General features: G+C 42.4%; 2 protein-coding genes across 4 annotated transcripts; one reads left to right on the top strand and one right to left on the bottom strand.

The window, feature by feature from the left end:
• Positions 1 to 18854: 18854 nt before the first annotated feature.
• ADCY6 (adenylate cyclase 6) lies at positions 18855 to 50524 on the top strand. Of its 3 annotated transcripts, none has more exons than XM_056798350.1 (22): positions 18855 to 18961; positions 22527 to 23361; positions 26616 to 26765; positions 27099 to 27220; positions 27360 to 27471; positions 27700 to 27827; positions 28371 to 28529; positions 28708 to 28849; positions 28992 to 29120; positions 29444 to 29469; positions 29687 to 29834; positions 36906 to 37003; positions 39064 to 39151; positions 39302 to 39418; positions 39664 to 39822; positions 41217 to 41395; positions 41809 to 41844; positions 41932 to 42061; positions 42443 to 42706; positions 45347 to 45551; positions 45998 to 46122; positions 46331 to 50524. In XM_056798350.1, the coding sequence occupies exons 1-22, from the start codon at positions 18891 to 18893 to the stop codon at positions 46454 to 46456; spliced, it is 3549 nt and encodes a 1182-aa protein (XP_056654328.1). In that variant the 5' UTR covers positions 18855 to 18890; the 3' UTR covers positions 46457 to 50524. The 3 variants fall into 3 exon arrangements, with proteins under 3 accessions (XP_056654328.1, XP_056654330.1, XP_056654329.1); XM_056798351.1 differs by lacking the exon at positions 18855 to 18961 and adding an exon at positions 19534 to 19953; XM_056798352.1 differs by lacking the exons at positions 45998 to 46122; positions 46331 to 50524 and having other exon boundaries at positions 18866 to 18961; positions 42443 to 42578; positions 45347 to 45489.
• Positions 50525 to 50813: 289 nt separating this feature from the next.
• SPMIP11 (sperm microtubule inner protein 11) lies at positions 50814 to 55245 on the bottom strand. Its single transcript, XM_056798353.1, has 4 exons — positions 55087 to 55245; positions 51982 to 52146; positions 51293 to 51437; positions 50814 to 51037 (listed from the first exon to the last, which is right to left on the bottom strand). Exons 1-4 carry the CDS (start codon positions 55178 to 55180, stop codon positions 50989 to 50991), a joined length of 453 nt encoding a protein of 150 aa, XP_056654331.1. The 5' UTR covers positions 55181 to 55245; the 3' UTR covers positions 50814 to 50988.
• Between the last annotated feature and the right edge of the window lie 15961 nt (positions 55246 to 71206).

Below are 71206 nucleotides of genomic sequence, written 5' to 3' on the forward strand. Positions count from 1 at the left end.
CTAGGACCTCCAGTCTCTAGGACTGGCTCTCAATCCACCGAGCTACCCAGCTACCCAGCTGCCCCCTCAGTTTTGTTGCCTTTTAGAGAAAATTAATCCCTGATTGGGAAGAGAAGAGAAGAGAAGAGAAGAGAAGAGAAGAGAAGAGAAGAGAAGAGAAGAGAAGAGAAGAGAAGAGAAGAGAAGAGAAGAGAAGAGAAGAGAAGAGAAGAGAAGAGAAGAGAAGAAGAGAAGAGAAGAGAAGAGAAGAGAAGAGAAGAGAAGAGAAGAGAAGAGAAAGTGAAGCCTGGTAGACACTGATCCCATTATATTCTGCCCTCAAGGGGGTAATTGAGCTATACTACACAGTGACTGAGACCCTAACTAACTGGGCAGTAGGAAAGTTCATCCATCTATCCATGGAGTATTTACTAAGTATCTACTCTGTGTTCAGTACTGTTGGTGCTGTGCAGGATATAGAAGATAGGGCCTTTGTTTTCAAGGAGATACCCATCTAGCAGGGAAGATAAGTTAGATACAAACTAAAGGATTTATGATGGGAAGAAGTAGAAGATAAGGTTGCTTAGAGCCAATTGGAAAGCCTTGGGAACCAAACAGGAATTAGAATTTGATCCTACAGATAAAGAAGAATGGAACCTGATGTTCCTGGTAAATATAGAACAGAGCCATAACTAGTGGAAAGTGCACTGGTTTTGGAATCAGAGACTTTCAGCATATGACTGTATTAGCTACTACTTCTTAACTTTCTGGGCTTCAGTTTCAAAATCTATAAAATAAGGAAAATGAATGATCCACTCCAAATTAGATTCTTGTAATTTCTTATTGAATGAGTGGCTCAGCCAATAAATAACAGAAGGAAGAATATAAGCTAGCCAAAGGCTGAAATAGTTTTATTTTTTTTCTTTATATGCATAGCACTAAACACAATGACTGGCACATAGCTGTGTGGGCTAGATTTTGTTTAAATGAGTCACTTATTAGCTGTGTTACCCTGGCCAAGCCACTTAACCCTGTTTGCCTCAGTTTCCTTCTCTTTAAAATGAACTAGAGAAAGCAATGTCAAACCACTCCAGTTTCCAATCTCCAAATGGGGCCATAAAGGGTTGGACACAGCTGAAACAACTCAACAACAACATAGACCAAAGGGTTTATGGAAGGAATATGGAAATGTCTTGGAAATGTTGAGAGGGGTGTGCAGGGCATTCTAAGCTTGGGAAATTGAGAAAGTAAAAAGGCAGAGATGAGAATGCAGGTGGTTTATTGAGAGCAAGAGAGAGAGCCTGGTGCAGAGGGTTTGTGAAGGGAAGAAGTAGAAGCTAAGGTTAGTTGGATCAAACTGTGGAAGGCCTGGAGAACCAAACTGAAGAATTAGAATTTGATCCTACAAATAATGAGAAATGGAACTTGATATTCCATGTAAATATAGAACAGAGTCAAAACTAACAATTTTGGCATCTGAAACAAGCTTCAAAAAATATGCTTCAGATATAATGAACCCTCAAATCAACTTTTTTTGCATGGGAGAATTATAAGATCATTTATAAAACTAAATTGTCTCCAAAGCCTCCCTGGGAGTTCTTTCAATCTCCCACACTGTGGCTATAGGGTCCTAGTAGAGATTGTTATTTTATTTTATTTTTAAAACTTTACCTTCCATCTTAGAATCAATACTAGGTATTAGTTCCAAGGCAGAAGAGCAGTATGGGTTAAGCAATGAAGGTTTAAGTGACATGCCAAGAGTTACGTAGTCTAAGGCCAGAATTGAAACTAAAACTCTAAGGCTGGCTCTTAATCCACTGAGCCACCTCGATGTCCCCCACAAATCAACCTTTAAAGACAAAAGAAATCTGTAGGGAGAAAGATCTAAGGACACTTTCTTATGGTCAGGAGACAGGGACTCTAGTACTCGGAGAGGAGGAGAAGGTAAGGAATAGAGATTTACTGACCTGGGATGCTCCTGTTTTTACTTCTTCTTTTTCTTGATAATGAGACTCTCTTCTCCATTTTTTCTACCTGCAGATGAATTTTAAGTGCTGTTGATTGCTTCTAAATTTCTGTACCCTACTGTTGCTCTAGAGCAAAGCCCCAGTTTCCCCACTCTAGTATAATTACAGCTCTGATGGGAAGTTATTTGAGGCTTTTCAGAAGGGGGAGTGTCATTATGAAAATTGTGCTTTCGGAAGACTAATGTGGTGGTGGTGTGTAGGATTGTTTGGGTGGCATAACAACAGCTCCCATTTATATGCTTTACAAAGTGCCTTCCTATCCTGGGTCTCAGAGCCTCATGTATCTCCATGAGCCTTTTCTGCTTTGCCTTGGCTTCTCTCTAATACCATCTTGACCTCAAAATATTTCCTATCCTGCCACCTAGTACCCAGACCAAGTTGAAGTTTGGGTAGAATTTGGGTACACACAAGGTTCCTTTCCAGATATGAGGGGGAATGGTTGAAGTGCTAGGATCTGCCTCCAGAGGGCACACAAGACTCAGAAATAGCCAGAGGCAGGCAGGCAGAGGGTTGATTTGCCTAAAAAGCATGGCAGCGGGGTGGGTAGCACCAACAGCAAAGAGATGCAGAGTAGGCATCCTCCCTTGATCTAAAAACACTGGTGGCATATTCATCCACTCAGATTTTTTCCTCCAGATCCTAGAATATAGGTTTTGATCAAAGATCTTGTGAAGACCTTAGACTTTTCCTCTTTGTGGCCCTAATTTCCCATCTGCAAACATTCTCCCTCTCTCCATGGTCCCCCTTTCTCTCTCCATCTCAAAGCATAATCAATAAGCAAGAGTCTAATCAGTGGATGAGCTAAGCCTGTGGTTTTAGGGAAGCAGGAGAGGCAGAGCCCCTAAATCCACACTGACACAGTCTCAATCTATCAATATATCTATCAATAAATCTATCAAAAAATATCAAAGTCTCAATCCAGTTTGAAGCTTTGACTTGGGGAAAGTGGCTTCCAATCTTTTGATGAGTCTCAAATACACTGAAGTTTGGAAAGCTTTTTCTTCATGCTGTGGGATAAGGAGTATAATTAATATTATTTCCATTTTACAGATGAGGAAACTCTGGCTTAATGACTTGCCCATGGTCACACATAAGTAGGTGTCATGGATGAAATTCCAATGCAGGTCTAATGGCTTCAAGCCCAGTTCTTTTCCACCATGTTCAATTCAGGTACAAAGGAGGAACCACAGATAGTTCCCTTCTTTCTACCCCTCCCAAAGGCACGGGAAGGGCAAGTGATATATGATATTAGTGAGGGATGCCAAAGAGTGCTAAGGTCATGGAAAGTAGGACATGAATTGGGGGTGGGAATAAGGAAGGGCATAGGCTAGAGAGATTAGGAATAGCATCTAATATATGAGTTCTATTCTGCATGACTTTACCTTTTTAATGATTCGAAGGGTTCATCTTTTGTTTAATCCATGCCTTCTGTCATAGAATATAGACCTTAGAGTCTATACTAATTATTGGCTTCAAAGCAGAAGAATGTTAAATGTTAGACAACTGGGGTTCAGTGACTTGCCCAGATCACACAGCTAGGAAGTGTCCAAATCCAAATTTGAACCCAGGACTTCCCATCTCTAGTCCTGGTTCTCTATCCACTGAATCACCTAAATGCCCCTTAAAGGGTTTTCAACTTCTAGAAAGATCATATATAGATTTCAAGTGATCTTTGAATTTTATGGGGGAAATTTATTGATAAATCTGTATATAATACTTGGTTCCTTTGTAATCCTTTGCATTTTGTTTTATGTGGTTTTTAAAAAAAATATTCCCACAGGATTCACCCGACTGCCAAAGGGCATCATAACACACTAAAAGGTTAAGAATCTGTTTTAAACTGCCCCATCACTGGCAGTGGTACTGATGGAATCATTCCTTCTGTCTTCCTGGGTGTGTGGCAACATTTGGTGGTAGTAGTAGAGTCCAGCACCTGTTGCCACGTGACTCAGAAGTAGCAACCTTTGAGATGTTGTAGTATAATAGGTTGGATGGAATTCAGTAATAGGAAATAGGAACAACCTTGCTTTATGTGTGTATATTGTAGAAGTATATGCTTGATTTATAAATTATACAAATATAAATATACCAAGTTGTAAAGTCTTTATCTTTCTTTATATTCTCAGTGCTTAGCACAGTGCCTGGCACATAATAGGCATTTCATAAATGCTTTTTTTAAGTTTAAACTCTTACCTTCTGTCCTAGAATTGATTCTAAGTATTAATTCCAAAGTAGAAGAGAGGTAAGGGCTAGACAATTAGAATTAAGTGACTTGTCCAGGGTCACACAGTTAGAAGTATCTCAGGTCAGATTTGAATCCTGGACCTCCCATTTCTGGACTGGGTTTTTTATCTACTGCCTAGCTGCCCCCATAAATGTTGGGTAATCACAAAGAGAAGAACAAGCTTTTTCATTGGTTTCATTCAGAGGCATTCAGCAAGCCCTTGGTCTAGTCTCTTGACCACTTTGCTTGGGGTATTCTTTGAGAGTCAATATTTGAAGGAGAAAGGTCTTAGATCCTTTTCCCCCACAGCCAGTTTTGGAGGGGGTGGGGTAGGGAGGAGCTTTTTTGTTTTTGTTTTTTGGAACCCAGCTCAGCATCAGTGCTTAGGGAAGTTAAAAAATAACCTTCAGTGGCAAAGAAATGAAAACTAAAGGGATGTCCCTCAATTGGGGAATTGTGGTGAACAAATTGTGGCATAAGTTGGTGATAGAATACTATTGTGCTATAAGGAATGATGAACTAGTTGATTGCAGAAAGAGCTGGAAAGACCTCCATGAACTGATGCAGAGTAAAAAAAGCAGCAAACATTACAGAGTAACTGAAATGTTGTGGGATGATCAAATGTAATAGACTTCTCTACTAGCAGCAATGCAATGATCCAGGACAATTCTGAGGACTTATGACAAAGAATGCTTTCCACATCCAGAGGAAGTACTTTGGGAATAGAAATGCAGATGAAAGCCGATGATTTATCACTTTACTATTTGGGTATATGACTTGGGGTTTTGGTTTTATCAGATTATTCTCTTACAAAACTGAATAATGTGGAAGTATGTTTAGCATGATAATACATATATAACTCAGGTTGAATTGCTTTTCAACTCCAGGAAGGGGGAGGGAAGAAGAGAGGGAGACAACATGAACCATATCACTTTGGAAAACTTATGTGGAAATTTGTTATTCAAATAAAAGAAAATTTTAAAAAAGAAACCTTCAGGTATGACTAATAGTAACTAAGACCAGGACTCATATAGGAGTTATGCTCCATTTGGACATGAATTTGGTAGGACCAATGCTATGTAGGAACTGAACTAAATTTGACTCTACTTCCCCTAAAGGCCTAGGCATCAGAGGGGAAATTAAGTCACCAAGGAATTGGGGAAAATGTTGGGACCACTTAGGTGGCTCAGGGGATAGCACACCAGACTTGGTGTCAGGAGAATCTGGGTTCAAATGTGACCTCAGATACTTCCTAGCTGTGTGACCCTGGACAGGTCACTTAAACTTGACTGCCTAGGCTTTGCTGCTCTTCTGTCTTAGAAGTGATATTAAGACAAAAGGTCTTTTTTAAATGTTTTAAATGTTATCTTTTTTAAATGTTAGTTCTTTTGAAGTAAACATCCCTTTGTAAAGGAATGTTTAATGTTAAGTGGTTAAATAGGACTAGGAAGTTACTCCCTTTATCTATCAGTGGAGGGAGTACAGCAATAGGAGGTTTGAACAAATAATAATAGAGATACAACCCCTAAAACTCTTCAAGGTACCCTAAAAACCCTGAGATGAGGAGATGACATAGACAGTCTGATTGAGACTGAATGAGCTCCCTACTCTTCTCTTGTGTAATTAATGCTGTCAAGGGTAGAAATTTGAGAAAGGACTTGGATTTCTATAGAGGGTCAGAAGACATATCCTTGCTCCAGGATGCTGAGGTACAAATGGGGGAAGAGCCAACCCTGGCTGCATTTGGAAAGCACAAATGATATCAAGGCAAATTCAACCCCCAAGCAAATGCAAGCTTCCATAACTAAGAGATATAATGACCGAAGGGAAGTCTATGCACTCTGAACTTTTTTCTTCCAACAGAAGGAGGTTGGGTTGAAATCATGACTGACCTAGCTTGGAGACCAGACTATCTCTTGTAGTTCTTTAAAGTTCACACACACACACACACACACACACACACACACACACACACACACACACCCTTTCAGATTGAAACATTTTTAGTGGTGTCATGGCTTCGACCAGCTTTTTCTTCTAGAGGAAATGTAAGTGAGCTCTGGGTTCAAGTTTTGGAGTTTTACATGGGAATGATAAAACACTAAACTGTGTTCATAACCTCCCTGGGAATTATTTCAACTTCCAACACTAATAGGGTCCTGGAAGAGATTATTATTTTATTTTAAACCCTTACCTTCTATCTTAGAGTCAATACTGTGTATTGGTTCCAAGGCAGAAGAGAAATAAGGGCTAGACATAGGGGTTAAGTGACTTGTCCAGGGTCACATGGCTAGGAAGTGTCTGAGGCCAGATTTGAATCCAGGACTGTGAAATCAGAATCTGTTACCCTCAAAAACTACAATCCCCAGAAAAAAACTATGATTCCCAGAACCCCACTCACCTCCTCTCATTACATGCTGACATAGACAGGACATAAATTGGGTGGAGTTCTGTGTCTAGCTCTCTTTTCCTTCCTGTTGGTAGCTCTGGTGGAGTAGGCATTTTGAGCAGGTAGAGAACTTAGTCGCATGGTTAATAAACTTTAAAAAGATAATACTTGAAGTATTGGATATTAATTTAACTCTTACAGGACCTCAGTCACTAGGTCTACCTCTCTGTGCAATGAGTCACCTAGCTGCGCCCCCTAGCATAGATTATTAAATACAAAACTGCTCAGGTAGATTCCTCCACGTAGTGACCAAGAAACAACCTCCTGAAAGATGACAAATATTGCTTAAAAGCCTATTATGTGCCAGGTACCATGCTAGGCAGTGGGGAGACAAATCTAAATAGTAAAAAAGTCCTTACTTAAAATGAGCTTCCATTTCAATGAAGAAACAGAAGTACTATATATAGCATACATATAGAGTTAATAAATATAAATAATTCTCTTTCCCGCACTGTAAAAATTAGTTATGATATATGGCAGTTTAGCATAAAAAATCAAATGGGAATTTTTGGAGAAGTTTTGAGGAAGTTACAGACAACATGTTAAGCCTAGTGGACAAGACAGAAAAAATTTAGAAACTCAGAAGTGCATACGTAACACAAAACTTACAATAAAGTACCATAAATACCCTGAAAAAGAAAAAAGAAAAAAATTAGACTTCTCCAGTACAAGGGAGGGCCAAAATATTTTACTTGGATATTCCAGCTCATGGGGTGTCATGCCCCTAACCTCCTTGATGTGAAGGGGATAATTATATTTAGTTTGAGAATGAAGGACTCGCAGATATGGGAAATTTGGAAAGGCTTCAGACAAAAGATGGGTTGCATTTTTTCTTTAAACCCTAACTAAATATCATTGCCAAAACAGGAGAGCTGTAAAAGCTAGCTAGTTGGGGTTAAGTGACTTGCCCAGGGTCACATAGTTAGGAAATGCCTGAAGTAGAATTTGAACCCAGGTCCTCCCATCTCCAGACCTGGACCCCTATCCAATGTGCTTGCTATCTGTTGCTTTTTTTTTTTTTAAGAGATGGATTCTCTGAGGTGGAGATGAAGACGGAATGTGTTACAGGCATGACATGAAAAAAGAGAAAAAAGATACAGATGGGAGAAGAATAGAGAGAAGAACCAACTGAAATTGGTTAAGCAGGGGAGTCACATGACCAGATCTACATATAAGGAAAATTAGTTTGGTAGCAGGGTGCATGATGGACTAAGTGGTCAAACTTGAGGCAGAGAGACCAGTTAAAAGGCTATGGTGAGCTGATGAGGGCCTGAACTGTGTGAATGAAGGGAAGGGGGTTAGATGCAGGAAAAGTGGTAAAGATAGAAAAAGCAAGCTGATCAATTATGTGATGTGAGAAAGAGCTGAGATTATGGGAAATGGGAACAAAGGAGAGCAATCTCATTGATAAAAGAAAAAAAGAATTAGGGGCAGCTATGTGGCTCAGTGCATGAGAGCCAGAGTTGGGAGGTCCTGGGTTCAAATGTGACTTCAGACATTTCCTAGCTGTGTGACCCAATTGATTCTAAGTTGGAAGTATTTAAAAAAAATTTTTTTTAAAGAAAATTAGTCTTTCAAAATACAACCAGCAGGGGGCAGTTGGGTAGCTGGGTAGCTCAGTGGATTGAGAACCAAGCCTAGAGACGGGAGGTCCTAGGTTCAAATCTGGCCTCAGCCACTTCCTAGCTGTGTGACCCTGGGCAAGTCACTTGACCCCCATTGCCTAGCCCTTACCACTCTTCTGCCTTGGAGCCAATACACAGTATTGACTCCAAGATGGAAGGTGAGGGTTTAAAAAAAAATACAATCAGCAGTGAGATGAGATAGGAAAGTAGGGCCCTCTTCTTCCCAGGCTCACCTAAGAGGACTTCAGGGAGAAGAAAGAAGGAAAACTCTGAATCTGTCACTGGGCATTGAAGTTGATGAGGGAAAATTCACTACCACTTGGACCTTTCCTCCAATCTGGCTGCATTCCCATTTGCCTGCTGTGGATGACTGGAGGAGTCTGAGTGTTCTCTGTCCTAGTGAACTGCCTTTGCCCTGCTTCCCTAACTCTGGGACTTTATCCCTTACCTGTATTTCTTCTTAGGTCCTTAAGGCGGTCACATCTCATCTCCAAATCCCACGCGATATTTCCCCCTCTTCTCCCAAGCTGTACTGAAGTAGAAGACAATAATTCCCAAGGTACCATTGTATCATGCAAAACAGCTGCCCCCAGTGAGATCCTCAGGCCCCCAGCATGTGCCATACCTGTGAGGTATTAGATAAATAGATAGAAATATGTTAAACTATATATATAATGATATATATTATGGTATGTAATAATATAATTTGTAAAGTGCTTTATGAGTCATAAAGTGCTATATAAATGTCAGATGTTGTATGTAGATATATATTTTATGTATGGGAATGTGCCTTTATGTCCCTAGACCCAGGAGAGATAAGCACTTCCCAACAGCCAAGGCCAGGAAAAGGAGAAAGAGCCAACAGATGAACTTCTTGCAGAAAAGGAGACATTCCTAAAATTCCTGCCATTTCTTGCAGGTGAGAAGGGCCTTTTCCTAGAGTAGGAGTTCCAACATCGAGCCCAGTTCCTGTCTGCCAGGGTCTTTGTCCAGATTACTACAGGGACATCCCTTAAAGAAAAACAAGCACAAATAAAGCGCATTCATGGATGCAAGAGTTGGTCTTCCATTGATTTAATGATAGTAAAAGGCCAGCTTAAATTAATTCTATGAAATAAATGCCCATTCCTAGTGAACTCTCTATAAGGTGGGAATTTCTTTCTTGAGTGAATCAAAAAGGGAGCAACTTGGTAAGAGGATAACTGAGGAGCCCCACCTAAGGGTGGCATTCTTTAACATTCATTCAGTCTAGTAGACAGACTCAAAAGGAAACCCAGTTCCTGTCTGAGTGAGCAGAACGATGGAGCTTAAGAAATAGAAATGGTAGAAGACGGAGCTGGAAAAAGGGAAATGGTAAGAAGCCATGTGGAGCTGAGATAATGAGAACACAGGCAAAAGGCTAGTCACAAAGAAACCTGGGAACACTGCTATTGGGGCCCATTAGGCACAGGCTGCATTGCTGAAACTGATCCCAGAACTATACAACCCCAGCTACTAACTTGATAAATCTATTTCCCCCTAAGTTCCTTCTTGAGAATCTGAAGCTTTTTCTACTGGGGACAAGGATTGGGGAAGTCTATTTTCCTTTCTTTGTTTTGAAGATTGACTTTGGACATCCAGCAATTATAATTGGGACTATAGTAGAGAAAAAGCAAATGAAGGGAGAGACTTCCCCAGGGAAGAGACTAAACACTGAGTATTTTGCTAGAAGTGCCGACTCTGGGGGCTCAGAATTGGAAAAAAGAAAAGAGAAAGAGAATTACATCTCTTTTAATATTACTTCTTATAATGGAGTAAGGGAATATGAAGATTGCCCATCCGAGTAACAAGTCAGTAGCAGGATCAGGGGTACCATCTCATTTAATATAATCAGTAGGGGTCAGCTGGGTGGCTAAGTGGAGTGAGAGCCAGGCTCAGAGATGGGAGGTCCTGGATTCAAATCTGACCTCAGACAACTTCCTAGCTGTGTGACCCTGGGCAAGTCGTTTGACCCCATTGCCTAGCCCTTAACACTCTTCTGCCTTGGTTCTAAGATGGAAGGTAAAGGTTTAAAAAAAATACAATCAGCAAATCTAGAGGAAGACTTTTCAGTATTGGGTAGACTCTCTCTAGTAGATGTATTATTTTTTAATTAAAGAAAAATGTTTACTGTCTGTTTTACAATTTATACTAAGTATTGATTGACAGGCAAAAGAGTGGTAAGGGCTAGGCAATTGGGTTTAAGGGACTTGCCCAGGATCACACAGCTAGGAAGTGTCTGAGACGAGAGCTGAACCCAGGACCTTCTATATCCAGGCCTGGCTCTCAATGCATTGAGCCTCCTAGCTGCCCTTCTAGTAGATTTATGGAAGAGTCTAGATCACAAGACATGGGCTGACATTGATGGGCTTCAATCTCCACTGTTAAAGAGAGCACCCACATTAATGAAGTCCTGAATCTATTGAGGTATGGATCTTCTCTGTTGTTTTTTACTTTGTTTAAATATGTGTGTGTGTGTGTGTGTGTATAAAATCTTATTTTCTGTGCTACTTTCAAAGTATGATTCAAGTAAGCTTGTTGCCCCCAGTCACAACCAAAATAAAATCAAACCAAGTTCTCAAAAGAATTGGTAAAACAGTTGTTAATGCTCTCAAAAGGACCCTAATGAAGGATACTATAGATATATTATTGATTTAGGTCAGAAATAAATGTGTGCATATTGGGGGATGGTAGACAGAGTCCCACGTTAGGATACTGTGACCCTGAGTCTCAACTCTACCATGATCTGTGTGACCTTTGATAACTCACTTCAGTTCATTCTTTTTTCACCTCTCAAGAGGTCCAGTCATTTTTCTCAGTCATGTCCAATTCTTTATGATCCCATTTGGGATTTTCTCAGTAAAGATACTGGAGAATGGTTTACCATTTCTCTCTCCAGCTTGTTTTACAGATAAAGAAACTGAGACAAATACCAGGGTCACACAGCTAGTCTGGGGTCAGATTTTAACTCTAATCTTCCCAACTTCAGGTCCAGTACTCTATCCACTGTACCACCTCGATGTCCCTCCAGACAGACTAGATAGGCTCTACAATCTCCTGGTCGATCTCTGTGATTCAAAAACTAAGAATGACTACAGTACTACTGCGCCCATTATTCAAGGAGCTTACAATGCAACTGGCGAAAATGACTAATTGTAATATAGAGGGACAAAGGCAGGACCATAGTTTCGAGATATCCAGGAAGCTCCAAAACACTCTGCAATCCATAGACACATACCTTTAGCCCAAATTTGCAATGACAGGTTAGGCCCCTAGAATGGCAACTGCTCCAACTCTCAGGCTCTAGGATAACCCTGGAGATGGCTGTACTCCTAAAACCATAGCTCACAGCGCCCTCAACTAGGGGGGGGCTTTCCCAGAACAGCCAGGAGCTTCAGATCTTAGCAAAGATCTTACCTTACTCAAAAAACCCAGCAATAACAGTCGTTACAAAGCATTTCTCCCCAAATACATATAGAGTTGGGGAAGGGAGCGAGATTGACTTGAATCTAAAATGTAGTGGTAATGAGGCACCTCGGCAGGGAAGACACACACAAATGGAAGGCTTTGAAGATCTTTCTCTAGAATGTCCTCGGGAAAATCACTGCAAGGAAATCCATTAGAGATGGAGCTGTGGCTCCACTGCTCAGCTAGGCATGGTCTCTCAACTGTACGGGTCAGTTATCTCTCAGTCAGGCTCAAGCAGGTCACTCAGCCATGAATCTGGCTCATCACCAAGCATAGCTGTTGCTGGCCTGGACCAGGCACTCAGCTGCTTCTGTTGGACTGAGCTAAGCCAGGCATGTCACAGGGCATGGAATTTCCACCAGATAGATCAATTCACTGGACTACCTGGCCTTGATTTTCAATGAGCAGCTGAAGGTTTTCCACCTTTGGCCTCTGTCTTAGTATTATAATGCTCTATATTTACAGGGCAACAACCCTTATCATGGGATCATCAGAAGCCTTTTCTCTTTGACTCACTTACAACCTCAGTTTTGAGGTCTGTCACTTCTAGGCAGTAAGTAGGTTATGTCAAGTTTCTCCTAGTAAGACAGTTCTTGATTCTGAGTAGATTTCCACAGTCAAGGTACTGAGAAAACCAAACTGATATTGTCTCCATTTTTGTAGGTGACACTGGCCTGGAATCAGGAAGATCTTAATTCAAATCTGACCTCAGGCACTGACTAGCTGTGTGACCCTGGGCAAGTCACTTAATCCTGTTTGCCTCAGTTTCCTAATCTGTAAAATGAGCTAGAGAAGGAAATGGCAAACTGATCTAGTATTTTTGCCAAGAAAACCTCAACTGGTGTCACAGAGACATGACAGAAAGGACTGAACACAACTGTTTTTTTTTTTTAATTGAGCCTGTTCTGTATCTCTACTCACATTTTATACATTGCCTACATCACATTTCTTTGTCCCTGAGTTAAGTTCAGCAGTTCCACTTTTCTCTCTGGGATACAAATTAAGTTTAGAAGTTTAGTTTTCTTGATAGTCACTGTTCTATTTTTGTGTCAAGGAAATCTGTTATCCTTGAAGGACGCAGGTGGATGCCAGGGAGTCTGGTCTGTTATCTCTGCAACACTGATTGTCCTTCAAGAAAGTCTTGTCTGTTATCGCTGTGATACTAATTAGCCATATAGGTGGACACTACCAATGAGCTTTCTATAGCAACAAGGTGGAAGGAGGGGGTGTTGCACTCAAAATTTCCAACTAAACATATTTTTTCCCCATCTAAGAAACTGCCTTCTAGCTTTTGGATGCTCCTCCTTTTGTCTGTAAAAATGGTCTGACTATCCTCACTTGAGATCTTTTTGTTTGCTGAGGAGCCAAAGACTCCTTTTTATTGGTAATCACTCAATAAATTGAACATGCTCAGAATGTTATGCCTCAGTTTACCTTAATTTCAAGCCTTTCTTAGGGTGGTCAGTCAAGTTATACCTCCTCTTATTGGGGTCTTATTCAAATATATCACTGGGAACAAAAATATTGGTGCTATTTGTGCCTGGATGAAGTTTATTATCTAGATGGCCTCTTCTTAAGCAAGTGAACTATTTAAGTCTCAGGCCCCTTCAATGAGCTGGAATTCTTCTTCTAGACTTGGTGAATTTCTTTTTTTAGATAGACACATAGGTAGATAATTTAATAAGTACTTACTCTGTGCCAGGCATTCTCTCTTTTTTAAAATAATACTTTATTTTCCCCCATTACATGTAAAAACAATTTTAAAATATATTCATTTTTTTAAATTTTGAATTCCAAATTCTTTCCCTTCATCTGACCTTCTGACCCTCAAGACGGTAAGTAATTTGATATAGATTTTACATGTGTAATAAAGTAGAGCATTTTTCTATATTTTAGACCTGGTAGATCTTAATTTACATGTCAATGTCTGATATTTTCCCCTTTTGTTCTTTAGTTTTGCTAAAGTCTCAACAATGTACATTCTCATAGATCTAAGGCCCAGAAATGACACAGTAATTAAACTTCACAGGAAAGAGTAAATAAGTAATATTAGATCTCTCCATATAATCACAGATTTTGAATGATAGAAGGAACTTCAGTCATCATCTAGTCCAACTCATACATGACAACCTTGCTATCCAATACCAGAGAAGTATATGACAGCAGGTTCTACTTGAAGACCTCTAAGGAGAAGGAGCCTCCTCCCTCACAGAGCTACCCACCCCTCCTTTAGATGGCTCTTCTAAGAAACTCCCAGAATTTCTAAGAGGTTTCTACTGACATCAAACCAAAATTCACATCTTCACAATTTCTGGCCATTGTCCCTGGTTCCACCTGCTGGGACCAAACTCATCTCCATATGCCAGTCCTTCAAGTATTTAAAGACAGATGCCCCATCTTCCTCAGAGCTTTCCCCTTTTTAAGCTAAACCTTCCCAAGCCCTTCAACAGATTCTTATACAACAATGGTCCTTTGCCACTGGTGTTGACTTCTCTAGACACTTTAACTCCTCAATGTCTTTCTTAAATTATGATTCTCAGAACCGAATGCCACAATCCACATGAAGTTTAACTAGGGCAGAGTACATTGGAACTATTACCTCCCTATTCCTGGAAACTATGTCCCTGTTAAAGCAGCCCAAGATTGCAGTGGGTTTTTTGGCTGCCACATCTTACTGGTGACTCATATCAAGCTTGTTCCCCAGTTCTTTTTTAGAACAATGGCTTTTGAGCCATGTTCCCCCAATCTTGTATTTGCAATGCTGATTTTTTTGGTACCTCACTGTAAGACTATTTACTTTTATCATGATGGAATTTCATCTTATTAGATTCAGCCCAAAACTCTAGCCTCTAAGATTTTTAAAAAAGTCTTTCTTTTCTGCCTAGTATGCTAGCTATCTCTCCAAGCTTTGTGTCTTCCACAAATATGATAAACATGTCATCTATACCTTATTCAAGTCATTGATGGAAATTTTTCTTTCACTAATATTTTATTTTTCCTCCCAATTACATGTAAAAATAATTTTGGGCATTTATTTTCTAATTAATTTTTGAATTCCAAATCCCTTTTTCCCTTCTCTTCCCCTGTCTCTGAGAGGGGGCTGCCATTTGCTATTGTTTATACATGTGCTATCCTAAAAAACATATTCGATCACAGTGTAAAAGACACATTAAAACAAAATCTATGAATAAGATGAAAAATGGCATGTTTTGATCTGCATTCATATTCTATCAGTTCTTCCTCTGGAGGGGAATAGCATTTTTCCATTGATGAAAATGTTAAAATAACCCAAGGACAAGCAAAAATCCCTGGTGTATCCTACAAGAGAACTTCTTTGAAGACATCATTGAATCATTAATGAATTACTCTTTGAGTTTAACCATCTAACAAGTTCTAGGTAAACTACATCCATAGCATTTCCTTCCTCTATTTGTTTCACAACCCTATCAAGAAAAGAAATGAGATTAATCTGACATGGCCTAGTCTTTCTGAAACCTGGTCAGCCCTTTATAATCACCATTTCTCATTTCAGATTCTGCTTAATAAAATATTCCTAGGAATCAAAAATCAAATTGTCTGGCCAATAGCTTGCAAAATCTGTTCTCTTCTCTTTTGGTGGAAAATTGGGACATTTGTCCTCCTCTAGTCTCATATTACCTCTCCCAACCTTCCAAATATCACTGACAGTAGCTCAGTAATCATATCTAGCAGCTCTTTCGGATCCAAGATTGCAGATCAAATGGATCAGGTGACTCACTTATCTTAGGTATCAACTTCTTGTTAGTGTATTTTGTTCTGATATTTCCAGTGTAAAGATTTTTTTTGACAGAGAAAACAAAATAACAACTGAGAAGCTTTACCTTCTCTTTATTGTCTGTTACCAATGTTTCATCCACCCCAAGCAAAGGCTTCATTACTTCTCTGATACTTTTTTTAAAACTAATATGGTCATACTCCCCCTCATCTTTTTTGTCTGTAGCTTCCTTCCATAGCCTTAGCTTGTTCTTTTATAAGATTGTGCTATGCTCTTATGTTCATTCTTTGTTAAGGTTTTGATGGTTTTGTTTCCATCTCTTGTGGATTTTTAAAAAATATATAAATTGGTTGGTGAATTTCTTAGGCATCCCCATTGGCAGCTTCAGACAATTTCCTTTTTTCCACCTCATTGGAATTATTTCCCTTTGTGCCTTCATAATTTCATTCTTGAGTATCTCCTATCTCTCCTTAGCTAACTTCTACTAACTCCTTTTGCCCCATGGTATTCTACCTGACTTTCCTCTGATCTCTTTGAAATTCAATTTCCCAAAATCTAGGGAGCATGGCATGCTATGCACAGATTTCCTCTCTTTTTTAAAATCACAAGCTCTTGGAGAAAATGGTCACCTCCCTCTGTCCCCAGAAGGATAAAATTATTACTAAAGTACCACTTTCCTAAGATCAGATTTTGATTGGGAAAAGGTACTGTGCATCTGAAGGGACAACATGGGCAGAGAGCTAGTGTGTTGTAGCAGAAATCACCTTGCTTAAAAAAAAATGGCATGAGGAATATAATCTAGGAAGCATATTATTGGAAAGGGGGTAGCCTGCTTATGCAAACAGAATGAGAGCTAACAGATAAGATAACTGAAGTGTTACATTATAGCCTTAGAAGAAAATACCCAGTTTGTAGATTCTCTCAAAGAATTGCCACATTGATAAGGTCTATTTATATAAGTGTATCTTATAGCATTTCATCCATTTAATGGATTCTAATGTATCCAATGGGTTATAATTTAAACCAAGCTACAGGAATCTGGATGGCCCACACTGCAGGAATATTTTTAGATTTATTCTGTAATGTCCCAAGAGAGATGGCCATTACTTTGAGAAGAGGAAGAAAAACATTGTGGTTGGGCTCCCATTCCTTTACTCTCTTATCTGCAAAATGGGTATTGGGCTAAAATTATGCCAATCTATTTTATATCAGATTTTTGCAGGCCAGGGATACTATGCTCTTTTGGCAATACAAAATAAGAATCATTTTTCCTGGTCACGTTGGGTAGGAAGTAGTCCTAGAGTTAGCTCCCACCAAGTAGTTAGCAAACATTGAAACAGAAATGGGAAAGTTCTATAGGTGAGGTTAGATAATAGAATACAAAGTAGCACATGTGCTCTTCAACTTGGAGACAAGATAAAATCTCAGCAGGAGAGAACTGTCTCCCTGGAGAAGTCTGATTTTAGCAGTCTCCTAAGGTTGTAGCAAACTACATGTTGGGGGATTACTTGTCCCAGATTTCCATACCTCCAGAGACTACTAATAGCCATTCCAAAGACAAAATCATCTCTCTCACCTCATCTTTTGAACCCCACTAGAAATCTTTCTGCTAATCAGGAGTTCTATATCCCTATATATAAACAGCTTCACAGAGCTATTCCAGAATGGTGCTACAAAGTACTTTTCATGAATATTATTTTATTTAATTCTTACAATCCTGCGAGGTAGACAGAATGGGTTTTTAAATTTTATTTATTATATTATTGTTTTTATTATTTTAATGTTCTCATTTAATATATTGATTTAATAAATGTATTAAACTTATGTAAGTATTAATTGAATAATATGAATTAATTATCTGAAAATTATTATATTTAAATGGTAATGCAAATAAATTTAATGTGTAACTTTCAAAACTGTCCAGTTTATTATTCCTTTTTCTTAACCCTTACCTTCCACCTTGGAATCAATACTGTGTATTGGTTCCAAGGCAGAAGAGCAGTAAGGGCTAGGCAATGGGGGTCAAGTGACTTGCCCAGGGTTACACTAGGAAGTGTCTGTGGTCAAATTTGAACCTAGGACCTCCCATCTCTAGGCCTGGCTCTCAATCCACTGAGCCACCCAGCTGCCCCTTTATTATTCTTTTTTGACCTTCCTCCTGTTTTCTTCAGATATAAAGGAGAAACTCTATCTACCAGCCTTCTCCATCTCCTTCCCCAAATGAAATCCAAAAACAACCCCCCCCCCAACGAATATGCATTGTCAAGCAAAACAGATTGTGCAGTGACTACATACAAAAGTCTATGCTCATTCTACCCTTTGATTCCATTATCTCTGAGTCAGGAGGTGGGGGTAGCGTGTTTCATCCTCAGTACTCAAGAACTAGAGCCCATCATTAGAGTTGATCAGATTTCTTAGGTCTTTTAAAGTTGTTTTTCCTTATGCCATTGTTGCTATAGTGCAAAGGATTCTCCTGGTTTTGCTCATTTCACTCATGCGACCCTTTCCACAGTTCTCTGAGAGGTTTCATCATTTCTTATAGCACAATAACATTCCATTACTATGGAAATAAGCCATTTGTTCAATCAGTCGCCAAAGGATGGGTCCCCCCCCCCCAGCCTTAGTTTCCAAATTCTTGCTACTACAAAATGAACTGCTAGGGCTTTTTGTGCACGTAGGGGTCCTTTTCCTCTTTCTTGGGGATATAGGCCTAGTAAAGGTTTGCACAGTTTAGTGACTTCTCCAAGTGATTTTCCCACTATTACTAAGAATGATTCAGGTGTTCTTTCCCACTATACCATTGCTGTCCTAAACACTAAATAATCCCATTTTGGAGTATAAGTGCTATTGGATTTCAGAAAAGGGAAGATGTCCTGGGAAGGTTTCAGAGAAGAAATGAACTTTGAAGGAAAAGAGAAAGGAAAACATTTCCATCGCTGGAAAGGAGAGTGGTGAGCAGAAGTAGTTCTGAGGACCCCCAAATCCCAAAACAGCAATTTAACCACGTAGCTTGTCGTGGAGCTTTGTGTGTTTGACGTAGAGGAACTTCCTAGGTCTCTGGGCTCCGAATGGAGGGCAGGCTTCTTCAGATTTCGGAGCTGTGCGACTGTGAGGGGCTGTCTGCAAGGTACAATGTCTGCCTTCTTGCATTCCAGGGCCCTCTGATTCCCGTTGCAATTTGCTCACCTCCTAAATATTCCTACCAGCCTATCTACACCGGGGCTCTGGCACTTAGCAGGGGCTCTAACCCACAAACTGGGGTACCCAGAAAGGGTTAAAGGGGGAAAATGTTATCACGTGACTCCGCTCCCAGGTAACTTGTGCTGACGCAACTGGAGTGGGGAAAATGTGTGAAATTCATAAAAGCCTCAAAGTTTTCCCAGGTGCTCACCCAGAGATGCCCCCTCGAAATGCCAGGTACCCGAGGGAGATGATGGCAAGTGACCCTGGTGGGGGGTGGGTACCCGGGGAGCGAGGGGCTGAGGGGCTGAGGGGCATCCCTGGCAGGGGATTTCCCTCCTTAGCCCCCTTGTGCTTGATCCTCCGGCCCTAGAGGCACCGGGCGTCCCAGCGGGCTGAGGAGGAGGGAGAGGGACCAACAGTACGTGTGTGTGTGTGTGTGTGTGTGTGTGTGTGTGTGTGTGTGTGTATGTGTGCGCGCGTGGAGGGAGGGGTAGGGGTTTGGGGGGAGCTGGCCTCACACACCTGGCGCGTTCTGGAATGAAATCCTAATTAATTATTAAACGGGGCTCCCTAGGGAGCCGAAGCAGAAGCCGTAGCTGGGCGGGAATCAGGGGGGGAAAGCTGCGGGCACAGGTTAACCTCAGCTCCCCGGGGACTCGAGCAGGAAGGAAACCGGACCTCGGGTGGGCGGGGAGGGTCCGGGAGAGGCTGGGTGGCGTGGACGCCCGGGACTCCTCGATTAGAACTGCGCCGGAGGAGGCGGGGGCGGGGCGGACCCAGGCCCAGGACCCCTCCCCCGCATCCCCTCCCCCACCAGGATCAGCCCTGGTCCTGCTCCTGGTCCTGCTCCTGGTCCTGATCGCGGAACAGAAGCTTCTTGTGTTCCCAGGCCTGGCGGAACGGGGAGGGCAGCTCGGGGAGGGGGCTCCCGGGACCCGGCTTGCCCCCAGCCCGCGGGCCCACTCCGGGGGAAGGGTGCTCGGACAAAAGGAGCTGGCGCCTTTAAGGCGGGGAGCCCGGGAACCCGCGGGGAGGGGACTTCTGGATCCGGGGTAGAGGGCGGCTGCGCTGGACAGCCCGGGACGGGGCGAGGACCAGGGGCCCGCGGCCCCGCGGCCGAGGCAGCCTGGGAGGTGCCCAGTTCGGCGCCCCGCGCAGCGCCCGCCGCCCGCCCCCCGCAGGGAGCCCGCGGGGGTGGCTGGGCGGGGGCCGGACCAGCCGGGCAGGTGAGGCCAGGTGGGGGGGAGGAGCGGCAGTGGCTACGGCGGCGGCGGCGGCGGCGGCTGAGGTGGTGCGAACTCAGGGCCGGCCGGCCGGCCGGACGCCTGGGGGCGGAGAGGGCAGAGAGAACCCTAAGGTCTCAGCCCCAGCCCCACCCTCACCCTCTGCAGCAAACCCTGACCTCTACCTGCTAGGGGAGGGGGGGAGGGGTGCAAAAGGAAGGACTGGGAGTGTAGGGAAAGGCGTGCGTGTGTGGGGGGGGGGGGTCAGAAGGACTGGATTCCTCCTTTAGCTGGAGTTCCTGCTTCTCCCAGGCCTATCTGCCTCATTCCTCCTCTCTCATCCCCCTGTCCCTACTCTACAGTTCACTGGGGGGAGGGCAAGGCAGCCGGGAGGCCTGATCCTGGGTGGGGAGAAGCTGAGAATTAGGGGGACGGGTCAGGCTGGTGTGAAAGGCCAAAGACTCCGGATCCTTTCTGAGCCAGAGTAGATGAGAATTGGATGAGGAGAAGTAAGGGAAATTTGGGGTCTCAACCCCTGAGGAAATGGGAAATGGGGCTGAGAGAGGGAGGACGAGAACAATCTGATAAGAATTTTCTGGGGCCATAGGAGAAAAGAAGGAGAACGACCTATGAGAGCCCATATTGGGGGGGACATTTAAAGGACCCCATCTGGGCAGTATAATTTGTTGTGAACTTTTTGGAGGGATTAAAGACCCAGAGGAAAGTTTCACCTCCGTTTTGGGGAGGAGAATTCAGGGTTGGGGCAACTGGAATTAGAGTGGCATTTTAGAGAAGCCATCTTCTAGATAGTGGCTCCTTTGAGGCTGGGGTGGGGGGGGGGAGCCTGCTACTTTTGCCCTCTGAGCACCCAGGGGGAGGAGGGATTTGCCCTCTTTTGTAAATGGAAAAATCAAAGCCCATATAGAGCAATGAGTGAAGGATCGAGGAGTGAATGGGGGATGTGGGTGTGGAAGTAACTAACTTCTTTGCTTGACCTCAGCTAGCTAAGCAGATGGGAATGGGATAGGAAGTAGCTTCCAGTTATGGGAGCTGTAACAGAGAAGACTCTCAAGCTTGCAGTGCTGGGAGTTAAGCCCCTTGAGAGAGAAGGGGGGAGGTCAGAGCAGAATTGGAGTCAGGCCATGAGGAATGTAGGAAGGACAAAGACTGTTGGGTTCAGAGTGATGGGTTGCTGAGACTTGTGGTCTGATGCGCTGGTTAAGTGGACAGTTTGGTACTGAGCTGCCTGCCCTTCTCATCCTTAGTCGTGTCTCAGAATGAGAGTTGTGGGCTATATACAGCTATCCAGGTGGTCATCCAGAAGGGAGAAGGTTGTATGCTACCTGTCCATATTACTCTCCTAAGTAGAGGTACCTGAATGATGCTGTGTCCTGGGCTGAGTTTTGCACCCTTCTTTGATTCAGGGTCCTGTTCGAGGACAAGGCTGAGAGAGAGCTGGGAATAGGGCCAGGAATGGGATCTAGGGAGATTAGAAACAAAACTGGGAGGTCGGGGTAGGGAGGGCAGTCAGGAACAGGATGTCAGGGAAGGAGAAGGGTAGAAAATGGTCCTGGTCTGGGATCTGGCCCTAGGCAGCTATAGGAACACAGGGATCTGGGCCAACTAGGGATATGGTACAGTTTAGTTTATGACTGTTTTGAGCTCTCTCCATCCCTTGGAAGTTATCAGCTATTTTGGCTGGTGCTTTTTATTTTTGTGGGTTTGCATTTTGAGGGAATTACATGGTGTTGAAGGACTAGGTCTTTCTTTGATATTCTCCAAATCCTGCCTCTGCCACCCATTCACCCCAGGCCAGTACCTCAGTTCAGCTCATAGCCAAGGTTCATACTACCCTATAGGGAATCTAGCTGGAGAAATCCCAGAGTTTGGGGGGAGGGGAAGACAAAGGTTTGATTGTATGACCACAAGAGTAACTGGTAGGGCCAGTTGTCTTCAGGTGCCAGCTTGGAGTGCCACTTAACAACTTGCCTCAATTTTCTTTCCCTCGCCCCTCCTCAAGCAGGATCACCTGTCATATTTAATATAAGTGACTACCCAGGTAGAGCCTTGGAGGAGTATAGAAGGGTTCAAGTTAGTGCCTACCACAGAACTCTCTTCATAGTAGGTGTTCAGTAAACATCTGATGGTCATCCTGCTCCATTTCAGGTCTCTCCAGGATCTTAGTCTTCCAGGAGACAGGCTGGGAATGTTGTAGGAGAGTAAACTTGGGGCGCATTCCTCACTTTGTCACTAATTAGCTATAGAAACTTGGGCAAATTACTTTCCTTATTTGTCAAAGGGAAATAGCATCTAGCTTTGCTAATTGATAAAGGATTTTCAGCAGAGTAGATAGAATGTTAGCCCTATACAAATGCAAAGGAACATTGTCATTAGGTTTATTAATTTATTGTTCATTCATTGTCCCTCTTAATAATCAGGGTCAACCAGGATAATGATTTGGGCTAGGGTTAATTGTTCTGGCTTCCTTCTTTTGGAATGGGGAGCACTAGTCAATCATCAATCGGCTATTTATGGACATGTCCTCAATTTTGTACCTCCTTCCTTCCTCTCCGCAGCATGTCTTGGTTTAGTGGTGTCCTGGTGCCAAAGGTAGATGAACGGAAAATGGCTTGGGGCGAACGAAATGGGCAGAAGCGCCCGACCCGAGGAGCCAGAGGCAGTGGCTTTTGTGGTGCCCACTACATGAGCTGCCTCCAGGATGCTGAGCCACCAAGCCCTGCTCCTCCAGCCCCTGCAAGATGTCCCTGGCAGGATGATGCCTATTCTCGGAAGGGGGGCCCAGCTGGGGGAAAAGAACTGGGGCTGAGGTCTGTGGCCCTGGGCTTTGAGGACAGTGAGGCAGCAGCACCCACTGGGATGCCTGGGAGTGCAAGTTCTTGTTGGCAACACCTGGCAAGGGTGTTTCAGTCAAAGCAGTTTCAATCGTCCAAGTTGGAACGGCTATACCAACGCTATTTCTTCCAGATGAACCAGAGCAGCTTAACCCTGCTGATGGGGGTGCTGGTGCTATTGACAGTTGTGCTTCTGGCCTTCCATGCGGCTCCTGCTCACCCACACCCTGCCTATGTGGCATTCCTGGTTGGGGCTGCTATTCTCTTTGTGGTCCTCATGGTGATGTGTAACCGTCCTGGCTTTCGCCAGGACTTCATGTGGGTGGTGAGCTATGTGGTGCTGGCTGTTCTGGCTGCTGTGCAGGTTGGAGTGGCCTTGGTGGCTGCCCCTCAAAGTGCCTCAGCTGGGCTGTGGTGCCCAGTGTTCTTTGTTTACATCACCTATACCCTGTTACCTGTCCGAATGAGGGCAGCTGTGCTGAGTGGCCTGGGCCTCTCTGCTCTCCACCTGCTTGTCGCCTGGCAGCTCAACAGAGGCGATACCTTCCTCTGGAAACAGGTGGGTGGGAAGGGAGGTGGATACTGGGTAGGATGAAGATCAGGAAAGGGGAGGGGTTGGTACCTAGAATCCAGGGGTAGTGGGTACCTGGTCAGGGGTTATTAGGTAAAATTTAGGGAGAGGAATGGTTGATATTTGGTGGGAGAGGTTCAGCTGCCTTCCGGGAATGAAAAAAGGAATCCACATTAAGGGAGTTAAGTCTTATTAAGGATACCCAGAGGCAAGAGGCCACTGTTTGAGGTACCCCCTGAACAGTGAGAGGGTACTGATGGAGAATAGACCCCTGTCTCCAGCATTTTTCATCTAATGACTCAGAAATATATCTTGGAACCCAGATGGGGTTCATCTAAGGAATTCATCTTCTGTGTAAAAAAGAGCCTCAGGCCAAATGGAAGGGTTAAATGAATAGTGTTGGAATGTGTCTACTGGCCCCCTGGCATGGCAGATCCTGGGTCAATAACAGACTAGCAGATTAATGGTGCCAGCATGACCAAAGAAGTTGTTAAGCAGAGTAAAGAGGTTGATCATCCCTAAAGCATGGGGTGAAGTTGGTCCTATATCTTCCTCCCAGGGCAATCCCCTGGTGAGTAATAGGGACCTTTGCTAGAGGCACCCTTAGGATATGCAGGAGACAAGAGGAGTCTTGAGAGTTTGGATACCCCAATCCTGACCTACCACCTTCATTCCAGCTAGGAGCCAGGCTGTCATATACTCAGCACAGTTCCTTGCCAAGAGTAGGCAATGAATAAATACTCCTTCCCCTCTGCCTCAAGTAGGGGAGAAATTCATCTCCACCATTTCTGTGCTGTTTACTCTGTGAGTTCTCTGGTTTTTCAGCCAGGATTTGATACCCCAGAGTGACATGGCAACTTATTGGGGGCAATGTTTTCTCTCATTCAAGGAGGTGGGCAGAGAGCAGGCAAATGGAAAGATTAGGACCAAAGGAGAGTGGTATATAGGGGCTTTTACCCTTTCCAACGATAGCCGACAGAAGGCTACCTGAGCCTGCCTTCCCCCATGCCTTTTCTTCTGGACCCTCGGTCCTGATGGGAGAGAATGAGCTGAGATACAGTGCCCAGGTACAAGAAGGAGAGAGAAGAGCTTTTCTTCACTAGCTTTTCCTCCAGAGGACTATTCCTACCATCCCCCAGCACCTCAAAAGCCTTGCCTAGGGCACTAAGGGGTCTATATTACCTATTGCCTCTCGTAGAGAGGTGTAGTTATCTGGGGTTCTCAGGACAAGGAGCTGGGCATTTTGGCTTAGTGCCTTTGGCACGCCCAGCTGTACCGCCCAGAACAGAATGTACCTTATTGAAGTAACTTTATCACTGGTTTGTTGCGGAACACGTGCCCACTGGGCATACTCAGCTTTTTAAAGGGCCAAGACCACCTACCCTTAACTACCTTTAATTTTCTGCTATTAAGGATCAGGCTAAATCCTTGATACTGCTGGCACCCTTTTGGAAAAGGGACTTAGAGAAGGTGCTTCCCCTTTCCTCTACTCCCCCACCCCCTAGTATGGGCGTCTTCGCCCTGATGGCATGGTGCCCAGAAGCTGGCTCAGTGCCCCAATGAGGGGTACAGCTCCACAAAGGCCAAGGCAGTGCCAGGGCTGCCTGCCTCTCCTTGGGCATACTGCTGCTGCCTCGCCCAGTGGGTCTCAGGCACATTCTTGGGGTGGGTGGGGGAAGCTCCCTTGGCCCCTGCCAAACCCTATGGCCTGGGGCCATCCTCAGTCTTTCTCTGAGCTCAAAAGCTCCTGATTTCAGTTGGGCCCATTGGCCCTTGGTCAAGAGAAGCTCTCCCTTTCAAGCTCTAGGTCTCTGAACCTCAATTTTTATATCTGCAAAATTGGGGCAGTACCTGTACCTTCTAGTTCTTACATCGTTTACATATAAGTTGTTATAGATTGATTTATGAAGACGATATCAATGGCAACTATTTACTATTATTAAAAACAATATCCCCTGGCATCCCTGCCATTTGGCAGGAGGAAGAGCGATGTAAGTTGTTAGGGGTGGGGCCCTCATTGGCAGCCCAGCCTAGTATCTCATGCTGACATTTGCACTGTACGCACAGTCATATAGTCATTCTCAAGCTGACACACATACACACCACACACTTCTAGTCTGATAGTTAACACAGTCTCACACTATCAGTTTTTCTCACAATCATATACACAGAGTTATTTCGGTCCCCCATTACCCCCTCCCCTCACTGTGACTCACATTTTCCTTTCTGGTTCCCTGGGGCCAGGAAGGGAAGTCGCTTGGTTTGTCTCTCTTCCCCCCCTTCCCCTCTCCCCAACCATGGGTTATTCTTAGAAACCCCAAGAGAGATATTATAACCCCCTATCCCCCAGCCTCCTATCCCCTCCCTGTGGGAGGAAGGCCTGATCCCAGCCTTGGCATGTGTGACGTTGGGAGGAAAAGGGTAACTTCAGAGAAGAATCACGTTAGAGTTAGAAGGCATCTTGGTTTAGTTCAACCTCTTTTTTACATATAAAGAAACTGAGGCTCCAAGAGGTTAAGTGATTTGGGTATTATCTTTGTAATGCTAGTGACAGGCTAACTAGAACTGATTCTTGGTTAGGGCTGGATTTCTTTCTCAGCCTTCCAGAACAATATGCCCTGCACTATAGCCAACTCTGGGGCATTGTTGAAGGTTGCAGTTTAACCTCTAAACTTCCAGTAGTCCAGAGGTCCAGTTAGACTGGATCTCTTTCACTTTCCCCCAACTAATCCAACCCAATCCTGCGTTAAACAGTTCTAGAATAGGGAAGGTACCATATGGATAATCAGGATTAGCTGGTACCTGTATCCCTACCCCCACACCACACCAAAGGCAGTGCTCTTCTAATATTTTTGCCTTAACCTAAGTAGGAGTCTGAAGGAGAAAGGTCTCTATTTTGGCAGGTCTGCTAGTAGACCAAACTCTAGTGAGTTTGTGAATGGAGAGGGAAATACAATGGGAAAAGAATTAGAGTGTTCATTAGCAAGGTGGTCTGGTCCTAGAATGCTCTCTTGGACTTGGGAGATGTCTGGTCCATGGTTACTAAAGATGGTTGGTGGCAGGGAGAGAGATCTATTCCAGTCCCTTGAGGCATGAGTAGAGAGCAACGCAGGGAAAGACAGGCATTTGGGGCATGAGATCTTGACTGCTTCCTAGTGTTATCAAGAGGTGGAACTTCCTGGGCTAGGTTGATTTTCCAATTCTGTGAGAGGAAAAGATCTAAGCTTCCCTGCTCCCTTCAGCTCAGTGCCAACGTGCTCCTGTTCCTTTGTACCAATATCATTGGCATATGCACCCACTATCCAGCTGAAGTGTCCCAGCGTCAGGCCTTTCAGGAGACTCGAGGCTACATCCAGGCTCGGCTACATCTTCAGCATGAGAACCGGCAGCAGGTAGAGACTGGGAAGAGAGAAGAATGGTGAGGGTTGGGTGCTAGGTGATCCCCTCAAGTTTTTTCAGCCTTCCCACCAAGAACTCAGGTGTGAGAAAGAGTTCAGGATTATTTGAGAATGAGAACGAAAAGGGTGGGGCAAGGCAGGGTCTCAGAACTGGACGTTGAATCGAAGGGTAGGGATGGTATACTGGATGGGGGAAATATTTGGTGTGGGAGATTGAATGGTTCAGGTGGGTTCTCAGATGGTGATAGAAGGATCTGAGAAAGAAGATGAATGTCAGAATGGGTAGTATGTTTGGAGAAGAATGATAGTTGGGGTTCTTTGGCTTAGGAGCGGCTGCTGCTCTCAGTATTGCCCCAACATGTTGCCATGGAGATGAAGGAGGACATAAACACCAAGAAAGAGGACATGATGTTTCATAAGATCTATATCCAGAAGCATGACAATGTCAGGTAAGGTCAAAGGATGGGCAAAGCTGAGGATCATTGGTTGGGGTTAGTATTAAGGGATTTGGTGGGTTCAGAGGAGCACTGGGATGAGTGAGCCTCCAAGGAAAATGACACCTCATTCACCTGCTGCTATGTTCTTCAGCATCTTATTTGCCGACATCGAGGGCTTCACCAGCCTGGCTTCCCAGTGTACTGCGCAGGAACTGGTCATGACCCTTAATGAGCTCTTCGCCCGATTTGATAAACTGGCTGCGGTGAGGGACCTTCTGAGCATGGGCTGGTCCTTGGGTGCCATCTGGGTACTGGGGGCTACATGTTGACCATGGAAAGATATACGTCCACGATGGTGGAAAGTATAGCTCCTAGGTTGGGGCCACAACACTAACATCATGAAAGGGGAGTACTTAACTTGGACTAAGTTGAGTAGTAGAGGTGGTGGTCCCAACCCATCCATCACCATCTCCCCTCCCCTTTCCCCTCAGGAAAATCACTGCCTACGGATCAAGATCCTGGGGGACTGTTACTATTGTGTCTCTGGATTGCCAGAGGCCCGGGCTGACCATGCCCACTGCTGTGTGGAGATGGGTGTGGACATGATCGAGGCTATCTCGTGAGAAATCCCCTGTCCTTGGCTTCTCCCCTGGGTCATTGGCACTCCTAAGCCTTGTTTCCTTCCTTCCCCTGCCCGTAGGTCACTGCCACCATCCAAGCACCATCTTTCTCTCACTCGAGTCTTCCTTGGTTTTACCCCTTGCATGCCTTTAGAGTTTATGATCTACTATTAGGTCCTAAGCCAAATGTGGGGTGCTGGGTTGGGAGGTCTGAATGCACACTATCCTATCATTTCCACTCTGCCTTGCCTAGAATTATGTTTCCATGGGGCAGCCTGGTTCTATTCTTGTGAAACATGCATGAAGCATGGATAGAAAACATTTCAAACATGTCTGTGAACTCCTATAGGAACATAGGAGGTATTCTCCCACCCTTTGCAGCCCTTAAAAAGGGCATCGATAGTAGAAGGTGGGAGGAGTAGGAGAGGAACAGCTTGACTTTCCCATCCCATTCCACTGTCTCAGGCAGGTCAAGCCTGGGGAGCTCCCATGATACTGGCCATTTCCCTAGGAAATTGAGTTGTTTCCCACCATACCTGTAGGCTGGTTCGGGAAGTCACAGGTGTGAACGTGAATATGCGTGTGGGTATCCACAGTGGGAGAGTGCACTGTGGCGTCCTAGGCCTTCGAAAATGGCAGTTTGATGTCTGGTCCAATGATGTCACCTTGGCCAATCACATGGAGGCTGGAGGCCGGGCAGGGTAAGTGCTAGTTTGGGAGAGAGATTATGTGGAGAGTTTGGGTCTGAGAGAGGAGCATGCTGGGGCCAGAGCTACAAAGGGGATGGAAGTAACTGGTATCATTGAAAAGCCAAGCCTGGAGAGCTTGTAGGAGGCTAAAGTCTCATTCCTATTTCTTCTCTCTCCCTCTTCCCCTAAGCCGGATCCATATTACCAGGGCCACTCTGCAATATCTAAATGGGGACTATGAAGTAGAGCCTGGCAGGGGTGGTGAACGGAATGCCTATCTCAAAGAGCAGCACATTGAGACCTTCCTGATTCTGGGGGCCAGCCAAAAACGGGTCAGGGCCTGGATGGGCTTGGAAGAGGGGAACAGGGATATGTGGGAGGAAAGTTGAGGGTTTAGGGAGGTGGAATTGGGAAGGGGAGGTGCAGGGCGTTATTTTGTTCTCTGATTCTGTGCCTACCCTGCCTCTGGCACAGAAGGAAGAGAAGGCCATGTTGGCCAAGCTGCAGCGGACTCGGGCCAACTCCAATGAGGGGCTGATGCCACGCTGGGTGCCTGATCGTTCTTTTTCTCGACCCAAGGACTCCAAGGCTTTCCGGCAGATGGTGAGAGATGTAGAGTCTTCCTATATCTTGCCCCCACATTCAGTATCTCATCCTCACCTAGCTTCCTTCCTCAATCTTGGGGCCCAGTTGGGCATCCAAGGGTTCCTGCATCTCCCATAAGACTGATGCCTGGGTGGACCTTAAGGATTGGGGGCAATGATGATGATTTCATCCTAGGCGTGTGGGCTACAGGGATGAAGTCTCTCCAGAGGTACTGGTAGGAAAGTTCACATAATGGGGGAAGGGGGAGGGATAACAGTCAAGGAATGGTAAGGCTTAAAGGGAATAAAGTTTGCCATCTTCATTTTTGCCTGTTTCTTTAGGGCATCGATGATTCAAGTAAAGACAAGTAAGTGAGGGTCAAGACCTGGGATTGGAGGGCTCGGGTTGTGCGCTGCATAGAGTACAGGGATAGGGCACTTAAGGGTCTCTTCTCTTGAAATGGGTGAGGTTTGAGATTCTTCCTTCCTTCATAAGCCCCAGGTTTGTTAGGAAGTCAGGCACACATCATGCTTGAGTACTGATTCTTTTGTTTCCCTGTAATATTCATTTCTTCTCTCTGGCAGTCGTGGTGTCCAGGAAGCCCTCAACCCTGAGGATGAGGTGGATGAATTCTTGAGTCGTGCCATTGATGCCCGAAGTATTGATCAGTTGCGAAAAGACCATGTCCGTCGATTCCTTCTCACCTTCCAGACACCAGAACTTGAGAAGAAGGTAAGGGAATTGGACACAGGAAATCAGGATTCGAAAAGAAATAAGCTTGGAGGTAGGAGGAGTTTTGAATAGACATGAGGAACTGGAAGTAGACCCAGGATAAAAAGCTTCAGACTAACTAGGAGATTTTCTGCAACACATGAGAATCAGCCATGCTCTGGCCTCCTCAGTAAAGATTCAAAAACATCACTGAAAGAAAGATGGGCAGCAGAAAAGGGAACAGAGAGCCATGTGTTCCTTGGGCTGAGGGACAGATGATGGAGAGATCTCCTCATGCCACGTATGTGGCTAAGGTGTGAGGGAGTAAGGTTTACAGCAGTGGCTCACCCTGACATCTATAAAATGGCTAAGGAAGAGTCTGAGCTACCTGTGTAGCTGCTGCCACACTCGTGCTACATGGTCCATGTACCCCATCCTCCCCAAGAGTAGAGGAGTGTGATACAGATCCACTGTCTTTCCTGGAGACCCTGGAATATTGGAGGAGGCAAGTATAGGGTGGGGCACCCAGAGCCCTGTCATTAATATCCTGTAGGTACAACACCCTTAGTAATAGATAACTTGCTTTAAGTATCTGGCAGGTTAATTCCCTGCCCACAAGAGGTGACAGGAGAACAGAGCTCATTTGCTTTCCTTGCTGCCACCTACTCCATTGCCAGAGAGAAACTCACCTAAGTATAGAACTGTTTTCCTCCCCAGACAACAGTACAAAGAGGGGGAAACCATTAATACAGGAGGGGGTGGACATAATCTGACAGATAATGAACAAGTCAAAGAAAAACTCTGGATAATGAAATTTCATAATATTATTGTACCAAGGAACAAACTAGTACAGACCTCTAAGCTGATTCACTATCAGAAGTGCTACAATTAAATGCAATAAGATAATTAAAATAAAACTATATGTCAGCAAAAATAGTAAGGTATCAAAAAAATGCCTATAAAAGTGCATGGCTTTGGGGAAGCTAAGAGGCTTAGTGGATAGAGAGCCAGGCTTAGAGATGACAGGCCCAGGGTTCAAATTTGGCCTCAGATACTTCCTAACTGCGTGCCCCTAGACAAGTCACTTAACCCTGATTGCCTAGCTCTTGCCATTGCCTTGGAATGGATTCTTAGTATTGATTCTAAGACAGAGGGTAAGGATTGGGGGCAGCTGAGTAGCTCAGTGGATTGAGAGCCAGGCCTAGAGATGGGAGGTCCTAGGTTCAAATCCGGCCTCAGCCACTTCCCAGCTGTGTGACCCTGGGCAAGTCACTTGACCCCCATTGCCTAGCCCTTACCACTCTTCTGCCTTGGAGCCAATACACTGTATTGACTCCAAGATGGAAGGTTTTATTAAAAAAAAAAAAGGTAAGGATTTTTTAAAAAATACATGGCCAAATAAAATAGAAAAACTCCTGTGGAAAGAGCATATAGTTAATAGGAATAGTGAAATGTCTACTTTTGTGCCAGGCATTGTCCTAAGCAAAGAAGTTAAAAACAATGCCTGCTTTTAAGGAGCTCATAGTCTAATGAGGGAGACAACACTTAAATTAATATGTACGAATGAGATGCAGACAGGATAAACTGAAGACTGTCATAGAGGGAAGGCCCTAGTTTTAAGGAGAATCAGGAAAAGAATATGGGATTTTAGCTGGGACTGGCAGGTAGCCAGGGAAGCTAGCATATGGAGATGAGGAGTGAGAGCATTCCAAGCATGGAGGAGAGCCAGCAGAAAAGCAGCAGGAGTCCAGAGATGGAATGGCTTGACCATGGAGGTCAGTGTCACCGGGTCTTAGAGTAGATAGAGGAGGAGTAAAATTGTAATAAAATTGCAGAGATAGGAAAGGGAACAGATTTTAGCTTTGTAAACCAAACAGAAGATTTTATCTTTGATCATCCTGGAGGTATTAGGAAGCTCCTGGAGTTTGTTGAATGGGTGGGGAAAAGTGACATGGTTAGACCTGTAATTTAGGAAATTCAGTTTGACAGCTGAGTAGAGGGTGGACTGGAGTAAGGAGAGGAAGGAAAGAAGGAAAAAAGCATTTATTAAGCACCTGTTGTGTTCCAGATATCATGCTGAGTACCTAAAATATATCTCATTTAATTTTTAGAACAACTTTGGGAAGATAGGCACTGTTTTTATTATGCCCATTTTGCAGTTGAGGAAACTGAGGCAAACAGAGGTTAAATAACTTTCCCAGGATCACACAGCTGTTCAGTATCTGACGTCAGGCTTGAACTTAGATCTTCCTGAATCCAGGCAAAGTATCTTGCCACATGGTTGCTGGGAGAGACATGAAGCAGGGAAATGAACCAGGAAGGTAATTAGGGTCTATTAGGGTAGTGATGGTGTCAGAGGAGAAAAAGGAACAAAGACAAAAGGTGTTCCAAAAATAGAAACTATGAAACTTGGCAACTGGTTTAATATGTTATGGGTGGAAGGGTGAAAGAGTGAGATGAGGAAGTACCTAGGTCCATGTTGGCAAACCTATGGCACTCGTGCTAGAAGGGAGTTGCCCTCTTTCCCCTCTCCCTGTGTGCCTGAGGACATTTCTCTCATCACCCACCCCTCTGCCCAGCAGCCCAATGGGAGTGTTTCCTCCCTCCCCTGTCTGGGGTAAGGTGTGGGGGTGGGACTCACATGAAGTATGGGGATTGCAATTTGGGCGCTGTTATAAGCCTCCGATAGTGGTACCTTTAACAGTAATAAGAAGAATAAGAGATAAAGAAACAAGAATAAGAATAAGAGAGAAAAGAAAGCTTGAGAGGAATGATAAGTTCAATTTGGAATGTAGTGAGTTTAAGATGTCCAACTCAAGATGCCCAAGAGGCAGGGGGAAATGCAAGACTGATGGTTAAAAGAGACAGATGGGGGCTAGACAAATAGATTTGAGAACCATTTGCTTAGTGATGATGAATTTAAACCCTGGGAGCAGCTGAGATCACCAAGTAATATCACAGAGAGGCAGAATAGAAGAGGGCCTAGGACAGCACTTGGGGGATTCTTATGGTTACTGGACATGACTGGATAAATATCCCACAAAGGAGACTAGAAAACTAAATCAAATTGAATAAAATCAAAGAATAAGTCTTTAACTGATAAAAAGTATCCAGGTTAGGAAAACCAGTAACAGATAGAAAAGGGATCAAGAAATTCAAATAGTAGACTAGCTGGATTTGTCTAATTCTGAATCCAAAGGCTATAGAAAAGTAAAAGTAGATTTTGTAGTCAAAGAAATATATAGACAGTTTCTCAGAATGTATCATTTCACAAGTGGATATAAGAGCATTTTAGGATTATAAAGGACTTCAGGTCATTGAATTCCATTCTCTCATTTTAGAAAGGAGAAAACTGGGGTTGAGAGAATTGGCAATTTAAGAAGTCAAGTCATTTAAGAAATAAAAATTTCTAAGAAGCTAACTATTCAACTTCTAAATGACAAAGACTTTTTAAAGATTTAAGAATCAATTAAAGACAGGTTTCCTCAAGTTTTTTCAGTTACAACAATATCATTTGTGTGGGTAAACAGAAACACACACGCTTGAAAAACATAGGCTAGAACCCCAAAATTGCATATACTGTAACTTTGAGCATTTTATTGGAATCAGAAGATTTTAAAATCAAAAGTCTTCAAAGAACATAACAAAAGTCCCTAACTGAAAAGACTGTAGGAAGAACTTTGGCTTAGCTAAGTAATATTTTCAACAAAAATAGTAGGGGACATTAAGTTTGATGTGATCAATAGATAATAATCCAAAGTAAGCTTTATACATTCTTTAAGAATAGAAACTAGGATTTTCATTAAGTATTTTACAGTTAATGAAAAAATTATAGTAATAGATATTTAGATAACATTTAATTCATATGCATTGAGCAATATATAACATGATAACACTATATTTTAATATATACTCATTTTTTAAAAAGTTAAGAATTGTGACAAAAATAAACTGTAAAAATAATACCGAATTTCAATATTCTGTTGTCTGAATATGATAAATCTTACAGAAATAATAGATATCAATTATTTATATAGTAAGCTATAACAAATATATGAAAAGGAGTTTTTTTCAAGTATGCATAGAACATTTACAAAAAACTTATCACATAACTGAACATAAAAAAAACTTTTTAAAAATCTTAAAGGGTGGAAATGCTTATTAGAATACCAAAGGTTGTTGTTCTGGCATAGCCTTTGCTAACCCCAGATCCTCTGATTGTGACAATCAGAGTAGACTGCAGTAGAGTTGACTGAATCCACAAAAGCAAATCTCCAGGTCCAGATGGTTTTGTAGGCAAACTTTTCCAGACCTACAAAGAACGACTAATTCCTCTCCTACTTAAGCTGTTCCTAAATATAGAGGAAGGCAGAATGCTATCCATTTCTTTTCATGAGATAAATACCAGCAGAGCTCAGTCTCATTAATGCATATATATTATTTAAGAATTTGCATCACTATTTCATTCCATGCATTAGCAGGCAGTTTGGGTAGTTGCTTTGTCTGAAAAAAATGTTCTTGATGGCCAGCTTTTGGGTGATGAACCTCTCCAGACTTGGCAGACAAGAGACCTATAAATGGTTCTTCCCTGGTTGTCCTTGGAAGACTTCAGCTAAGTAACTCAATTCAGGAATCCAGGATCACCTGATTGTCCTGGTGAAGCCCTGGAGTAGACTTCAGTACAACATTCATCACAAGATCTGCTCTCAGGGACTGCTTTAAGATTTTCAGAGTACCTAATGGCTCTTATTTGATTGTTGACAACAACCCTGTGGGGCTAATGATCTATCTTATCCTGATGTTACAGATGAGGAACTGAATATGGATGTACAAAATATTAGCAAATACAATATAGAAACACATTTTTTAAATCATTCATTAGTGTTTATACCAAAAAAATAATGCTGTTTCAGTGTTTGGAAACGTATCAACATACCATATCAATAAGGAAATGCAGTTTATGAAAATAATTACTAATAAATAGAAAATGTTTCAGTACAATATATCATCTATTCAAGTAAAAAAATAAAGCACTAAAAAATAGGAAAAGAAGACATTTTCCTTGCTATTTGAAGTGTGTACCTGAAAGTCAGGACCAATATATGCAATGTCAGAACATAAGTATTCTCACTAAATAGAAATATAAAACAAAGGTGCTTATTTGTATAGAGCTAGCAATCAAAATTATAGGAAAAAAATAAAATAGAGGGACTAACAGGAAATGAACAAACCATCAAAATAATATGTTATGTCTCAACAACAAAAACAGATTTAAAGTCAGCAAGGATGCAGGATACAAAACAAATGCATGTGTTTTTATATGCTGCCAATAAAAATCAGGAAAGCATTATTTAAAAAGAACCCATTAAGATAGTTTTACTGATAACTTTTTAACTTCACCTTCATTTCTCTGCTTTCTTCCCCAGAAAGCAGTAGAGGAAAAAGCAGTTCAACAAAACTAACTAACACTTGAACCAATTTTGACAGTATATTCAAATTCCATACCCATAAGCCCTTATTTCTGCAAAGGAAGGAGAGATCTACATTTTCTTGGGGACCAAGATGATTATAATTACACAGAAGAATCTTCTTTTTAACAATTTTGTTAAATTATCTGGAATTACTTTTATAAAAATAACTAAAGACCATATTGACAGAAATGATAGTTTAATAACTGGGAAGAAATCCAATGTTATTAGGTAGGTCGTCACATCAAAGTCATAGTTATAAGTCCCTAATTTAAGTCCCATAGTTCCTGGAAAATAATAAGTGCTTAATAAACATTTGTTTCTTCTTTTTTTTAATGGTAGATTTAAGGTGGTATCACTGGATTGTTAAAATAGAGCTAGATAAAATATGGAAAAACAAATGCACAAGATATCAGGGGTTAATTTTTTTTAATGCTTGAATTTTTTTTCAATTACATGTAGAAACAAATTTTGGCAATTGTTTTCTGACATTCAGGTTCTCTCTCCTTCCTTCCCTCTCCCCCTCCCCAAGGTAGTAAATAGTCTGATATAAGCTAAATCAGTGCTTTCATGCAATACATATTTTCATAATTTCAGGGGTTACATTTTTTATTTTTTTCTGGGTTCTAATGAATTATCATGCAAAATACATTTCCATATTGTTTATTTTGGTAAGTGAATAATCTTATAAAACCAAAACCTCAGAGGTTAATTTGAAGGAGAAAAGGTAGTTAAAGATGTGCTTGCAGGAGCAGTGAGGTGGCTCGGTGAATAGAGAGTCAGGAGTCAAGAGGACCTGAGTTCAAATGGAGCCTCAGATACTTTCTATCTATGTAACCCTGGGCAAGTCACTTAAATCCAACTGCCTAGCCCTTACTGCTCCTGCCTTAGAATCGATATCAATTCTAAGACAGAAGGTAAAAGTTTTTTGTTAGAGTTTTTCTTTTTTTTTTTTTTAAGAAAGATGGACTTGCCCTTTCAGCATATCTTAAAGCACTTATCAAAAATTCCTTGGCAACGGGAAAGTTAGTAGCATAGAACAAGAGCTACAAAAATAATCCTATCTTTTGAACCCAATAATCTATTTTGTAAAATCTACCCTAAGAATGTAATCAGTAATGAGCAAGCTTTCTTTTTAGTTTAAATAGATATCAACATTATTTATAGACTCAAGAAACTGAAAAGAAGTTATATGTATAACTAAATAGACTACATACCAATACCATGAAACATTGTAATACAATCTAAAATGACACAAAGAAATTTAGAAAGTCTTCTTTGAAGTCACATGAAACAAAGAAACAGAACTCTAGGGACAATATAGAAAGTAAAGAAAAACTATACCCAAATATAGAGGTTCATTGACAAAAGGAACATAGTACCCAAGGAGTAACTAATATACTACCACAAACATTTTAGTTAAATAGTTGTAAATGCAGATTTATTTGGGTTTGTTTTTAGTTCAAACAATTTAGGTAATTATTTAATTTTTAAAAGCATGTGTTTGGGTTAAAGGATACAGGATGAGAATTTAGTGAGAAGGATATGGGTGCAGGAGATACCTCTTCCTCGTGTTCTAAGCTAATACTGAACTCAATTTTCTCTCCTGCTTAAATCCCCCCAGTATTCCCGAAAAGTGGATGCACGCTTTGGGGGTTACATGGCCTGCACGCTGCTAGTCTTCTGTTTCGTCTGCTTCATCCAGCTCCTTGTCGTCCCACAGTAAGAAATATTCTATGCCCTGAGCCTTGTCCCTCTATCCTTTATTTTCTTCTGACTTACAGTCTTCCCCTCTCTGTGCTGAACATTTCCTTTATTTCATGACTTCCAGAAACATCCCTTCCCCTTTTAGGCCTTTTACAGAGTGGGATGATGCCTTTAGCTCTTTGAGAAGGGTAAGGGGAGGAACATTGGAAGCCTACATGTCTCTATGTAACCTTTTATCTCCTTTTCTTTTTTTTTTTCCTTTTAAAAGTTATTTTATTTGGTCATTTTTAAACATTATTCATTGGAAAAAAAGATCATTTTCTTTTCCTCCCCCCTCCTCCTGCCACCCCCCCCATAGCCGACGCACAATTCCACTGGGTATCACATGTGTCCTTGATCCGAACCCATTTCCATGTTGTTGATATTTGCATTAGGGTACTCATTTAGAGTCTCTCCTCAGTCATATCCCCTCCACCCCAGTAGTCAAGCAGTTGCCTTTCCTCGGTGTTTTTACTCCCACAGTTTGTCCTCTGCTTGTGGATAGTGGTTTTTCTTGTAGATCCCTCCAAGTTGTTCAGGATCACTGCATTGACAGTAATGGAGAAGTCCATTACATTTGATTATACCATAGTGTATCAGTCTCTGTGTACAATGTTTTCCTGGTTCTGCTCCTCTCACTCTGCATCACTTCCTGGAGGTTGTTCCAATCTCCATGGAATTCCTCCACTTTATTATTCCTTTGAGCACAGTAGTATTCCATCACCAACATATACCACAATTTGTTCAGCCATTCCCCAATTGAAGGGCATTCCCTCATTTTCCAATTTTTTGCCACCACAAAGAGCGCAGCTATGAATATTCTTGTACAAGTCTTTTTCCTTATTATCTCTTTGGGGTACAAACCCAGCAGTGCTATGGCTGGATCAAAGGGCAGACAGTCTTTTATCGCCCTTTGGGCATAGTTCCAAATTGCCCTCTACAATGGTTGGATCAATTCACAACTCCACCAGCAATGTGTTCCCACTTTGCCACATCCCCTCCAGCATTCATTACTTTCCATAGCTGTCATGTTAGCCAATCTGCTAGGTGTGAGGTGATACCTCAGAGTTGTTTTGATTGGCATCTCTCTGATTATAAGAGATGTAGAACATTTTCATGTGCTTATTAATAGTTTTGATTTCTTTAACTGAAAACTGACTATTCATGTCCTTTGCCCATTTATCAATTGGAGAATGGCTTGATTTTTTTGTACAATTGATTTAGCTCTTTGTAAATGTGAGTAATTAGATCTTTGTCAAAGGTTTTTGTTATGAAGATTGTTTCCCAATTTGTTGCTTCCCTTCTAATTTTGGTTACATTGGTTTGTTTGTACAAAAACTTTTTAATTTGATGTAATCAAAATGATTGGTTTTATATTTTGTGACTTTTTTCTAGCTCTTGCTTGGTCTTAAAATCTTTCCTTTCCCAAAGGTCTGACATGTATACTATTCTGTGTTCACCTAATTTACTTATAGTTTCCTTCTTTATGTTCAAGTCATTCACCCATTCTGAGTTTATCTTATTGTAGGGTGTGAGGTGTTGATCCAAACCTAATCTCTCCCACACTGTCTTCTTCCAGTTTTCCCAGCAGTTTTTATCAAATAGTGGGTTTTGGTCCCAAAAGCTGGGATCTTTGGGCTTATCATAGACTGTCTTGTTGAGGTCACTTACCCCAAGTCTATTCCACTGATCCTCCTGTCTCCTTTTCTTTTTTTAATAAAGTTTTATTTTTGCAATTAAGCATTTATTTTCTTTCCTTCCCTTCTTCCTGTCAATGAAGAAAAGAAATCTAAAACTCTTATAATAAACATGAGTAGTCAAGTAAAACAAATTCCTATATTGGTCATATCCAAAAGTCCCTCATTCATATCCTTCCTGTCAAGATGTGGGTAACATGTTTTATCATAGGTCCTCTGGAATCATGGTTAGTCATTTTCTTGATCATAGTTCATTGGTCTTCCAAAATTATTTCTGTAATGAATGCTGTTACAGTACAAATTGCTCTGATTCTCTTCACTTGACCTTTCTTTCCTTAGTTCACTACTGATGCTGGGACTTTACATCAGCATTTTCCTGCTGCTGACAGTCACAGTCTTGGTCTGTGCAGTCTATTCCTGTGGTTCCGTGAGTTAGGGGATTTGGGATCCTGATTGGGGGGGGGGGGGGGGGAGTGTCAGGGCTGGATGGGAAAGTAGAGCAAAGAGAAAAGAAGACTTTACCTTAGCCTAAGTATATCTTTAAATACCTGGGGCCACCTTCCCTCCTCTCTCATAGCTATTCCCAAAGTTCCTGCAGAACCTCTCCTGTAGCATCGTCCGTTCACGGGCCCACAGCACAGCAGTTGGCATCTTTTCTGTCCTACTTGTCTTCATTGCTGCCATTGCCAACATGGTACCTTCCCTCGTAATTATACTTTTTTGTCCACACCTCTCCCATCCCTACCCTGACCCCTACCCCTACCTGGCCCAGTCTTCTCCCCAATGTAGATGAAGATCAAATTATTTCTTTGCTCTCTGATTCAATGGTGATTCCTTATGATCTTTCCTTTGGGACCTGACCATTTCTTTGCTTAGTTTTCCTGAAACCCTCTTTGCCCCCTTTTTGCCAATAACTCTGTCCTTCTCCATTGCTTCCAGTTTACCTGTAACCATACATCTATACGAGTCTGCGCGGCCCGAATGCTGAACCTGACACCTGCAGACATCACTGCCTGTCACCTGCCACAGCTCAACTACTCACTTGGTTCAGATGCCCCTCTCTGTGAGGGTACTTCACCCACCTGCAGCTTCCCTGAGGTGTCCAAGCATCCGTCATTGTGGAATGGGAGGCTGAAGAGGGGAGGTTGTATTGAGCCCCAGGAAAGAAGGATGAGAACTGGGAATGGGAGGAGGCAGTTAGGTGGCTCTGTGGATTGAGAGCTAGGCCCAGAGAGGGGAGGTCCTGGGTTCAGATCTGGATTCAGACGCTTCCTGGGCAAGTCATTTAACCCTCATTGCCTAGTCCTTGCCACTCTTCTGTCTTAGAACCAATACAATAGACAGAAGATAAAGGCTTAAAAAAAGAAAGAACCCTCATTGCCTAGTCCTTGCCACTCTTCTGTCTTAGAACCAATACACAGAAGATAAAGGAAATAAAGGCTTAAAAAAAAGGAAAGAACCCTCATTGCCTAGTCCTTGCCACTCTTCTGTCTTGGAACCAATACACAGAAGATAAAGGCTTAAAAAAAAGAACCTTCATTGCCTAGTCCTTGCCACTCTTCTGTCTTAGAACCAATACAATAGACAGAAGATAAAGGCTTAAAAAAAGAAAGAACCCTCTTTGCCTAGTCCTTGCCACTCTTCTGTCTTAGAACCAATACACAGAAGATAAAGGTTTTAAAAAAAGAAAGATTTGCCTAGTCCTTTCCACTCTTCTGTCTTAGAACCAATACAATAGACAGAAGATAAAGGCTTAAAAAAAGAAAGAACCCTCATTGCCTAGTCCTTGCCACTCTTCTGTCTTAGAACCAATACAATAGACAGAAGATAAAGGCTTAAAAAAAGAAAGAACCCTCATTGCCTAGTCCTTGCCACTTTTCTGTCTTAGAACCAATACAATAGACAGAAGATAAAGGCTTAAAAAAAAGAACCTTCATTGCCTAGTCCTTGCCACTCTTCTGTCTTAGAACCAATACAATAGACAGAAGATAAAGGCTTAAAAAAAAGAACCTTCATTGCCTAGTCCTTGCCACTTTTCTGTCTTAGAACCAATATACAGAAGATAAAGGCTTAAAAAAAGAAAGAACCCTCATTGCCTAGTCCTTGCCACTTTTCTGTCTTAGAACCAATACAATAGACAGAAGATAAAGGCTTAAAAAAAGAAAGAACCCTCTTTGCCTAGTCCTTGCCACTCTTCTGTCTTAGAACCAATACACAAAAGATAAAGGCTTAAAAAAAAGAACCTTCATTGCCTAGTCCTTGCCACTCTTCTGTCTTAGAACCAATACAATAGACAGAAGATAAAGGCTTAAAAAAAAGAACCTTCATTGCCTAGTCCTTGCCACTTTTCTGTCTTAGAACCAATATACAGAAGATAAAGGCTTAAAAAAAAAAGAAAGAAAATATATGGAGGCAATTTGGGGAAAATTGGTTCAAGCCTGCGTAGACCAGAGTGGGAAAAGTAACCTTTTTTTTGCCGTTACCCTCCCCAGTACTTCAATGGGAGCTTACTGCTGAGTCTTCTGGCTGGCTCTGTCTTCCTTCACATAAGCAGCATTGGGAAGCTGGTACTGACCCTTGCCCTAGGACTGCTGTATCTGGCATTGCTTTTGCTAGGGCCTCCAGCTGCCATCTTTGACAACTACGACCTGCTGCTTCGTGCTCATGCATTGTGAGTATGCCCCCCCCCCCAGGTTCCCTGAGCCCCTCCCCAGCTCCCCTCACTTTTGGATTCTGTGCCCTGTGGCTTTGGTCTCACCGTTGCCCACCATAAATATTCACTTTTCTGAAAGAGACTCAAGATGGGAAACTTTTAAATTAGCATCTTTGTCTGTGAAAAAGGCTTCGTCCTTGTTTTAAAAAATGCTTTCCCATTCTTCATTTTCACTCTAATGGGGTTAAGTGACTTCTCCAAGGTTGCACTGCTACTTAATGGAACAGCCGGGACTGGAACTCAGGACTAATGACTAATCACAGTCCCCTCGTACATCGGTGCATCTCCTCCTCTCCTACGAGTCTCGGCCTCTTTTATCCATCCCCTACGGTCCTGCCCTTGACTTTGTCCCCATTTCCCCCACCCTTCAGGTCCCCTGTCAATGGAACCCTGTACGGGCCAGACTGGTAAGTGAGAGCCGTCGGGGAGATGAGGAGGGGCCCCTGGGTACCCATTGCAGGCATGGGAGCCTGTCACCCCGTACCTGTCTCCAGCCCTGCAGGTGAGAAGGTGGCCCTGAAGTACATGACACCCGTCATCCTGTTAGTGTTTGCGCTGGCACTCTACTTGCATGCCCAGCAGGTGGAGTCAACTGCTCGCCTGGACTTTCTGTGGAAACTGCAGGTGACAGAATGGGCATTGGGATGGGCATCCAGGGGGCGCCTTGGGGTCAGGCAGATGGCACGGGGACGGCCCTCCCAGCTATTATGGAAGCTTGAGCTTTTCCTCCTTGGTGCTGGGTATGGTCTTCTCATCCCTGGCTACGGCCCCAGAGCAGCTGGAAATTTGTTCCCCTTCTACGCACCCTGCGCTTTTTTCCTTCTTCATCCCCTGTAGATCCCCTAGTTGTCATTCTGCTGTGCCTCTAAGGCAGCCCCTTCCTTGTCTTTCTTCCCTAGCTCCCTACACCTCCCCCTGTAGCCACGTAGAGCCACGTGCCCCATTCCCTTCCTTGTGCCAGTGTCCCACAAATGGGGTGGTAGGTGATGCGTGTGGTGTCCGCAGGCAACAGGAGAGAAAGAGTATATGGAGGAACTCCAGGCCTATAACCGGCGGCTACTACACAATATCCTCCCTAAGGATGTGGCAGCACACTTCCTAGCCCGGGAACGGCGCAACGACGAACTTTACTATCAGTCCTGTGAGTGTGTGGCTGTCATGTTTGCCTCCATTGCAAACTTCTCCGAGTTCTATGTAGAGTTAGAAGCCAACAATGAGGGTGTCGAGTGCCTACGGCTGCTCAATGAGATCATTGCTGACTTCGATGAGGTATTTAACCAATGTGTGTGGGGATTGGCATAGATGGAGTTAAGGAACCTAGAGAACTCTGGGAAGAGGGACAGGGAGGATTGTGAAGGGGAATCTTTAAGGGGTTTCTGAGCAGAAACGTGGGGCCCAAGAGAGGGGAGGCAGTAGGGTGAAGGAAGAAAGGGTTGGGGGCACAAGGGAGAATACCAAGATTGTCATGAGAGAAGGAGAGAGAGGAGGGGGTGAAGTGGGGGAGGGAGGAGGAAGAAAGAGAGAGAGAGAGGAAGAGAGAGAGGGAGGGAGAAAGAAAGAGAGGGAGAGAGGAAGAAGGAGAAAGGGGAAGAGATAGGGAGAGACAGAGACAGAGAGAGGAAGAGGGAGAAAGAAGAAGAGAGAGGAAGAGAGAGAGAGAGAGGGAGAGAGAGAGAGAGAGAGGGAGAGAGGAAGAGGGAGAAAGGGGAAGAGCTAGGAAGAGGGAGAGAGAGGGAGGGAGAAAGAGAGAGAGGGAGAGAGGAAGAGGGAGAAAGGGGAAGAGCTAGGAAGAGGGAGAGAGGGAGGGAGGGAGAAAGAGAGAGAGGGAGAGAGGAAGAGGGAGAAAGGGGAAGAGATAGGAAGAGGGAGAGAGAGAGACAGAGAGAGGAAGAGGGAGAAAGAAGAAGAGATAGGAAGAGAGAGAGGGAGGAAGAGAGAGAGGGAGAGAGGAAGAGGGAGAAAGGGGAAGAGATAGGAAGAGGAAGAGAGAGAGAGAGAGAGAGAGAGAGAGAGAGAGAGAGAGAGAGAGAGAGAGAGAGAGAGAGAGAGAGAGAGGGAAGGAAAGAGAGAGAGGGAGAAAGGGGAAGAGATAGGAAGAGAGAGGGGGAAGGAGAGAGAGGGAGAAAGGGGAAGAGATAGGAAGAGGGAGAGAGAGACAGAGAGACAGGGAGAGGAAGAAGGAGAAAGAGAGAGGGGGGAAGAGAGAGAGGGAGGAAGAGAGGGAGAGAGAGAGAGAGGGAGAGAGGAAGAGGGAGAAAGGGGAAGAGATAGGAAGAGGGAGAGAGAGACAGAGAGAGGAAGAGGGAGAAAGAGGAAGAGATAGGAAGAGAGAGAGAGACAGAGAGAGAGAGAGAGAGGGAGGGAGAAAGGGGAAGAGATAGGAAGAGAGAGGGGGGGAAGGAGAGAGAGGGAGAAAGGGGAAGAGAGAGATAGGAAGAGACAGAGAGGGAGAAAGGGGAAGAAAGAGATAGGAAGAGACGGGGGGGGGGGAGGAACACAGAGAGAGAGAGAGAGGGAGAGGGGGAGAGAAGGAGAGAGGGAGAAAGGGGAAAAGAGAGAGATAGGAAGAGACAGAGAGAAAGACAGAGAAAGATGGAGCAACTTTTAGACATGTCAGAGGCACCGGAGAATGGAAGGGGGCACTGGTGGAACGAGGAGATAATTGGTAAGGAACCCTAAGAGAGTCTTGGGGCAAATGTGATTTAGGTTAAATAGAGTAAAGGAAAGTGAATATCAGAGTGAGGTGAGCTTGAGGGATGGAGTTAGGAAGGAGAGTTATTGAAGAGTGGGTAAATACAGAGATCATCTATGGACCAAAAGACCCACTAAATAGAAGGCAGGATGATACAGGCAAAAAAGATCAGGTAGAAGACAAGGCAGCATGTCAGTTATCCTTCCTACTGAAAGCTGACACACTGAATGGCATCCATAGTCTGCATGCGTGAGAATAATCCAGCTTTCAGTTAGTTTGAGAAATGTATATCACTACACGTCATTAGAAAACAATATCCTAAAAGGTAAATTAAGGAATAGTAATATTTTGGAGAGGCAGCTGAACATCATGGATGGAAGCTGACCTGGAAGTCAGGAAAACGTAGGGTCAAGTCAACTCCTAGCAAGACATGCATTCTGGGCACATGACCTTTGAGATTGGAAGTTGCACAGTAGGTGCTGTTCTACCTTGGTGAAGGGGGTTTATTTATCCAAAGAGCCCCACACTAATGGAATCAGAAGACCAGTTCAAAAAACGGTCACCATGGTATAAAAATGGACAAAGGTAAATAGCAGAATGACAGTCATCGGGGAGTCCCAAAGAAAGAGCAGTGACTAGACCTCATTTGTCACTGATTTCAGTGTTGCTGGGTAGAGGCCCCTCCAGAAATGCTGCACGCTGAGGGGAATTCTAGCTGCCAAATGGAGAAGAGAGGCATCAGGCTCCTGCCACTTAATGAGAATATTCTCTAAGCACGATTGTCTCCTCCAGAGTTCTGTGTTCACCAGGCAGCGTTCTAGTATCAAAGAAGCTCCTTAGGTACTTAATTCTGGAGACAGTATTCCCCTGGTAACAAATGCCAAGTGTCCTGGTCACTGCAAAGGGTACCCACTGTAAATAACTAGCTGGGTCCATAGCCAGACACTTGTTCATATGAATTAGTTCTGACTCTTCACTGAACTAAAGGTAAAGCTGAATTTCTAAACCTGTAAAACTCAGGTGCAGACCCTGAACTATGTGATGGTTAGTCAGCAAGCACCTACTGCGCGCTAGGCACTTTGCCCAGTGAAACAACAGGACAGTTCTGTGAGGTCCAAACAAACTGCTGGTGAAGGGAGGAATGAGATTGGCAGAGATTGCCTTCAGGATGATGGGAAGTGAAGAGGGAAAGAGCGAGATCAACCTGTTCCTCCTAGATCATCAGTGAAGACCAGTTCAGGCAACTGGAAAAGATTAAGACCATTGGAAGTACCTACATGGCAGCCTCAGGACTGAATGCAGCCACCTATGATCGGGTGGGACGTTCCCACATCACAGCGCTTGCCGACTATGCCATGCGGCTCATGGAGCAGATGAAGCACATCAACGAACACTCCTTCAACAACTTCCAGATGAAAATTGGTAAGCAGAGCACGGGGATGAGAACGGAGCAGCCAAAGATCTGGAAGCCATTTGGGGGGCCATCAGGGAGTCAGGGGGCCTTCTGCCATCTTGCAATTTATCTTGGGGTCCAAATTCTCACGGATGTTGGTCCACCCTCTCTTTAGCCTTCTTCCTCAGGGTGGTTGAGAAGTACTGCCTCCCCGAGCAGGCTTGAAGGATTTGGGGAGCCCCTGGGTGGAATGCCAGACTGTAGAATAATGATCCCTGTAAACTATTCTTTGGGGCTAGGAACCCCCCACATCCTAGACCACCTGCCTTAGCACAGCTGTTCCTTTTTGGTCCAGTCCTCAGTTATTTCTCAGCTCTTCAAGTTAACTTGGGGTACCAGCAGCCTCGGGGAACATGGGCTTTCCAACCCCTGGCTGTGAATTTACCCTAGTTCTACACTCCTCTTTCCTGTCTAGGGCTGAACATTGGCCCAGTAGTGGCAGGTGTTATTGGGGCACGAAAGCCCCAGTATGACATCTGGGGGAATACAGTGAATGTGTCAAGTCGTATGGACAGTACAGGGATCCCTGACCGAATCCAGGTAAGGGAAATAAACAGAGGCAGGGAGGGAGCAGGATAGAAGGGACTTCAATATCTGTGACTGCAACCAGATGAGGGAGGGATACAGTTTGGCAAGGGAAGCTGGGGTTTGGAAGAGGCAGTGATGGGGAGGGAGACCAGCAGAACCAGGGAAGTCCTGGCAACCTGCAGATTTAGCTAGGCTGAGCAGGTTCTCCTCCCCCCACCAGGTGACCACTGACCTGTACCAGGTTCTAGCTGCCAAGGGCTACCAGCTGGAGTGTCGAGGGGTGGTCAAGGTGAAAGGCAAGGGGGAGATGACTACCTACTTCCTCAATGGTGGCCCCAGCAGTTAGCAGGACCCAGCACAAGTCTCAGCTGAAAGGATGAAGCTGGGCATTAAGTGGGCTCTGATCCCACTGGGAGGAGCAATGGAACAGATGCCCTAGGGCTCCAGACTCTGCCAACCACAAAAGGGAAAAAAACCAGCATGCTGGTGCTCAGGCTGTGCCTGGATTGTGCCTGTTCCGCCCTTGAGCTGGTGAATGAGGGAGCAAAAAGAAAATTTTGCAAGTGACTTTATTTTCTTATCTGGGACTAGAACTGCCTGCTCCCTTTTCCCTTCTTCTACAGCCTGGAGGGCAGGGGGAGGAGAAAGATCACAGAAAGGAAGAACTTTTCCTACCTTTTGTGGCTCATAAGTCATCCTTGAACCCTGCTATTTTTCCTGGTAATAGGACTCAGAATTGGAGGGTACCTCACAGGTCATCTAATCCAGTCCATATCTAAAAAGAATCCCTTCTAAGGACATCCTCCACAAGTGGTCATTCTTCCTTTGCAGGAAGTCTTAAGTAATGGGAAACTCACTACCTCCCAAGAACTGCCCATTCTACTTTTGGATAGCTCTAATTCTTAGGAAATTTTTCCTTAGAGCCAGAGTTTGCTCCACACATTGCTTAAAGTCCTGCTCTCTGGAGACAAGCAAAAGAAGCGCAATTCCTTTATCCCATGACAATCTTTCAAATATTTGTGTTTCTCCCAAGTCTTCTCTTTTCTAGTCTAAACATCCCTAATGACTAACCGAATCTCCCCTGGCAAGGTTTTCTGGACAAGGCAACCAAGAAAGCCTGCTAGCCTTCCTTCAGATGTGCTTCAGTTTGTTGGTGTCCTTTCTAAAATGGGGGGGCCAGAACTGAACACAATACCCTAGGTGTGATCTGATCAGGATAGAATACAGCCAAGTAGAACCTCCTTTGGTCTGGACCCTATTCTGGTATTAATACAGCCCAAGATGGAATGAGCTCAGAGTGCCCTATTCCGCTGACATTGTAGATTTTAAAAGTAATATCCAATACTCCAAGTATTGTATTTGTAAAGTTTATTAAAATATAACTTGAAGTAAAAAGGCTAGAGAAACAGAGAGAGCTCACCCAGTCTTGCCCCTGGGGAAGATATCGAGGGAGGCGTTCCCCAAAAAAACAGTAACGTAACGTCTTTGGACAAGAAAAGAGTTCTGGGAGATGGAGTCCAAATTTCTCTAATTATACAACATACTGACCTTGTTGTCCAAGTAGAACGCTGGGACCTTTTTTCACATAAGCTACTGTCTAATCCCACCTCCCTCAGCTGTTACTTAACTTTTAAAAAAAAACCTAAATGTAAGGTCTTTACATTTATTCGTATTGAATTTCTCCTACTATTTTTAAGCCATTGTTTTTGCCTGAGCCAGTCAAGGTGTTTCCAGATCCTGGCTTTGTCAATCCAATAAGTTTGGTATCCCTCCAAGCATTGGGTCATCTAGAATTGTGATAAACGTTCTGTCTACACTTTCCTCCAAGGTTTTGGTCAAAATATTAAACAAGACAGGACCAAAGACAAAGGCTTCCAGCGTCCAGGTCGACACTGATCTGTTAATTATCATTTTGGGGAGAGGAGTCTGTTTATAAATTTAACGAATTGCAAATCCATCCAACTTTGCTCTCCTGTAGCCTGCAACTCTCCATAACCTCCCAATATCCCATGAGGTTTTTTCTAAATGCCTCACTGAAATCCAGCCATAGACTTTGGCAGAAAAGTGACTTGCTGATTAACCTGTGTTGTCTTATAGGGATGATGACTTCCCTTTCTAAGTGCTCAAAAACAGTTGCTTTAATAGCGTCAAGAATTGGTGGGAGAGTGGGCTCAAGCCTGGGCGTCCCGCTCTCCTATTTTCTGCTGCTCCTGAGAGCGTGTTGTTTAAAGACCAGAATGGGTGTACATTCTGTGCCTGCCTTCTTCATGCCCAATCCATGCCTATCCCCAGAATGAGCTTCCTTTACTGACTTCAACCAGGTTCTTCTCTGCAAGCACTTACCAGGTTTGGGGAGAAGAAAGGAAAACAGAAAAAGCTTTTCATGGAGAGCCCCACTTTTTTCATCTTTCAAGAGATAGTTTTTTCCCTACCCTTCTAGACTACTCCTATAGGAGCTCAAGTGACCTCTTATTCCTGCTGCCCCAATTCTGCCATACCCCTTATACCTCTTGGGGAATGGCAGTGGGTTTGAATCTGGTGCTGTGAAATGGGCTCAGGCCAAATTCTGAAGGGATGGATGATGTCACAGAAGTGAGCCATGATATAAGTCATCCCTAAGTGCCAAAGAGAGTGGTTCAGGGCACAGGTTTTTACCTGTGTCTTCTCTGCTCACATAGGGCCTCATTAGAAGAGAGAAGAAATGTCGGGGTATCCAGTCCCCTCTTGCACACTTCTTCCTAGCTGACCACTCAAGGAGGCACAGAGCTTCTCCACCTCCTTAGGTTCCTAGCCTAATGTGTAATAAAGGTAGGAACGGATTTTAAAAGGCTTAGATTGTGGCAGTGGGCATGATTGGCTCCTGCCCCAAACCCCAAAGTACATAATGCTAGGGCTAAAGATGATGTGTGTGTGTAGGGGGTGGTATCTGGTTCTCTAGTCTTCAGCAGTCCAGGTTCTTCCTTTAGTGTGTTTCTGGTTTCTTAAGAGTAGGGCAGGGCCCTCATCCTAGGGGAGTGGGGAGAGAAGTGCTCAGGTGGCAGCAGTAGCATCGGCAGCAGCAGCAACAATTCTGGCAGAAGGGGGACGCCATGGGCTAAGGCTCTGTACTTTGTGTGCCAAATTCCAAAGTGCCATTTGTGTGGAGGCTATATGTGCTCCATCACTGTTTTCCTGTTCTGGTGAGGAGGGACTATCTCCCGAAGTTCCTTTTCCCATTAAATCTTGAGTTCTTTTGGGTATGATGGGCAGAGGCTCAGGAATTTTAGGGGTGCCACTACTTTGGTCCTTGGAAATTTTATGCCTTCAAGAGCAGGGAGGCATAGGGACTCAGATACTAGCACTAGGGACCTTGAGGGTTCCCCTAAGCTCTGCCTTTCCCACTTTTGAACTCTGGGTCTCAGGTTTGCCTGGTCCCTTCCTTTTCCTCCCTCATGTTCTAGAAGGACTGCCAGAAGAAGAGTAGGTCAGGAACCACAATTCATTCTCCTCCTGCTTCTTCCCTCTTTGCTCTCTGTCAACCTTCCTGCCTCTGGCTTGAGCTCGTTGGTGCCTTGCTTTCTCTTTTTAATTAAACCTTAAGTCTAGCTATACCAGCCTGGGTTATGCTTAGAGATCACTTTGCAGGATAGCTGCAGAGTAAAGGGCAGACATCCCTTGGGTGCCCAGAAAAAGGGGAGCACGACAACGTCCTCGAGCTCTTTTCTTCAAGGCCGAGTTATCCTCGGGCCCATTTTAGTGCTACTTCTTCCTCCTTTTCAGCTACCTAACTACGGGTAGATTCAAGCATCTATATCTAGGCGTGGGGACCAGGTACTTCCCCCACCCACGTTTTGCCTGTCTGGGGAAGGGCAGACCCCAATAGGACATTAGACCTCTCCCATGAAAAGAGAAAGTGTGGCACAGTGGATAGAGAGTTGGCTTAGGAGTCCAGAAGGCCTGGATTCGGGGTCCATGTGATCTTTACGCAGGTGGCCTCACAGCCTCTCAGTACCTGTAGGTAGCCCTCCTTGGGTTGAAGTTGCAAGAGCAGGTGCTGAGTGCTCTGGGAAGTTTCCTCTCGCCATGCAGTCTCAGACGCAGTACAAGGGTCACAAAAAGGGGTTCTTATCCTTGGAAAGCAGGTAGGGCTGGATAGGAGAAGAGTGTTCCGTGGTCATGGGCCCCCGGCTGTCCCTTCTTGTTGCCCAGGGCCTGAAGGAGCCGCGCTGCTCCCTCCACTCCTAGTGCCAGGGTTCCTTTTCCCTTTGTGCCATCTCCCTCCCTGCCTTCTATTTCAAAGAGGAGTTTTAGGGGGAAGGTCGGGTTTGGTTTTATAATTCGACCACTGGAGAGCAGGGGGGCCGGGGATAATGCAACATGTATTTCAATGAAATATTTAATATATTTAAATATCAATAAAATGAAACTTTGTAAAGCTGCTGGTTCTGAAATGTTTCTGGGCACCATCACGGGGGTGGCAGCCCTTTGTGGGTAAGAGAGGGGTTTCACCCACTTTCTCTTTGCTCCATTCTGGGCCAAGGAGCCTGGAAAGGCACGAAAGACCCCCGAGCACCAAGTAGGAAAGTTTGTGCTCACAGATACGTCCTGGTGACTCTTCCCTCTCCTCCCACCCAAACGGGGGGCTAGGCTCTTGCCTCTTAGAACTCATGGCCGTAAATATTTTCTCTACACAACCCCCACCTGCCTGGCACAAATATACACACTGTATTTCAAATATATTTTATTTTCTAATGGGTGAATAATTTTCCGGTCCTCCCCACTCCCCCCCTTCCCTTCCTAGTGTTCTCTTTCCCCCAGCTTATTTGTATCCCACCAGCTCTCCCTTCTGGGCTGTCAGCCCTTGGGATGTGGCCCAGGCCGGCCTTCAGCTCCCCCACCTCAGTACAAACTGAAGAGGCGGTCGTGGAGAATCATGTGATCCACAAACCTAGAGCGGGGAGAAGGGAGTTCAGTTCAGTCTGGTCGGTGGGGAGAGAGCGAGGGAAGGAGGGAAAAGGGACGGCGGCGCTTCCCACTTCTTCCCTGCCCAAGCCCCAGCTCATTGTCTCCTCGTGGGTAGAACGGATGGCCGCGGATGGTCTCTGCTAACAAAATCCCCCTCCCCAGCGCACGTCCTCCCTCCGGTTCCCTCCTTTACTCCTCTTCCCCGCCCCGTTACTTCCCAGTGTCCCTTCCTCCAAACCTCGTGATGGAGCTCTTGATAATGCAATGTCTGGGAGTCTTCATCCACGGAGCGATGTCATGTGGGCGACTCCCCGGGTCATTCGACAGCCAGAAGCTGAAGTTCTGGGCATCCGTCAGAGGTTCTTCAAAGAGCTGATTATGGACTACATGTGGAATCGCGGAGAGACAGAGAGAGAGAGGCTCGGAGAGAAACGCCCGGAATCATCCCAACCACCGCTTCTTCCCCTACTAGAGTTGGATTAAACTCGCTCTTTCCTGCAGTTTAAATTTCTTGTTTGGTGGGCTTCGATAGAATATTAATTGCAAACATTTACATAGTACTTAAAAGTCTGCAAAGTACAATAGATGTGAATATACACACATATATATTTGTGTGCACGTATATTTATAATTTTATCTTCACAAGAACCCTGTGAGGGAGGGGCTACAATTATTCCCATTTTATAGATGAGGAAACTGAGATATAGCCGTTAAGTGACTTGTTCAATGTTGCAGAGCTGAAGTCTTCCCTGACTACAAGCCCATCCCTACCCATCATCCCACTGGTTTTATAAAGAACCCCTTTTTCTTTTTTTCTGATCAGTCTTCCCCCCAAAACCCACTCCTCCACCTGCTCTTTCTCTGCCTTGATTTCTTCCCAATCACACATTCCATTCACCACCAGAGTACCCAGTCAAGAGGACCCACATGTCTTTAATTGTGCCCTCCGGACGGCTTTGTGGTACTTCGCATGGCTGTTCTGGTGCACACTGTAATTTCCACCTGGGATAATGGGGGGAAGCTTGGTACAAACTGACTCCTTTGGACTCTCTTCCTCTGTAGTGACAGCAAATGGGCTTCGAGATTGGAGAACTGTAGTTATGAGAATTCAGAGATCAAATCATAAATTTATTCTAAAACAAACACAAATAATCATCAAACAAAAATAATTATCCTGCTTCTTCTAAAAGGCTTCCAGGGATGATAAACTCACTATACCTCAAGGCAGATTATTCCATTTCTGAATGGCTTTGTTAGGAAGTTTTGTTTTTTTAATATTAAACTGAAATTTGCCCTCCCTTTCTAGTTCTGCTCTTTGGGGTCTACAAGAACACATCTTAGCACACTAGATTTGCTAAAATAATAATAATAATAATAATTCCCTTTTCATTTTCATCAACTTGACCAACATCAATTAAATGTTAACATTTTCCTATACAAAGAAAAACAAAGAAAGGATCGACTGCACATGAAACTGGGAATCTCTATTATGCTAATCTGACTCCCAAATAGCTTTAGATGTTTGAAGACAGCTCTGCCTTAGTTTTCTCCTTTTTTGATTAAACATTTTTAATTTCTTAGTTTATATTCATCTTCATTTAATGTGATTTTGAGTACTCTCGTTGTTCGGGTGAATATTCTCTGATTGTATTCCAGTCTATTAATGTCTCCTTTAAAATAATGTTCTAGATGTGGACTGATCAGTTCAGAAGTAGAAAAATTACTTCAAATGTTTTATATACATACATATATATATATATATATATATATATATATATATAATATATACTTCTATTAAAGCCTTGGCTTTTTTGGAGGCCATCTCATGATACTGGCTCATATTGAGGCTGTTAGTTCACTAAAAACCACTAGGTCTGCAAATAAATTACTTTCCAGACATGTCCTACTTACCCACCATTAGGGTCATGCATTTGTAGAGTTGAATTGTTGAATCCAATTTTAGGATTTTACATTTAGCCCTATTATATTTTATCTCATTGACTTCAGTCTACCATTCTATACAGTGAATTTTTTTGGATTCTGATTCTATCATCTATTGCAATGATAGTGAACCTTTTAGAGAACTTAGAGACCCAGTGCCCAAACTGCAACCCTCATGCTACATATGCCCTCTTGCCCTAGAGAGGGGAGGGAGGAAGCACTTTCATTGACCTACTGGGTAAAGGCATGAATGATGAGAGAAATGCCCTCAGTCGCCCTTGGAGAAGGGGAAGGGAGCAGCCCCCTCTAGCACACTCTGGCACGTGTCCCATAGGTTGGCCAACACAGATTTATTGTATCAGCTATCTACTCTAGCCTAATGTTAAACTGGATAAGCTGTGCCACCCAGCCTTAAATACAAGTTACTGACAAAAAGATATTGAACTGAGCAGGGCCAAAGATAGCTATGTAGGTAGAGTGGTGCTTCCTGGTTGTCATTGCCTTTGGGTGGATCTGTTCAATTTGTTCCAAACTACTTTCCTGCACTATCATATAGTCCATACTGCCCCATTTTATCCACAAGGATATCTTGAAAGACTTTGTCAAATACCTTGCTGAAATCCAAACATGCTGCCAATAGCATTCCCCTATCTCCTTGTTTAATAACCAAGGAGATTTGGCAAGGCTCTTCTTAAACCTTTAGGTTGCAGTTACTGGCCTAAAATTTGAAGTATCCAGTTTGATCCCCTTTTTGAAATTTGGCACAAAGTTTGCCCAATTCCAGTTTTGCAATATTTCTCTTATATTAAACCAAAAAAAAAATCACTGACAAGGCTCAGCAATCACATCTCCATGTTCTTTCAGTACCCTGAGATGTAATTCTTTCGGGCTGCCTTGAATTCATTTTCAGTCTGAAGATTATTCTTTGTAGAGATTAGGTTTCATGGTCCATGGGAATTAGACTCATCATCCAGGTTCCATGAACAGAGGCAGAGCTTACACGCTATGACAAAATGTATTCATGTTGTGGGGAGGACCTAGCCATGAATCTGGTTTCTTTCCCTACATTCCCCTCAAATTTTTTGAGTTGGCCCCCTTCCTACTGCCAGGCTGCTGAGACTCATATAAATACAACTGATCAATAAAATATCCACCCTACAAGAATAGATGGCTTGGCCTGGTGCCCTCTTAAATACCTCTCCTTAGATTATATATTTTGTCATTTCTTTCTCCTGCTAAGGTTGCCTTTGATGTTCATTTTAACTAGATTTTGCCTATGAATATAATACATATATATGTAGGTATGAAGAAACAGTGCAATTATTTTATCCTCTTAAGGTTAGAACTAGGTGTTTTTCTATTTCAAATTTCTTTTTTTTTTAACCCATATCTTCCCAACTTAGAATCAATATTGGTTCCAAGGCAGAAGAGTGGTAAGGGCTAGGCGATGGGGGCTAAGTGACTGGCCCAGGATCACACAGCTAGGAAGAGTCTAAGGCTAGATTTGAATCCAGGACCTTCTGTCTCTAGACCTGGCTCTGAATCCACTGAGCCACCCAGCTACCTCCCTAAACTTCTTGAAAGCAAGGACCTCAACTTAATTACTGCCTAGTCCACTGCGTTTCAATATATGTTGAATTGAAATTTAAATTGTCCCATGTTCACTCAGGATTTGGAGTGGTTAAATATTAGAGGGCTTCATAAAAGCTTCTCTCACCACAGCCAGGTGAGCTAACATAACATTCAGAATTCGAAGTGGACAAAACGGAGGCTCAGAGAATTCAGGAGGCAGCTAGTAAGTGATGGAATCTCTTCCTGACCTCATCTTCTGACTTTAAGGACCAGTGGTTTTGCCATTTTACTCTACTAGTAGCCATGTTGTTGGCCAGGCAAGGAAAGATCAGCATCAGATGTTGTTTTCAAGTGATGTCACCCATCTTCTAACAGGCCCACATACCTCCTGTAGGCCTGAGTGCTAGAGGGCAATAGTTTCCCACTGAGTAGGAAAACCAGATCTGGCCACCATCAGGCCTGACATTTGGTTCCTTTTTGTCCCTCCCTTTCTTCTCACCCTGTCTGCTTTCCTCTTACCTGTCCCTTCTCCTTCTTCTCCCTTCACCCACACTTTCTTTTTGCTCAGAAAGGGATTCTGATAGCCCAACAGGGTTATGCCAAAGAATGCCATCCTAACTCTTTCCTGACTGGAAGTGGTCTGGCTAGTTGGAAGTTCTGAGTTCTGTTTTTGGTTACTATGGCGATGGCGTGGTGATGACCAATCCTGCTAATGAGGACAGGCTTTCAGGATCATTGTTGACTCAGGAAACAGGCCTGAAGAAGAGGGGGATGACATGTTTATAGCTTTCCCCTCAGAGCCCTCAGAATGCTACTGTACACTGTTTGTTCTTGATAGTGGTCCCTTTCCTCCTCCTTTAATTTATTAGACTGTAGTATGGAGAACACAAAGAAGATATTACAGGTTTGATCAATTTACAGGTGGAAGGGAACTGAAAGATAATCTCAGAAACCTGATCTTGAGGGGAAACATGGGGTGGTAGTTACAGTTTTGGACCTGGGCTTCAGAGCTTTCCCCTGATATTTACCAGCGGTGTGACTATATCACTTAATTTCTCTAAATTATTTTCTATTTCTAATTTCTTCTCTAAATAATTTCTCTAAACCTTTATCAACATGGAATCTAGAAACCCCATTCTTATAGCATAGTAAGATCTGATGAACCCCAAGTTTTAGGACTAGCTTCTAAGTTGAAGACCCCAAAGTTTGTACTTGTTCCCTGTTCCCCTGGGAATCCATCCTGGAGGGAATCCCAGTCTAGCAGTTTCAGATTGAATAATGAACCCTAGGGTAAATGACAATCCCAGTCAGGTGGGGCCAAGCCCAAGCCAAGTGACTCTTTAGCACAGTAGGCAACGTGTCAGTCTCACAAGCTGAAGGTCCTGAGTTCGATCCTCAAAAGGAGGGTATAATACAGTGGGAGAGGCTTAGGGTTTCCAGAATTCAATCTGAACTGCTAGACTGGGATTCACTCCAGGATGGATTAAGAGGGAACAAGAACAAACTTTGGGGTCTTCAACTTAGAAGCTAGTCCTAAAACTTGGGGTTCATCAGATCTTACTATGCTACAAGAATGAAGTTTCTAGATTCCATGTTGACACTTTGGTTTCCTTATTAGTAATATCTAACCCATTGATTTTTGGGGAGGGATCCAATGAATTAGTGTTTATTAAGTGCTTTACATACATTAAGTTGCAAATCCCAAGATGGACATTATGTCTAAGAACAAGATAGTCCAATGAGAAGAGATTCATTGCCAGAATGACTAATATTTTTTTTTACTATACCAATCTTGAAGATTATAAAGAATCATGATTGGGAATGGAGGGAGTACACACAGAAGAGGCATTACAGATCTTTGAAGTATTAAAGTAATTGAATACCAGCTAGATACGAGACACCCTACAAAACAAGCTTTACTTCAAAGAGTTTATAAACTCAAAGGAGAGATGCTAAGTTCATGAATAATTGTAATAAAAAGTAGGCTAGAATAAGTCTGTAAAAATGAGTACAAACTACTATGGGACATCCAAAAGTGTTCTGAATTTTAAAATGGGATAAAATCTTAAAGCCATGGGAAGATTAGGGAGAGTTCTGGCCTTATGAATAGGCAGGGAAGATATTGGAACTTCAAAAAGCCCTGGGGAAGTCATACTTTCCTCTCTAGCTGCTGAAAACCAAAAATTCCACCTAAGAGATTCCTTCCTTTGGTTTCCTTAGATTGTAAACTTTTTGAGGGCTGTCTTTTTCCTCTTTTTGTTCTTAGCACTGTGTCTAGCACATAAAGAGTACTTAATTAAAGATTAGTGATTGATTGCCTTTGGAGATTTTCTCACTAAAAGATAGTTATCCCTGGGACAGGTACTACTATCAATACCTGTTATCAAGAAGCCACTATTAATATCAATGTGGACAAGTGGCACGAAGTTAGTAAAGCTAAGACTGATGGCAAAGTCTGAAAGGCCCTTCTCTGCTAGTTTTAAGAATGCCACCTACAAGGGGACAGCTGGGTGGCTCAAAGGATTGAGAGCCAGGCCTAGAGATGGGAGGTCCTGGGTTCAAATCTAGCCTCAGACACTTCCTAGCTGTGCAACCCTGGGCAAGTCACTTAACCTCCTTGTCCTTATCACTCTTGTGCCTTGGAACCAATATGCAGTATTGATTCTAAGATGGTAAGGGTTAAAAAAAAAAAGAATGTGGTGTATGACATTGTGAACTTGAAGAAACACAGAACTGCCAAGGTAGTTATAATAATGATCTTTAATTGAGGTAGGAAGATTCCTCTGGGAAGATGCATAGATCTCAGTTCTGGAATTTCCAATGAACTAAAAAAATGCAATGTGCTCATATAAATTTTAAGAGTGGGAAAGGGCATAGGCCAGTTATGGCATACCTTTTAGAGACAGAGTCCCAGGCCCCACCCCATTCCCCCCACTCCAGACCAAGTGCCAAGCCTTGATCCCCTCCTATACTCCTGCCCCTCCCTTCCCCCTAGGTGGGGGAGAGAGGAAGCACTCCCAATGGGGGAAGTGAGAAATGTCCTCAGGTGCATGGAGAGGGGAAGGGGAAGAGCTCCACCTGGAGCCATTCTGGTTTTCAAGTAATTGGCAGGTGACTGGAGGTGTGCCAACAGAGAGGGCTTTGTGTGCCCTTTTTTGGGCACATGTGCCATAGGACTACTATCACTGGCACAGGCACTAACCACAGTCAACCACATTGGGAGAGGCCTAGACCCACTAGCCAGAGGCTAGGGTACCTGGGAGCAGTCTAGATATAAAGGAGAAACTAAGATAAAAAGGGTACTTAAGACTTGATTATATCAGCTAATCCTATCTAAAATGGCCAAGGAGTGCTTCAGGGTTTATTGTTCAGTCTGGGACAAGGGTTAGGGCGTTTCTTGAAATAATCAAGGAGACAAGGGTCAATTGGGGGTTTCATCAAACAAGGTTCTCAATGTGAAGCAGAGGTGCAAAGTAAGAAAGTCCTTTGAAAGTACAAAAGGCATGTCCTTCCAGCCATCCTATAGCCAGATCCTCTGACCAAAGTGAATGACATGATTTAATCTGATTTAGAGACTGGCAAATTCAACAGCTTCATCAAGTTCAATACTAGTATCCTGTGCATGATGATTGGTAGAACTAACTTGGATTAAACTGGTATGATGACCAATAGGGGGAAGCACTCAGGCTTCTTCAGTATGGACCATAGAAAGGATGCCAATGGAAATAATTTTGCCACCAGGCTTTCAAATGTTTTTTGTTATTGACATAAGCAACAAACTTTGGATTTCTTACGCATTTCAACCTTGTTAAGGAAAGAGACAAGAAACTGCAGCCAAACATTGGTACATAAATGACTCAAGATTATAGCAGGGTTTCTGTGGTCAAATAAAGGCTTATAAAAAGATACACATTTACAGTAGCAAAAGTAAAATTGCTGTTGGTAGTCTAAAGCTGTGATTCTTAGCATCTTTTGATTTCTATCCTACAATTCCAATGTCATCACTGAGGAAGTCAGTCAACAAATTTTACCAACCAAATACTGTGCTGAGCATTGGTTATCCAAAGAAAGGTAAACAATTTCTTCCTTCAAGAAATATACATTCTAATATGGGAGACAATATCTAAATAACCAGGTACACAGAAGATATACAGAATGAATGTAAAGTAATCTTGGAAGAGAAAGGACTAGTAGAAGGAAGATGGAACTTGAAGGAATTCTTTTTTTCCCTTTTTTTTTTGTCACACAAAACACGTTTCCATATTGGTCATTATTGTAAGAGCAAAGTCATACATAATCAAAACCTCAAAATAAAACCCAAAATACACTAATGCTAAAGACAACTCCAACAGTTCTTTCTTTGGAAGTGGATAGCATTTTCCATCATAAGTCTTTAGGGATTGTCTTAGATTATTGAATTGCTGAGAGTAGCCAAGTTTTCACAGATAATCATCATACAATATTGCTGTTATTGTGTACAATGTTCTTTCTGTTCTGCTTATTTTGCTCTACATCAGTTCCCACAGATCTTTCCAGCTATTTCTGAAATCATCTTGCTTATCATTTCTTATAGCACAATAGTATTCCATCACCAACATATACCACAGTTTGTTCAGCCATTCTCCAATTGATGGACATCCCTTCAGTTTCCAATTCTTTGCCACCACAAAAAGAGGAGCTATAAATGTCTTTGTACAAGTGGGTCCTTTCCCCTTTTTCATTATCTTTTTGGGATACAGATCTAGTAGTGGCAATACGGGATCCAAAGGTATACAAAGTTTTATAGTCCTTTTGGTATAGTTACAAATTGTCTTCCAGAATGGTTGGATTAGTTCACAACTCCACCAACAAAGCATTAGTGTACCAATTTTGCCACATTCCCTCCAACATTTACCACTTCCCTTTATTGCCAAATTGGCCAATTTGATACATGTGAGATGGTACCTCAGCATTCCATTTCTCTAATCAAGAGTGATTTAGAACATTTTTTCACATGCTTAGTGATAACTCTGATTTTTTCATCTAGAAATTATGTGTTTATATCCTTTGACCATTTGTCAATTGGGGAATGCCTTGTATTCTTACAAATTTGAGAATTTAAACCTTTATCAGTGACATTTGTTATAAAAACATTTTCCCAGTATGTTGTTTCCCTTCTAATCTTGGTTAATTAGTTTTGTTTGTACAAAAGCTATTTTAATTTAATATAGTCAAAATTATTCATTTTACATAACACTCTCTATCTCTTATTTGGTCATAAATTCTTCCCTTCTCCAAATATCTGCCAGGTAAACTATTCTGTGTTCCCCTAATTTAGTTATGGTATCACTCTTTATATCTAAGTCATATATCCATTTTGACCTTATCTTGGGCATGTTAGCAAAGATGTGGCCTGCATGCTCCGGCTTACCAGAAGGGGCTGCTCTGTTCCCCCTTTCTACTGTACCTGAGGACATTTTTTGCATGACCCACCCCTCCACCCAGTGTGATTATTTCCTCCCTCCGATGTTTGGGCTAATGCAGGGGGCTCACAGATAGCTTAAAGGTGTAGTTTGGGCACACAATTTCTAAAAGGTTCACCAATGCTGGTATAGGGTGTAAGATACTGGTCTATGCCTAGCTTCTGCCATCCTGTTTGCTTTTCTCAGCAGTTTTTGTTAAAGAGTGAATTCTTATTCTAAGAGCTGGGATCTTTGGGTTTATCAAACACTAGATTACTAAGATCATTTACCCCTGTATATTGTGTACCTCATCTACTCCATTGATCTACCATTCTATTCCTTAGCCAGTACCAGATGTTTTGATGATTGTTGCTTTATGGTAGTTTGAGATATAGTACTGCTAGGCTGCCTTCCTTCATGTTTTTTAAATTAGTTCCCTTGATATTCTTGACCTTTTGTTCTTCCAGATGAATTTTTTTTTCAAGTTCTGTAATTATTTGGTAGTTTGATTGGTAAGGCACTGAATAAATAAATAAATTTAGGTAGAATTGTCATTTTTATTATATTAGCTTGGCCTATACAAGAGCAAGTAATAGTTTTCCAATTGTTTAGATCTGACTTTATTTGTTTGAAGGGTATTTTGTAACTGGGTTATATAATTCCTGTGTTTAGCTTGGCAAGTAGATTCTCAGGTATTTTATTTTGTTTAGAGTGATTTTAAATGGAATATCTCTTTCTAACTCTTGCTGCTGGACTTTGTTGGCAATATGTAGAAATACTAATGATTTATGTGGATTTATTTTGTATTTTGCAACTTTACTAAAGTTATTATTTCAACTAATTTTTTAGTTGTTTTTCTAGGATTCTCTAAGCATACTATCATATCATCTGCAGAGTGATAGTTTAGTTTCCCATTGCCTACTTTAATTCTTTCAGTTTCTTTTGTTAAGCTAGCATTTCTAATATTAAACAATAAAGGTGATATTCAGCATCCTTGCTTCACCCCTGAGCTTACTGGAAAGGCTTCTAACTTATCCCCATTCTAGATGTACTTGCTGAAGGTTTTAAGTATATACTTTTATATATATCATTTTAAGGAATGACCATTTATCCCTATGCTTTCTAGGTTGTTGTTGTTTTTTTAAACCCTTACCTTCCATCTTAGAATCAATACTGTGTATTGGTTGTAAGGCAGAAGAGTGGTAAGGACTAAGCAATAGGGGTCAAGTGACTTGCCCAGGATCACACAGCTAGGAAGTGTCTGAGGCTAGATTTGAACCTAGGACCGCCCATCTCTAGGCCTGGCTCTCAATCCACTGAGCCACCCAGCTGCCCCCTTTCTAGGGTTTTTAAGAGGAATGGGTATTGCATTTTGTTGAATGCTTTTTCTGCATCTATTGAGATGATCATGTGATTTCTGTTAGTTTGGTTATTGATATGGTCAATTATGTTGATAGTTTTCCAACTATCATTTGCATTTCTTATATAAATTCCACCTGGTCATAGTGAATGATCCTTGTGATATATTGCTGTACTCTCCTTGGTAGTATCTTATTTTAAAATTTTGCATATATATTCATCCCTGAAATTGGTCTATAATTTTCTTTCTCTGTTTTTGTTATTCATGGCTTAGTTAACAGTACCATATTTATTTCATAAAAAGAATTGGAAGGATTCTTTCTCTGCCCATTTTCTGAAATAGTTTATGTAGTGTTGGGATTGTTCTTTAAAAGTTTGATAGAATTCACTTGAGAATCCTTCTGCCCCTGGGGATTTTTTCTTAGGGAGTTCATTGATGGCTTGTTCAATTTCTTTTTCTGTTATGAGATTATTTAAGGATTCTATTTCCTCTTTTGCTAATGTAGGCAATTTGTATTTTTGTAAATATTCATCCATTTCACCTAAATTCTCAGATTTATTGGCACATAATTGGGCAAAATAGTGCCTAATGATTGCTTTAATATCCTCTTCATTGGTGGTGAGTTCACCCTTTTCATTTTTGATACTGATTATTAGATTTTCTTCTTTCCTTTTAAAAATCAAATTAGCCAACATTGTCTATTTTGTTTTTTCATAAAACCAACTCCAAGTCTTACTAGCTTAATGGTTCTCTTACTTTCAATTTTAATAATTTCTTCTTTTATTTTTAGGATTTCCAATGGGGATTTTTATTTTGTTCTTTTTCTAGGTCTTATTTTTAGTTGCATGCCCAATTCATCGATCTGCATTTTCTCTGTTTTATTGATGCAAGCTTTTAGAGATATAATATTTCCCCTAAGTACTGCCTTGGCTGTATCCCATAAATTTTGATAAGTTGTCTACTTATTACCATTCTCATTAACAAAAGTATTGTTTTTAATATTTTTTCTTTGACTCACCTTTTTTTTGCATTGGATTATTTAGTCCCCAATTAACTTTAAAGCTTTATTGATTATAATTTTTATTGTGTTATGATCTGAAAATGATGGATTTATTATTTCTGCTTTTCTGCATTTGGTTGTGAAGTATTTATGCCCTAACACATGGCCAATTTTTTTATGTAGGAGCCATGTACTTTTGAAAAGAATGTATATTCCTTTATATTGCCATTAAATTCTCCCCAGAGATCTATTAGTTCTAACTTTTCTAAGATTTCATTCACTTCCTTTACTTCTTTCTTATTTTCTGGTTTGATTTATCTAGATCTGAAAGGAGGAAGTTGAAGCCCCCTACTATATAGTTTTATTGTCTATTTCTTCCTGAAGTTCATTTATTTTTTCCTTTAAAAATTTAGAGGCTTGTAAAAAATAGACTCTAATACAGGACTACAATCCCCATGAGCCTTTGCTCCACTTCCCCAGAATGCCTTGTAATCTCACCTGGGCTGAGATCAAGAAGGTATTTAAGCTGATTCAAAGGCTTTTGAGGGTCACTTTTGGACTTCCGTTTTGGAGCAGACGCATCTCTTGCGTGATGTGAGGTTATTTTGTCTAGGCCTCTGGCCTAGGCACATGTTTCTTACTTGTATATTCTTTAATCTTTAACCTTTAATAAACCCCTAAAAAATATAATACTTCTTGCAGAGAGAAACTAATTTCTACCTGCCTCAGATGCCTCAGTCTCCCCATATTCCCTAAATTTTAATCTTTACAGATCACACAGCTGGAAAGTGTCTGAGGTCAGATTTGGACTTAGGACCATCTGTTTCTGGGCCTGGCACTCAATCCACTAAGCCACCCAATTGCCTTCCCCCATTCTAATTTTTAAGAAATTATTTTCCTCTGTCAGCTTTAGAGTCTCCTTTTTCATTTGGCTCATTTATTCCTATATCACTTTCATTTTTCTTCCCTATTGTTCCTCTGTCCCTCATAATTGATTTTTGAAATCCTTTTTGACCTCTTCCAGAATCTGAATCCAATTCATATTTTTTTTTTGGACTTTGTGTATGGTTTCTTTGCCTTCACTGTCCCCATCTGTGTCTGTGCCTTGCTCTTTGTCGCCATAAAAGTTTTCTATGGTTAGGGTTTTTTTTTTTTTAATGTTTGTTCATTTCCCCAGCCTTTTTAAAGGTAGGCTCTGTTTTCCAGGTTAGGGTACCCCCTTACATTTCAGTCCTTCCTTGATACTACCCTTAGTCTTATTTCTGACTTTTTGCAAGTTTCAGTTCTTCCAAGATGGTATGATGGCCAACGGGCCAGGAGCTCTGAGAGCCACCTCCCACAGCCTCATGTTGGCTGTGCTCCCCTCTCACCCCAGTGCCCCAAATGTTCTCTGCCTATCTTTCAAGTTGTTCCCTTCATGAAAGTTGCTTCATTGTATCTCCTTGTTGGTTCTTTCACTCCTGTATTCATTTTGTGGTGTTATTTTAAGATTGGTTGAAGAGGATTCTCATGATGGTTTTGAGCTTCCCTACTTCTACTCTACCATCCTGGCTCTGGAACCTGAAATCTTGAACTAAGTTTTATTTATTTATTTATTTGGAAAATGTTATTTAGTTAATTTAGAGTATTTTTCCATGGTTACAAGAATCACATTCTTTCCCTCCTCCTCCCTATCCCCTTCTGTAGCATACCAGGCATGTTGGTATCTGGGAAGTATGGTTGATGTATTAGATTCTTGATCAGATCAGTTAATGATCAATGTATAGACAGTTCTAAGGGCAGGAGAATTCCTGAGCCTAAGTCACAAAGGCTTAGCCCTCACCTTTGAAAAGTGCATGTCAGGTGAATCCCCACCTCCTCTGATCTTATCATTGTCTATTCAACCAATATTAAGACCTACGTGCTATGTTATGTATTCATTGATCACCTCTCAATCCACAATAAATGCTGGGGTGAGGGGCGCTATTCTTTTTTTGATTCCTGCAACCTTGGAGTTCTTTCTTCTATCTCTCTTTATCTTTCCTAGCTCCACTCTTGGCCACGTGCTTTCTATCTCAGAATTCTTACTTCCACGTGTTCTCTTATTTCTCATATTTTCCTTTAAATAATTTTCAAAGGAAAATATTATAAGGATCTAGTGCCGCTCCCCATATCAATTAACTTGTCTTTGAGTCTTCATTTATCACCCATTTTCCTCAGGCTCCCTTCTCCTTCTCAAGCTAGAACCCACAAAGGAAAATTATATAGCAACCGCTGGATGGATTGTTATACCTTCCATAGCCAACACACAATTCCACTGGGTTTTACATGTGTCGTTGATCAAGACCTATTTCCATAATATTGATATTTGTACTAGGGTGATCATTTAGAGTCTATATCGCCAATCATATCCCCATCGACCCATGTGATCAAGCAGTTGAACTAAGTTTTAAAGGAAACCAAGGAGACTTAGGGGTTGAGGTGAGAGGGTAGAATATCCCAAACATGGTGAATAGCCAGTGAAAATGCAATGAGATAGGACATGGAGTATACCTTAGAGGAATGGCAAGTAGGGTAGTTTAAGAAGAACTAGAAAGATAGAAAGAGTTGGTAATGAAGTTATGCTTTAAATGCCAAAAATCAAAGTTTATATCTGATCTTGCAGGCAAACAGGGAAGAGCTAGAACTCGTTAAGTAGTGGGCAGGGGTTGGGGGAAGGGAAGGATTAAGGAGGAGAGAAGGAAATATAATCATAATAGATCCATCTTTTTTTAAAACCACCTTGGTAGCTGAATAGAGAATGGATTGGAATAGGAAAATGCTTGAGGCAGGAAGACCAACTGGGAGACTGTTGCAATAGTCTGAGCAAAAGATGACAGAGGATCGGAACTGGGATGTGGATATATGAGTGGGCAGGAAGTGTAAGGAAGTGAAAAGGACTCATGACTTTGGGGGTATTTTTGTCTATTTCATGTGTCGCTGGCTGGTTGGACATGGTCTGTTGGGCATGAACTCAAAGCCTTTCCAACTTGAAAAGTACTCTGAAAAATTTCCATATCACAATTCATGGAATCACTTCCACAGCACCAGTGAAGCATAGTTATTAGCAATTATTAATAATAGCTGTTTGTCCTCAATTCTCATCCCATTCCTTTTTAGTTTAATTTAAAATCATTTCCTCTCAGAAATTTTAGTAAATTCAATTCTTTCCCCATAATTAATATATAATAATAATAACAACATAGTAAAATAAAAAATAAGAGTCTGAGTATCCACTGAGTGAAGAATTTTACCTTGAGAAAGATATAAAAGAATTATTAGTTCTATTTTCTGTCTTCTGTGAGTTTATGATTCCAATGTGGCAAAAAGACATACATAATTTGGGATCAATTACTAATTGATATGTCAACAAGGACAAAAGAACAAAAATACAGTAATGTGGAATACAGTCAAGCTAGAAAAATTCCTATAAAATGATGTTTTCATTTGCTTTTAAAGGAGGCTGTGAACATCAGTGGTAAAGAAAAGGTGGCAGATATTATACAGAGGAGAAATGAGAGTAGTGATGTGCTAGGCAAAAAGCCTTGATTGACTTGGCTAGAATACAAAGTAAAGAGAGAAATCTAGCAGGTATTAAAGGTCAGCTCTGTGGTATGGCTTAGGGCAAAGGTTTTGTCAATACAGGCAGATCTGTATTGTGTTATTTTATGACACTTTTATTCCCACAAAAACTCTAAGAACCTGAAAATTCACACATCCTCAGCTGGAAGAACTGGGCTCAATAATCCTAGAGATAGACTTTTGTTAGCTGTTATCATGTACAAGTGTCAACTTCCCTGAACCTCAGTCTTCATCATCAGTAAAATGGGAGTAACAATTAATGATTCTTTCACTACTTACATAATAATGTTGCTCTGAGTAAAGTACTATGTAAGAGTTAGCCCTCAACTTTCTCATTTATTCAACAAACATTTCTTGTAGATAAGCTATTGTACTAGATACTTTCTAGGAGAGAATACACACACACAAATATAAATATGCCAAATCTTAGGGCTGTGTTGGGGAACCTATGGCATGTATGCTGGAATGGGCCACTCCCTTCCCCCTCTCCTGGTACACCTGAGGACATTTCTCACATCACTCACCTCTCTGCACAGCAGCCCAAAGGGAATGTGGCTCACATGGGGCGTGAGGATTGCAGTTTGAGCACTTGGTCTCTAAAAGGTTTGCCATCACTGTCCTAGGGCTTCTTCTAAATCCTCTTATCTTTACTGACAACAGAATACTCTCTACTTTCTAGGTTTCCAATGGTATTGTGGTGTTCAGTTGTTATTTCTTTGCTGGATCATTTTGATGCTTGACTCCCAAATGAGTTAGCCTAAGGCTTGGTCTGGGCCTCATTTCTTCTCTATAATCTCTTTCAATGACCTTAATGGCATCTATGGGTTCTGTAAAGGATAATTTTAGTGTTGTGACCTAAACTATATTAATTATTGGTCGCCATGGATATCCCAAATAATAAAAAAAATTACCCAAGTCAGTCTAGAAATTTATGGTGATTTAATTAATATAGTGGAAAGAAATTTAAGAAGGGAGAAGGAAAGGGTGTAGGATTTCTCTTGTGCCAGGTAGGAAGATTAGAGGCTCTAGAAGGTAAGGTTTTGGAGAGTAAAAGAGGAAGGAATCAGCCTGAACTCCAAGAGGGCTCAGCCAAGATGCCTGAAACTGAATTAGCTCAAGGGCTGCCACTATGCCAAGATGTCGGAACACTTAGCATGCTTCCAGCCAGAGTCGCCTCTCTCGGAAAAGAGGCCGAAGAGAGGAAGTGACGTGCCCTATATAGACGGTTTTACGTCACTTTCCTGTGTCTCATTTACCAATGTTAGCTTAGCTTGACTTAGGACAGCCCAGGGGTCTGTCCGCTGTTTCTGCACATGTCTGTTGAAGGCCATTTTCTCAGATACTTAATCCTTGAGTATGGTGCAGACATTCCTGACATTGTTAAATTAAGTAGGGTGGAGAAATGTAGAGTTCCCAAGACTTGATTCTGTTAAACCAAGTATCTCCATTGTTACTAATCAGATCTTCTAAAATATGGTCTGAGTAGAGTGGTGTAGTTTTAAAATTCACAGTTCAATATTATCTCTCTACAGATGATTCTCAGCTATTTATTTCTCTCTCTTGAGTCCAACATCAGCAACTATTATTTCTAAATCGTTACCCTATTCACATCTGAAATTCAACATGCCCATAAGAAAACTCATTCTCATTTCCCTAGAATCCAACCCTCTTCCCAACTTTCCTATTCTCTCAAGGTTACCACTATCTTTCACTCACCCAGATTTGCAACCTTCTTCCTCTTAGCACTATGCCTAGCCCAAAATAGGCACTTGATAGTGATTGACTGATCTTTAGTCTCCTCACTTTCCCTCACCCACACACCCACATCCATTCAGTTGTCAAGTCTTGTTGATTCTCCATTACATTTCTGGCATCCATTCCCTTCTCCATTCACAAGGCTATTATCTTAGTCCAGACCCTCACCACCTCTCACTTATTGAAAGAAAGCTTTCTTATTGGTCTTAGAATTTCCTTAAATCTCTTCCTTTACCCATCTATTCTCTACACAACTTCCAAAATAATATTCCTAAAGCAAAAGTCAGGCCATATCACTCCACTGTTCCAAAGACCTTCCATGGCCTTTATGATTAAATACAAATTTCTGTTTGGCATTTATGGACCTTCAGACTTGCTTGTCTTTCTTAGATTAATATATGTTATTTCCTTTCATATAATTCAGCCATGTTCCCTTCCTTATCTCCCCCACTTGGTTAAACACTGACCTCTAGCCCTATCTCCACCACTCCTGAAGGGAATCCAGAGTCCCAGTTCCACTTAAACCCTCAACTCTTCTTCCAATGGTAGTTGGCCAAAACCATCCAGGCCCTCTGACCTACACAGTGGATAGTTACTCATTGCAACTAAACCATTAGAATCTTTTTAGTGAGATGTTGGACAACTTCTAGCTCCTTTCTCCCTCTTAGAACTACTTTATGATTCAGCAATGTAAACCTCAAATTTCCTTAGACTTATAAATGTTGGTAATTTCACCATTGGGATATTTCATACTTGGAAAATTTCTTACTGATAGTCTATTGGAATGGGAACCCCATTGGCATGGGAGGTTCCTTCTCTTCCCTTCTTAAGATTACTTTAGGACAGAAACCTTTTGCTGAACAATGGAAAGGACTTTGACCTATGCTTAAGCATAGAACAGGAATTTCTTTGAGTCTTGATTGATTTTAGAATTGATACAATGGAGATACTTGGAATAAATCTCCACCCTATTCAGTCCTAACAGGATTGAGTAAGGGCTGCAGCCTAGATCAAAATTTAATTATTCCAATCTCTACCATACTCAAGTTAACAGGATTTAGAAAGGGCTGTAGCAAAGGAGTATAGATTTAATCATTTGAAAATATGACCTTCAACAGACATGTGCAAAAGCCAGGAACCTCTGGGCGGTCCTGGGTTAAGCAAGAGCCTCCATTGACAGGGAAATTGATGAAGAGTGATTGGTAGATGTGAGGACTGAGGGGAGGCAACTTGGATGGTTTCCTTAAAGATAGGAGGGTCTGGAGACTCGAGGAGGGGGGTTGGAGTTTTTGGTCGGTGGTTCCGGGGCTCTGAGGAAGCTTGCTCTGAAGGAAGCTGAAGGTGGGGGCCTCTGAGACTGTTTCTCCATTTTGGACACGTGAGTGAAAGGGACTGATCTCTTTTCTTTGCCCCAGCTATCTAAGGGCTTGGGCCTTTTGGCCCAGCCTAAACAGAAGGGGTATTTAAGCCCTATTCCCTTCTCTCCCCTTTCTCTCTCTATATATATCTCTAATTCCTTTCTTGCTCCTATTGTAATTAAACTCCATAAAAAGGCTGACGGCTGACTTGAGTTTTTCATTTAGGAATTACATAGCTGATTCCTTGGCGACCTTAAATTAATATATATCAGTCTTTTAAAGTGATTCCCTTGTAACAGCAATGTACCTCAAATGTACCTGGACCTTCTCTACCTCACCATTTTACCCTTAGGCCTTCTGGGCCTTTCTATTTGTCCTAAAGTTGATCTCTATATTATGTGCCAGATTACTCAATTAGAGAATGAGCTTCTTGGGAAGTGTCTTTGTTTTCCATTTGTATCCTCAGTGATTACCTGGTGGTTCGCACATAGGAGACATTTAATAAATGCTCAGCAAGCCAAACTAGTCTTGCTTTTTAACTTACATGACATTCGAGCTCCATTCCTTATGCTGTGCAGGTTGTTCCACATGCCTGGTATACACTCTCTGCTTCTTAGAATTCTTATCTGCCTGTATAGTGCGGCTCAAATACCATAACAAGTCTTCTGATGCTTCCAGCTAATGTTTCTTCCCACAAATCCCCTTCTATTTACTTTGTATTGTAGGAATTAAAATTTATGGTTGAGCTAAGAAAATGTGGTTGCCAATATTATAACTCAAGTCAAAATGATTTTTTATTTAGCAGCTTTATTTACAAAATAGATTAAAGTAGAGAAATGTCAAAGAGGGTAGCGTAAGCAGTCTAGCTTATCACCCTAATGTTTCTCCGGTGACTGGCTCAATTCAGCCTGGGCTAATTAGTCTTCCACTAGAGGACCCTTAATTGGAGGGCTGTTTAGCCAGAGGACCCAGTGGTGAATAACCACATGGCCTCCCCAAGACAGGGAGGCCTCTCTGGAAACTAATCTCTCCAGAAGCTAGGAAAGGAGTCAGCCTTTTCACTCTTTGTAGTCCAAAGGGAAGATCCAAGAGCAGTCTTACCAGAAGCAGTCCAAGAGTCAGAATCCAGGCTGAGGTTCTAAGCCAGAGCTCCTCCAAAGTCAAGTCCAAAGAAGAAAGTACATTTGGGCAGGAAGGTCAGGGCTTTTATAGTGCTTTTCCCACGTCACTTCCTGTCCCTTCCTCCTTTACATGGACCAATTGCAGTCTTTAAATTAGCTTAGCACTGCCCAGGTGGCTGTCGGTTGCTTTTGAGTTGTCACCCACTTTTGTAAGTAACTTGCAGGCCTCCCCTACTTACACATTAAGTAGGGGTGTATTCACTTTTGCTGGTTAATTCAAAAGTAGACAAATGGAAAGTTAATCCTATCTTCACAGTACATATTTGTTCTTTTGTGTATACATATATCTCCTATGGAACATAAATTCCTGGAAAGATGGGCATAACAAATCCTTGCTTGCTAAATATTTAAATTAACAAGCATTAATTAAGCACCCATTACCTGCTAGTCACCATGCTAACAAAGAGTATCTCTTACCTTTAAACTCACAAACTAGGAGACAACATGCAAACAAGTATGTATAAACAAGAGACAAACAGGATAAATTGGAGATAACCTAACCTTATGGGGAAGGCACTAACATTAAAGGGATCAGGAAAGGCTTCATGCATGCCACAAGAAGTTAGGAACCAAATGCAATGGGAATTTCAAGAAGCTATAAATTACTTCCATTTAAGGGGTTTAGGAAAAACTTAATGGAAAAATTAAGCATTTTAGCTGGGCCTCAAATGTTGGGCAAGATTTCAATAGAGGGCAAAAAGGACTTCTGGAGAGAGAACACTGTGGATAGAGGGAATCACAAACATAAACCTTAAGGTGGGGAGAAGTTTAAGTCATGGGTAAAAGTATATGGGCTTATGAAGATGATAGTAGAGGATAAAGCTCTAAAGGTCTTGAATGAGAGGCAAAATAATTTGGCTTTATAATGTATACCAATAGGGAGGTGTTGGAGCAGGAAAATGAATGAGTCATTATAAATTCACTTAGCTTAAACCACTACAGTT

Source organism: Monodelphis domestica, chromosome 5 (genome assembly GCF_027887165.1).
Source record: "Monodelphis domestica isolate mMonDom1 chromosome 5, mMonDom1.pri, whole genome shotgun sequence".
Classification (NCBI taxonomy): domain Eukaryota; kingdom Metazoa; phylum Chordata; class Mammalia; order Didelphimorphia; family Didelphidae; genus Monodelphis; species Monodelphis domestica.

Coding starts and splice junctions, on each gene's coding strand:
- ADCY6 (XM_056798350.1), top strand. CDS start 18,891: ATGTGTGAAATTCATAAAAGCCTCAAAGTTTTCCCAGGTGCTCACCCA. Junction 18,962..22,526: donor ATGCCCCCTCGAAATGCCAG/GTACCCGAGGGA, acceptor TCCTCTCCGCAG/CATGTCTTGGTTTAGTGGTG. Junction 39,823..41,216: donor CCACCTGCAGCTTCCCTGAG/GTGTCCAAGCAT, acceptor TACCCTCCCCAG/TACTTCAATGGGAGCTTACT.
- SPMIP11 (XM_056798353.1), bottom strand. CDS start 55,180: ATGGCATTCTTTGGCATAACCCTGTTGGGCTATCAGAATCCCTTTCTG. Junction 52,147..55,086: donor AGAAGAAGGAGAAGGGACAG/GTAAGAGGAAAG, acceptor TCATAACTACAG/TTCTCCAATCTCGAAGCCCA. Junction 51,438..51,981: donor GAGGGCACAATTAAAGACAT/GTGGGTCCTCTT, acceptor TTCCACATGTAG/TCCATAATCAGCTCTTTGAA.